Source organism: Nannobrachium achirus (genome assembly GCF_963921795.1).
Source record: "Nannobrachium achirus genome assembly, chromosome: 21".
NCBI classification, from domain to species: Eukaryota; Metazoa; Chordata; class Actinopteri; order Myctophiformes; family Myctophidae; genus Nannobrachium; species Nannobrachium achirus.
Genome location: NC_137828.1, coordinates 45,928,459 through 46,000,547, shown reverse-complemented (window position 1 = coordinate 46,000,547; position 72,089 = coordinate 45,928,459). Strand labels below are relative to the sequence as shown.

The 72,089-nt window shown below is 43.7% G+C and overlaps 1 protein-coding gene across 3 annotated transcripts; it reads left to right on the top strand.

Annotated features, from left to right (window-relative positions):
• The first annotated feature begins 38,711 nt into the window (after nucleotides 1–38,711).
• Nucleotides 38,712–63,517, top strand: LOC308306966 (polypyrimidine tract-binding protein 2-like). Of its 3 annotated transcripts, none has more exons than XM_080752024.1 (14): nucleotides 38,712–38,801; nucleotides 43,172–43,199; nucleotides 45,507–45,567; nucleotides 46,654–46,826; nucleotides 49,868–50,008; nucleotides 50,276–50,431; nucleotides 50,772–50,882; nucleotides 56,168–56,366; nucleotides 56,938–57,065; nucleotides 59,334–59,367; nucleotides 59,979–60,071; nucleotides 61,106–61,322; nucleotides 61,419–61,496; nucleotides 63,319–63,517. In XM_080752024.1, the coding sequence occupies exons 1-14, from the start codon at nucleotides 38,794–38,796 to the stop codon at nucleotides 63,446–63,448; spliced, it is 1,557 nt and encodes a 518-aa protein (XP_080608150.1). In that variant the 5' UTR covers nucleotides 38,712–38,793; the 3' UTR covers nucleotides 63,449–63,517. The 3 variants fall into 3 exon arrangements, with proteins under 3 accessions (XP_080608150.1, XP_080608149.1, XP_080608151.1); XM_080752023.1 differs by having other exon boundaries at nucleotides 56,168–56,378; XM_080752025.1 differs by having other exon boundaries at nucleotides 38,726–38,801; nucleotides 45,507–45,525; nucleotides 56,168–56,378.
• Nucleotides 63,518–72,089: the final 8,572 nt, after the last annotated feature.

Here is a 72,089-nt window from a genome sequence, read left to right as displayed (position 1 = left end):
GAACCTCGACCTCCCAATCTCAAGGCCACTGAGCTGGTAAAAAGAAAAAAGAAAAAGGAAAGAAAAAAAAATAGGGATGGAAGGTTTGAAAAGATTAAGTGTGTCTGTGGGTTTCATAAATATTTAACCAACGAAAACCATTAACAACATTGCGTGACTAAATAATTACTTTCGGAGCCATTGGGACACAGAATATTTTTTTCCCCTCCATTTCCTGAAAAGTAACAGTTTGGGACATACAAGGTTTCCATCCCGACAGGGATAATATCCCATTCATAATTACCCGGATGAACTCTTCCAGGGTAACGTGCCTCTGGAATATTCATGTGTTCTCCTGGGGGGACCGGGGTGTGTTTTCCTGTTCAAGCCTGGATTTGTTGTAAGATAAATTATGCATTACTGTTGGGTTTCAACGTTGGCACGGCTGACAATGTAGTCACTTTGCTCTCTCTCTCAGGCAACTATAACAGCTAACAGCTGAACAGCCAAACAGGACAGATTGTACGACTAGATTATCTGAAATGTGTCAACAAATCAACAATTCTGCCACTGTCTGGAACCAGCATCTCTCTGGTGTTGTACCGTAAGTGCCTTACACTGACTATCTAGCGAAGAATTATTTGTTTCCCCGGGGCATTATAGACATGGCAATTTGAGTCAATGGCATTTTTTCTATTGACCACATCTGTAGCGCACTTGAATTAATAAAACATTTTCTGGCTAAAAAGTGGATTTTATAGAAAAGGTGGGGGTCTGAGAGTCTTTCCACCGCCTCTCAACACTTTAAAGAACAACTTTGTTTTTTTTTACAACAAGGGTTCATATTTTAGATTGTAATTACACAAAAGAAAAGACAAGTGTTAAAATGTTTTCATTTTACTGCTTTCTATAGTTTTAGCCATTTTACATGATTTTGATTTCAGTGGGTGGGGGCATGCGTACTGTGGCTAAGTGTCTGACTTATGGGGGCTAGTAGTGTTACTGTAGCCTAAATAGTAATAAAGAAATTGCCGGCTTATTGTGTCTAAAAAGACATTATTTAGCCACTTGTAGGCATCCCCCATCCACTGAAATCAAAGAGGGTGACAGCAGACTGGTTGGGCGAGTGTTGGCGCTTTGGCATGGGATCAACTTTGACCAAATAAATGCTCAGACCTGGTTGGTTGTTTAGGTTGGACAAAATGTGGCCATATTTTCCCAAATATGGAGTTGACTGATGTCTGACATCATAGATGTCTTATGTCATAGACCACATGAGACTGGCAAGATATGTCCATATATGGGCATTTCCAGATATGGGTTTAATATTGATGACATCAGTGATCTCCATATTTGGGCATAAAATGGACAAGGACAGAATTCATTTGCAACGTCATTGTGATGTCAGAACAGGTCAGCTATATTCTTCTGCTGAGCTGGGGTGATATTGGTGACATCAGGGATCTCCATATATGGGCATAAAAGGGACAAGGACGGAATTAATTTGCAACGTCATGACGTGATGTCAGAACAGGTCAGCTATATCCTTCAGGGCAGGTTTTTAAATGCAACCTACGGTTGCAACAATCTAAAATCTGAACCTTTGTTGTAAAAAATAAAGTTGTCCAGTTTTCAATAGTTTTATTTATACTCCACTACATCCCAAAGGCAAATATTGATACTGTACTCCCCTGGATTTTTTTTTTTTTTTTTCACACCTAGTTATTATAGACGGTGGCAGCTCAGAGTATTCGGCCTTCTTGGATACCCTGCAGGGGGTCCTGCATGGGGCACCTGTGGGGGATTCCGTAGTCTTAATGGGGGACTTCAACGCACACGTGGGCAATGACAGAGATACTTGGAGTGGCGTGATTGGGAGGAACGGTCTCCCTGATCAGAACCCGAGTGGTGAGTTGTTGTTGGACTTCTCTGCTAGCCATGGAATGACCATAACAAACACCATGTTCAAACATAAGGATGCTCATAAGTGTACCTGGTACCGGAGCACCCTAGGCCAAAGGTCAATGATCGATTTTGTAATCGTGTCAGCTGATCTGAGGCCGTATGTTCTGGACACTCGGGTGAAGAGAGGGGCTGAACTGTCAACTGATCACCATCTGGTGGTGAGTTGGCTCCGATGGCGGGGCAAACCTCTGGACAGACCCGGCAAACCCAAGCAGGTAGTGCGGGTGAACTGGGAACGTCTGGAGGAGAACTCTGTCCGGGAGGAATTTAACTCTCACCTCCGGCGGGACTTCTCTAGCATCCCTGTGGAGGTTGGGAACATTGAACAGGAATGGGCAATGTTCAAGGCCTCTATGGCTTCAGCTGCAGCTGTGAGCTGTGGTCTGAAGGTCTTAGGTGCCTCAAGGGGCGGTAACCCTCGAACACCCTGGTGGACAGCGGTGGTCAGGGAAGCCGTCCGACTGAAGAAGGAGGCCTATTGGGATATGTTATCCCAAGGGACTCCGGAGGCAGTTGCAAGGTACCGACAGGCCCGAAGGGCAGCAGCCACAGCTGTGTCTGAGGCTAAGCAGCGGGTGTGGGAGGAGTTCGGGGAGTCCATGGAGAAGGACTTTCGGGCAGCACCAAAGTTGTTCTGGAAGACCATACGAACCTCAGATACAAGAGGAACAATGTGGATTCCGTCCTGGTTGTGGAACAACTGACCAGCTCTTCACTCTGGCAGGGATCCTGGAGAAGGCCTGGGAGTATGCATATCCGGTCTACATGTGTTTTGTAGATTTGGAGAAGGCATATGACCGGGTCCCCCGGGAGGTTCTGTGGGAGGTGTTGCGGGAATATGGAGTGAGGGGGACCTTGTTGAGGGCCATCCAATCTCTGTATGCCCAAAGTGAGAGCTGTGTCCGTGTGCTCGGTAATAAGTCGGATTCTTTTCCGGTGGGGGTTGGCCCCTGCCAGGGCTGCGCCTTGTCACCTATCCTGTTTGTGATTTTCATGGACAGGATCTCGAGGCGAAGTGGTGGTGGAGAAGGTATAAGGCTTGGTGAGCTAAAGGTTGAGTCACTGCTTTTTGTGGATGACTTGGTCCTGATGGCACCATCGGTCCAAGACCTTCAGCTCTCACTGGATCGGAGTGTACAGTGGCCGGAATGAGGATCAGCATCTCTAAGTCGGAGGCCATGGTTCTCAGCAGGGAACCGATGGATTGTGCAGTCCAAGTAGGGAATGAGACATTACCCCAGGTGAAGGAGTTTAAGTATCTCGGGGTCTTGTTCACAAGTGAGAGAAAGGGGAAGACGGAGAAGGAGATCAGCCGGAGAATCGGAGCAGCAGGCGGTTTTGCAGTCGCTGAATCGCACTGTTGTGAAGAAAAAAAGAGTTGAGCCGTAAGGCAAAGCTCTCTGTCTTTCGAGCAATCTTCGTTCCCACTCTCACCTATGGTCATGAAGTGTGGGTCATGACCGAAAGTATAAGGTCTCGGGTACAAGCGGCCAAAATGAGTTTTCTCAGAAGGGTGGCTGGTATCTCCCTTAGAGATAGGGTGAGAAGTTCAATCACACGAGAGAGACTTGGAGTAGAACCGCTGTTCCTTCACTTGGAAAGGAGTCAGCTTAGGTGGTTCGGGCATCTAGTACGGATGTCCCCCGAGCGCCTTCCTAGGAAGGTCCTCGATGCACGTCCCACTGGGAGGAGACCCCGTGGCAAACCTGATGGAAGGATTATATCTCCAGACTGGCCTGGGAACGCCTCGGTATACTCCCAGAGGGAGTGGAGGAAGTTGCGCAGGATAAGGAAATCTGGAAGTCTCAGTTGGAACTGTTACCCCCGCGACCCGATTCCGGATAAGCGGTTGAAGATGGATGGATGGATGGATGGATAGTGGGTTATTGAAAGGGCTTATAGACACCACAGCCACATGGTCAGGATTGACCATGTGTTGGGCTGCATGTAAATGTGAAGCATTGATCAGCTGATCAGCAGGGGAAGTTCTTAACGGAGATCAATCACTTCTCATTCCAGCAGTCTTAAGTGTATTGAGCTCCAAGTTGTTGGTGAAACACGTCTTTGAGTCATCAGATGATAACCCACCCAGCACTTTGTTTTCTCTGCATGAAGATTCCCCCACATTGTTGCTGTCAGGCCGAAACCTCCATATTTCACTTTTTAAATTAATGTAAATGAATGCCCTGGCCTACTTCATGCAGTGTCACACAAAAGTAAGTAGTAGTGAGCTTGAAGAAATAAGTACTTTTAATGGTATGATAGCCTTCTAGGCCGAAATTCTCCTTTTTTATATTCACCTTCTTAAATGGCCTAAGTAATTATTGGGGGAAACAATACTTTTGTCAAAGTGAGCTTCTCATGACACTATGGCCAGTCTGGCCACCTCTGGTAAAATCGCATATCTCCTACAGTAATTGAAAAGGATCATGCTATTCCCTTTTGGTATAATGGCCTCCCCATAATCTCCCTAGTGTGACATGGGACAAAATAGGCTCCTTCTTTTTGGCCTACGTCACATAGTTTTTTTGTTTTTTACTTAAGCCAAATAAAATTGCCTATGTCTGGAGTAAGTCAGTAGATAATTTGACAGGTTTAATCCCATTTAATCCTATTTAATCCTCTCATCGATGGCCAAAATGCAAAACCTCCTATCTGAAAAATTCACTTTGTTGGGAAAATGAAAAAGAAAAATGTGTGTTCAATAACAAACCTCCTATCTACCATTTCTACTATTTCTAGGTAAAAACCTCCTATCTGCAGTCGACAACATGCAGATAAGGAGGTTTTTACCTAGAAATAGTTGGGCAATTTTTGTGTTAAATAACACTTTTTACAACACTTAATTATGCTCCTTTTGAGGTTTGTTACCAGCTAATCTCCGGCACCGTTGGCCCGGTTGCTGCCAAACTGAGCACACACACTCCCTGGATGCCAATTCAGAACCTCTGCCCCACATTTTTCACATGGGCCTGTTCTAGCGCTACCAGGAGGCCAATTTGTGCAAAACTACCTTTTGGCCAGTACTCCTGCAAATCGGTAGACAGTATCTCTACAGTCATGTGATCGACATGGATCTGTCTGATTGTCCATATTCCATCCTGATTGGCTGAGATTGTCTTTCAAAGTTTTTAAGATTGGTCCGTTTTGGACAAAATGCCTCAAATCCCGAGTGCAATTAACATGAAATCGCGCACACACGTTCCCACTAGGCCGAGGAAGAAATGCCACTTCAATTTTTTGAAATCAGCCTCATGGTGGCGCTATAACAGGCCAATTCGTGGTTTTACCTATAACTCCACCGCTCAGTTTCAAAATTTGTAAGCGCACTCCCTAGAGGCCAAGGAAAAACCCTTTCCTTGCATTTTTCACATCAGCCTTTTATAGCGCCACCAGGAGGCCGACTTATGTAAGACACATTTTTGGATATTATTCCTTCAGATTTTACCCAAAATTAACACAAATCAGTACACAGTATCTCTACAGTCATATGATAAAGACGGATCTGTCCCATATTAAATATTCCATCCTGATTGGCCTCCAAACCTTGCAGGATTGATCCGTTTTGAACAAAATGACTCTAATCATGAACACAGCGTGCAATTGTAATGAAATTGTGCACGCACATTCGCAAAAGGCCAAGGAAGAAATTACACTACAAAATGTTCAAATCAGCCTCATGGTGGCACCATGAAAGGTCTAAGATTGGTGAAGAACACATTGGCCTATTATAGCACCACCAGGACGCCTGGCCTGGTGGAGACCTTTTGTTTTTTACTTTTGGTATTAATTTCTTTATTAAGTAGAGTGGCAGTGGCTCAGGGGTAGAGATAGCCGGCAGAGCGGCCGTTTGGGAACCGTGAGGTTCCCATCGTTTTCTGTTTTCCCATGTATTTCCGGACCCATTTTTGCAAGGCCACGCCCACATCTCAGTGTCCATTATGTTGGGGCGCATGGGGAACACCAGGAAATACAAAGAAACACAGAAAACGATCAGATAAAAAGGCTTCTTATTAAAGAACACGGAGGATACGAGTAATTATAGAATGCCGTACCGTATTTAGACAGGTGTGAGACATTAAGCACTTTGTTTGTGAAATCTGAATGTTTGTGTAGTTGTAGTGTTCTAAATAAGTCGCTCTGCCCGAACCCATGTAAACCCGGAAACATGACGGTCAGGGCTAGGTCTCTACGACCATGCGTGACCTACGAAGGGCTAAAATCACTTTGGGAAACCCGTCCAATATCTACAGCAGACATTTAGCGAAGAAATTGACTTTCGCTTCTGGTCGGGTATAGGGCAGATGGACCCAAAATGGACTATATTGCATCTTTTGAAAAAATAACATCTGGACCATTCTTTGGGGGAGCAAATAAGTACTTTTAAAGGTATGATAGCCTTCTAGGCTTAAATTCTCCTTTAATAAGCAGGATAATCAATGGGGAACAGGTCATTATGGGTTCATTCTAAATAATGCCTCTAATCACCGTGTCAGGGCTTATTTCTCAACAATGACCCATGCTCCACTTCCATTAACCCTTGCACAAAGCTCAGGTTGAGAAAGAACAGGAGATCGTTTGCATTGTTGCAAAAAGCTGCATGTATAGCGAAGAAGATCGCATATAGGTCACATAAGGTTTAGCAGTAAAGTAAGTGCTCAGGTGAGAGAGAGAGAGAGAGAGAGAGAGAGAGAGAGAGAGAGAGAGAGAGGAGAGGAGAGGAGAGGAGAGGAGAGGAGAGGAGAGGAGAGGAGAGGAGAGCCAATCAGTCTTTGCGTTCGCTGAACTGATTGGGCGTCGCTGCTTCATTAATCACCAACAACAGGCTCAGCGCTCTGTAATTAATTAATCTATTTTAATCAGATGTCAACACGATGTGGCTGTTATTTGTAGAGGAGTGCTGGTTGCCTTACGGTGAGGGGAGAGACATTACAGAGGGCTTTTCTGTGCAGACCTGTTGGAGGAAAGGCGCTAATTGAGATATTGGCTGACTGTGACTGGACCAGATGGGTTTAAATAAAGTAGTGGATGGAGAGGCCTGACTGACTGTCTCATTAAAACACAAAGACCCATGTGTGTCCGCAGGCTTCCTAGAGACGACACCAAATACTTACTTTAATGCTTTGGCCAAAAAGTTTTCCGGGCTGATGCGTGAATCAGTGTTAATTAATGCGCTAATCCTTGTTGCAGTTTCTTTTTCTTTTATTTATTTTTTTACTTTTCACTGCCTCCGCGCAACGTGACTCAAACTACTTTAACCACTTCCAACCCCATATAATTGTCGTTTGTCAATAATGAAAATAGACAATATACAGCTCACAATGCAGCTTGTAGATCGTCTATTTTCCACAACTTCTTGTCTATTTTCACCTATTACGACATGCCCAGAATATTGTATGCTTGGGTTCAGCGTGTGTGAATGGTGTATGCACGCAAGCGTGTGCTCGCACGCTGCTAGCTTTATCTGCGTCTTACTTTGTGTTTGTGTGTGGGGCCCAAACATATGTCATAAGGTGTGTTTTTATGAAAACACTCATCTCCCTCATTGCGTTTCAGCTTTTTTAATTCCAGGAGTCAAAGCGCTGCGTGCCTCGCTCCCCTCCTCGGCGTGACCTTTATCTTCTTGCGCTTAAATATTGCACATAAACAGCGGCTCTCCACAAAGCACCGGAAATTTCTCTCAATATGCAAAACTGTGTGCAGCCCCCTTTACGGCTGTCCTGTGATGTATTTCTGAGATATGCAAATATGACATTTCTCTTCTGTTATTACGCTTCAATCCCTGCTCTCTCTGTCTGTCTGTCTGTCTGTCTGTCTGTCTGTCTGTCTGTCTGTCTCTCTCTCTCTCTCTCTCTCTCTCTCTCTCTCTCTCTCTCTGTAACCCAAATGCCCGCTGGGGAGTTGAGCCATCATCACCAGTCCATTTTTTCCCCAACAGAAAATAAACAAATCCATGGTGCTTGTATGCCCTGAAGGAGCAATGCTTCAACCTCCAACCTATCTAGCTTTTAAGTCTATTTTGACAAATGTAGACAATTTATCCCAAAAAGGGATGACAGGGGTTAATGTGGTTAACTTTTACATTGTCAAGTTGTGATATTTAAATTATTGTTGAAACATAAACAAAGAAAACATCACAGGTTATGGACAGTTTCAGGTTATGGAGGGTTCTTATATCCCATTGTACTAAGAGTCATTAGTTGGGTGTATGCGCTGAAGGTATGGAGTGTGTTTGAGAACATGACCAACAACAAAAAACTCAATGGGAGAAATACACGGACAGCAGCAAGATTTGTGAAATGTTGCGATACAAGAAGGCTAATGAATGGAATACAACCACCCTAAGGACTGCATACCATTGGGCGACATCTAGACCTACTGCACATAAACAGAGCTGCTAACGTTAATACATTTTAAATATGAATTTGTGGTATACTATTTAAATCATATTGAAAAAATAAATAAATACATTAAAAAAAATTAAAAGAAATGCTGCTATTTGTTCCAAAGTGACTGCAACAGATTGCTGCTATTTGTCTCAAAAAGCTTTATACCATATATAATATATATAACGACAACATGTGACATATACCGGTAGCTCTTTTTACATAATGCTGTACCCCCTCCAACTGTATACATTCCCCATGTTCAACTGTTATCCTATTTTGACACTTGCTTTGGCAATGTAAACACACGTTCTCTCATGCCAATAAATCCTTTTATTTGAAAATGTAGTGCCATGCCCTCAATAGGCTATATTTCCTTTCTAGTTATTGTCAGTATCAGCTGTTACAATGCACTAGACCCCTGGGAGATGGAATGCAGAGGTGGAGCACCACACCTACGTACCATCAGCTCCCAGTATTCGCCGTACGATTAGCCGCGTCTAAACCATGCCACTAAATAAGCTTAGTTGCCGGTGTGCTGGGTCATACCTATGACCTTGTGGTCCAAAGGCGAGAGCTCTATCGACTGAGCTACCGGTACCCGTATCTTATATTGCATATCTACTATTAGTGTGGTTGGCCCTGCAGGGCTTGAATGTAGTACTTGAATGTCTGACTGGCCAAAAAACAATGAATGTCTGACTTTATTCCATCCATCCTTTCATTCATTCATCTTTCCCTTATAGATAAACTTTATTTTGCCGTGCTACTCCTCCCACAGTTTTGGTGGCACGGACTCGGGCCATAATGTCAAATCTACCAGCTTCATCGGGAATCGATTCCTTGCATTTTGCTAAGAGATACGTTACATAGTTTAATATATATACATTTATTCGTTAGGGAAAAGGACTGACAGATACAGATATATTTGCAAGTTTGACTCGTGTCACGGCAACCACACGTGCAATTTCCAATCGCATGTTTATAGTTCCTGTATATCGCCACTGTCGGGCAGAAACCTATCTCCAAGTTTCAAATTTGTAATTTATTTTGCAAAGTAAAGCCCTGCTTCATCATACAAGGCTGTCGCACAAAAGTAGTGAAAACAGCCGATCTACAAGCACACAACGCCTCGCCGTGCGAGGCGTTGTGTGCTTGTAGATCTGCTATTTTCATTTTTAAAACTGCTATTAGTTCATTTTTAAAACGATAAATACAAAGCGAAAGGTCTTGGATATACAAGGTTCCACCCGACAACGACAATATAATTGTGTGTCTGAGAGCCACGCCCCAAGTCAAATTCCAAAACAAGGTTTCTTTATTGTTACTAATAGGCCCAAGTCTACTTGACCAACGGCGGTACCTATAGCTCTATAGTGATCAAGAACGCCAGAATTTCTCAACCTGAAAACAAACAGCTGTGCTTTAAGCGTTATTTGTGTTTCAGGCTTTTCCCCTGGATGGGCCGCTCTCCCGAGAGGGCCTAAAAGATAGACATACACCATTTAACCTCCCCAGACATCCGTCCATAGTGTGTTCGGCGGCTGTGTGTTCCAAGTGTTCCTCTGTTCACTCTTGACTGTAACCGTCTTCTCATGGAGACACTCTTGCTGCAGAGGGAACCACGCAGCAGCTCCAGACTCAATGTATTCAGTCTGCCCCCCCATCCCTCCTTCATTTCAGTCTGTCTGTGTGTGGAGGGTAATAAATCATGTCTCCGTCTACCTCTTTAGAAGCACCCCGGACACGTTAATCATCCCGTATTCTTGTGTGTTTAGCTGTAATAATTTGCCTCTATCATACAGGGACAGTTCCGCTCCTTGATTTATGTGCGCAGGGTCTGAGAGCGTGGAACGTAGGTGGGGAAGAAGAAATCCCGAGCTGGGATATAAGTTGGCGACTGGCGGGCGTGTGGCGGTCCTCCGCCGTCGCGGTTTGTGCCAGTTAATGTTCTTCACTTCCTCCTAATCTTTTACCCAGATGTCTGCTCTGTGGCGGCTATAGCCGTTCATTCACTCCCCCTCGTTCCCTCTACGCCGACCGCTCCAATACGCAACTTTGTGTGTACCGGTATGTCCGTGTGGGGAAAATAAGTATTTGACACACTGTTCATGTCCATATGTCCAGGGGTGCACGCAACTTTTTGGGGGCTAGTTCTCAGGGGAGCACCTGGAGATGTTGCTTGGTGCGCACGTCACACCCTATTCCTTTGCAGAATATTTGACGATGAAAGACGGATGAAATTAATGTACTTTACAGACCTGTACTGTACTTTACAAATGTACTTTACAGACCTGTAACTCTGAGAGTGTACAAATGAGAGAGTACAAGTACGATTTGTACACTCTCACAGTGAAGAAAAACTGGAGACGTGACATTCAGTAATTGTTGCTCATGATCAAAATAAGATTATAATGGTGTGAACTAAGAAGATCTAAAATTTGCCAAGACCAAGTCTTTGTAAGGACACATTTGTCAGTGCACGAACATGTTGATGACCCCTGGCAGTGACGACATCCTCTTGGTTTGTGTGCCTTGTGAATGGCCTAACTATGCCCTTTCGAAGTTCAGAATTAGTGATTACGCCTTGCCGCTGTTAATCTCTCCTAATTTGCCCTCTACATAAGTGATCAATAAGCTGAAATGCCACGGGACAGCAACAACGGAGGGAGACTCGGCGCCGACGCGTCTCCGTGGCCTATCGGAAGAAACGCTCCCGGGGTTGTAAATAATCGACACGTCGGCTGTGCCCTCTCTCCACCTCAAGTGAAAGATTTATGGAAATTCCAATTGTAACAAGCAGATGATTGCATCAACATCGCCCGCCGCATGGCATACGCAGCGATGGTAATGACTAAAGGATGAATGACGCAGCGAGCTGTGGCCCCGGGGGCGGCAAAAATGGAGATAAGAGCGTTACCCGGTGACAAGAGGACAAGAGGGTTCTGCTAATAGGGCCCGACACAGATGGTGAGTGGCAATATAAACACTGTTACTGGCACAATATATACGAGTGTGCTTCAGATCGATGTATCTGTAGATGATCACAGTGCCCATGAGATGTCCCCAGAGGTGCGTTAGGTAGTGCTTATTCTTTTTTACCTATGTCATACATTTGAAAAAGCTGTGGACAGTAACAAAGGACATACCGTATCATTGCCGTCGGGGCAAAAAGCTTGTATATTCATATATGAAACTAGGTTATCGTCACTGTCAGGCAGAAACCTTGTATCTCCAAGTTTCAGATTTGTATGTTTTTTGGCAAAGTAAAGCCCTGCTTCATTATACAAGGCCGTCACACAGAAGTAGTGAAAACAGCCGATCTACAAGCACACAACGCCTCGCGGTGCAAAGTGTTGTGTGCTTATAAATCGGCTGTTTTCACTAGTTTCATTCATTTTTAAAATGCTAAATGCAAAATGAACGGTTTTGGACATTCAAGGTTTCCAACCGACAACGACGTTATGTTTTTAGGTAAATGAATGCCCTACTTCATCATACAAGAGCACCGTGCAAAAGTAGTGAAAACATAGCTGGTCTATAATATTAGCAGAACACCACTTAGAACGAACCTGAATTACACTGTACTTGGTGTGATCTTTTTCAACCTACAATACACCTAGCCTCTTCACAATGTCATTCTGGGGTGCCGTGGATGGAAAAGTTATTTACAGGGGTGCCCTGAGCCAAAAATATTTGAGGACCTCTGGTATCTAATATAAAGTCATGGTTGGCAGTTTGTCTGTCTCTGACGTGGGCGCAGATAAGATTGTTCATCGTAACTAGCCTACTTTCTGCTCTTTTTGACAAATAATGATGGAGTAGATAAATTATGCTTTTTGAAACTATGGATACACATTATGTTGGTATAAACACAGGAACAGAGCGGAAACAGTGCAGTCCTGATGTTGAAAGAAGCGTTGTGCTTGGAGAGATCAGTGGGTTGGTGCACTGCACGCACATTCACAACAACATGCAAAAATATAACCTTGTCGGCCACACTGGCTAATCAGGAAATATCCTATAGCGCAGGGGTTCTCAACCTTTACAGGCCACGACCCCCCAAAATAATCATAATTTAACTGGGGACCCCCCCAACCCTAATGAGAACTAAGAGTTGAGGCATTACATTTTGTATAACACGTTTCTATTGTGAAAACTAGAGGTTTGCGGCCCTTCGTGCCGCTCACATCTAGAGATCGCGCCTGCTTCGCAGGCGCTTTAGTTTAGTTTAGTTTATTTGATCACTCACATTTTTACAAGTCATACATCCACTTAGTCATTGTTACATGTGGTCAAAAGGAATAGGCTGAAGCTGAAAGCTTGTAGAAGCCTATCCTACTTATTCAATGAGTAAAATACAGTGATTAGTTATAGGAATGTTTGAAATTCAAGGATACATCGGCCTTATAGCAGATATGAGAATGGAAAATAAAAAATTAAAAAATAAATGGAAAATTAAGAAAAGGGAAAAAACATGTTGGAAGAATTTCCATATACATCAACACTAGCAATTCAGGAATCAGAATATGTTATAAGAGTATACGATTTTACCTTCTGGTGATAATGAAATAAATGAATAGATGAATAATCTACTTTTTTTCTCAAAAAAATGTAATTACATAAATGGAGATAAAGGAAACATGATAAAAGGATAAGGGTGATAATAATAATAATAATAATAACTGAAAAGGAAACATGATAAGAATGAATGTACTTTTTTTTTTTTTTTTTTTTTTACTTACATAATAATTTAAAGTGTTTAGGATTTAAGCATACATCAGCCTAATAGCAGGTAAGAGTAAATTAAGAAAAGAAAAGAGAAACAAACAGACTAATAATATGGGTAATAATAGTAATCATAATAATAATAATAAGTGTAATAATAAATGGAGGTAGAGAAACATGATAGAGTGAATGTAGTTTTTTTTTCTAGGTTTGTGTCCATGATTACGCATTGTCCATGATATTTTCCAGGTTAATTCAGTTGTGGCCTCCCTTTTGTTACGCTTCAGTTCAAATATGGTTACAGTACGTGCACATCCACCTGTGTTTTGCATTCTTTATCTGAGTCAGTTTGACATTTTTCTGTAGTAGAGTTGGCAGTGTTTTGGCTACAGGGTTATCAAGCGGCATGTCCTTGAGACAAGGGATTTACTGTCTGTTATACAGAAGCAGCTGTCTTGGGCACATATGGCAGGAAGAATTAAGCACAATTCATTTGTATTTGTCCCGTTCTTTCTTGTCTTGGTAATTCTGCTTCACTAATAAAAATGTCAGAGTTTCAGTGTCTCGTACAGAAGCAGCTATCTTGACGTTTTGCCAGCAGTGTTCCTCCCACATCCATCCATCCATCCACATCCATCCATCCACATCCATCCATCCATCCATGCATCCATCCTTCCATCCATCCATCCACATCCATCCATCCATCCATCCATCCACATCCATCCATCCACCTCCATCCATCCATCCATCCATGCATCCATCCATGCATCCATCCATCCACATCCATCCATCCATCCATCCATCCACATCCATCCATCCATCCATCCATCCACATCCATCCATCCACATCCATCCATCCATCCATCCATCCACATCCATCCATCCACATCCATCCATCCACATCCATCCATCCATCCATGCATCCATCCATCCATCCATCCACATCCATCTATCCATCCATCCACGTCCATGCATCCATCCATCCATCCATCCATCCATCCATCCATCCATCCACATCCATCCACATCCATCCATCATCCACATCCATCCATCCATCCATCCATCCATCCATCCATCCATCCACATCCATCCATCCACATCCATCCATCCATCCATCCACATCCATCCATGCATCCATCCATCAATCCATCCATCCATCCATCCATCCATCCATCCACATCCATCCATCCATCCATCCATCCACATCCATCCATCCATCCACATCCATCCTTCCATGCATCCATCCATCCATCCTTCCATGCATCCATCCATCCATCCACATCCATCCATCCATCCACATCCATCCATCCATCCATCCATCCATCCATCCATCCATCCACATCCATCCATCCATCCATCCATCCATCCATCCATCCATCCATCCATCCACTTCCATCCATCCACATCCATCCATCCCATCCATCCACTTCCATCCATCCATCCACATCCATCCATCCATCCACATCCATGCATCCATCCATCCACATCCATCCATCCATCCACATCCATCCATCCATCCATCCACATCCATCCATCCATCCATCCATCCATCCATCCATCCATGCATCCATCCACCCATCCATCCACCCATCCATCCATCCATCCACATCCATCCACTTACTGTACTGTACTTTACTGTACTGTACCTCTCTCTCTCTCTCTCTCTCTCTCTCTCTCTCTCTCTCTCTCTCTCTCTCTCTCTATCTTTCTCTCTCTCCCTGTGCAGCTGACCCCCGTCCCCCCCCCCTTCCCTCTTGTAACCTGAGACTTTGATGATGATAATGACACATTGCTCTACAGAGGATTGCGCAATAGGTATTGTGAAATAAGCATATAAACACAAACTGTACGGTAAATATGCATTTTGAAAAGATGACACTAAGTGGATTACGTTCAGCATAGCATGCACTATGTATTTCTGCATAATGTGCGGTTGCCTGCCATATGGTTGTGCTGGAATAGGATGCTGGAATTGGTTTTGGTCGTTCTTCATATGGTGTTGCTAGGATAGCCGATCTACATGCTCACAACGTCTCGGCTATTTTCACAATTTCTGCTTCAAATATTTGACAATTTGGCCAATGTTTTATTTGTCATTTTAAATATTTAGAAATGTTCATATACACTTAAACTTTATGTTGGTTTGTTTACTGTTGAGTGAGAAAACAATGTTGCACATTAAGTTAATCATCTGGGGACCCCCCAAAGATAATTTGGGGACCCCCCTGGGGGTCGCGACCCTCAGGTTGAGAACCACTGCTATAGCGGAAACCATGTCCATGACTGGAATAGAGATACAAATTGCGCTTGAAAAGGATTCTGCAGTGCTCGGGTGGGGCAGCCGTAAAGTACCCACTACTGCAGAGTGTGGGGGTTCAAATCCAACACAGGGCACCGACTTTCTTTTCAAACACAGTTGGCCCTTGCTCGAGGGAGGAAAGAATATTCTTCACTATACACCTACTCCTACGGGCTGGGGTAGCACCTGTCAACAGGGACTGTTGGCCAGGAGGAGTAGCACAGAGGCATACTACGTCGTCCCGGTGGGGACTCCTCACATCTCCATTCAGAAACATTGCCATTCAGAAGATTGACTTCCATTATTCTAAATGGAGGTGTCACCTAAACCTAACCTAAACCCTAACCCTATAACCTCAGTGGGAGTATTTCTGAATGGGGATGTTTCTAAGTGGGGGTGTTTCTGAATGGAGGTCTGCCCCCCTCTCTGGCAGGTGAGCCAACGGCAGTGGCAACACACAGGAACGTGTGGGGAGGAATTCATTGTCATAACTCTTATTTATATTATAGAACAAATCTAACATGACTGTGGGGTCAACCCAAGCAACAAAAAACAAAACAACGCAATATAAACAGACGTAGACAGGGCAAACGCTATAACGACCTGATTACCGGGTGTACCAAACTTTTCTCAGTTGATCCTTATGTAATCTTTCCTGTATATTATTGTATTGTGCATAATTAATGAGATAATTCGCATATTTAGTCAAATATGCAAATTATATCATTAACTATACGCGAAACAAAAATGTCCCAAGCAGAAATGGATTCTACGTCAAAAAGTACATGGGAATCAACTGAGAAAAGTTTGGTACACCCGGTAATCAGGTTGTTATAGCGTTTGCCCTGTCTAATTAGCATAAAATACCAATGAAAGAGAAACAAACAAAACATTAGCCCCAGTAAAGGAAAACATAGGGTGCCAAGCTCAGCTGTCGCTGAAGGCCAGGGGAGAAGAAATGTGTCTTTAATAAAGATTTAAAAAATAACAATCTGTTCCAGAGCCTGGGAACGGCTGCCATAGCACGAAGGCTTGGTAACCTCTGTTTTTTTAGCCTGGATCTTTGACACGACTAAATTAGGGAGGAAAAAAAGATAAAAACCCTGCTGTGCGGTCCCCACAGAGAGAAAGAACGTTATACTACTTTAGCAATAGCGGCGTGGGAAGCCTGTGTCCTCACATGGTGTTCTCCATTAGAACACATTCCATCTCTGCTAAAGGGGAGAGCACATTGTACCCTCGAGCGATTTGAGGCACTAAAACCCATCAAGACCAAAATGTTCATGCATGAGCACTTGTTCCCCCTCCTGCTCTATCAGTCTCGTTCTCTCAATAACCTGATTCCGGGGGACTTTTGTTGGGGCGTTATTCGATTATGCACCCATCGTCTCCCGTTATTTAAGGGAGGTTGTTTGTCCATACAATAAGGAATACAGAGGTTCAATTAGCAAGTGAGCCGCCGCACCTGCCTTGCAAATCATGGCTGTCGATCGGGCAGAAATAGCCTATTGTATCCCTAGATTTGAACTTAATAAATTGTTAGGGCGTGGCACCAGCGTCCAACCAAGTATAAATTAAAGAGTTGAAAAGTTTTTCGTACAAGCTATCAAATAAAAGGAAATGTTTGGAGCCAGAGGCATGCAGGAACAGACTGCTCCAGATAGGAAAACAAAACAAAAATATCAAGTTATTAATCACAGAATCTACCTGGATTATGCTCTTCACACGGTAATTGTCATCCACAGATGTTGAAGTTCCATCTCAACACACAATACACCACAAAGGAGAGGAAACCTTTTGTCAGACTTTTTTTGTTGCATTCTAATCCTCTGCATCATGCATCTTTTACATCATCGGCATCGCATCGGCATCTATAGTTAGCCACATTTGCATAAAATGAAGTCAGTGCACAATTAGTGTGCGTGTGGGTAAGAGATATTACTTTATCTAGCCTTCATTACGGGCCAAATGGCTCATTTTAAAGTTCCCCTTTCTTTCTCTCGCAGCTCTCTCGTTCTGTCTCACGGGATGTGGCGTTCCTTTTTGAATGTATTACTGGATCCAGAGGCGAAGGTCGACACCGCTTGACCTGCAGCTGACATCTCATAAGAGCCTGCAGCCATGCAGACACACAGTCGTAATATGCCGGTTTTACTAATTCAGTAGTTTCCCACCTTTTCTGGACATCAGGGCCCTCTTGGAAATCTGGAAAGCGTCTGCGGCCCACCCTTCTGACCACTTCTGAGTATTTTAATGATGAATCTATTGATTGTGCTCCTTGGCTTGGATGAGGGGAATTATATAGTATATACTTATTAATCAGTATCACAATGAAAACAAAGTTTTCAAAGTTTTAAAGAAAATATACCATGACATACTACATTGTACACACACACACACACACACACACACACACACACACACACACACACACATACACACACACACACACACACACACACACACACACACACACACACACACACACAAAATTAGAAAATTAGAATATTTTGTAAAAGTAAAAATTCGTGAAACTTTCATAATATTTCTTCTTGATACATTGCACATTCTGTGAATTATTCCAAATCTTTTTTTTTGTTAAAATTTGATTTTTTATGGCATGCAGCTCATGAATATCAAAATCCATATTTATAAATATTACAATATTACACAAGACCACTTAAAACAAGGATTTATAATAGAGAAATGTCAACCTTCTGAAGTAAGAGTTGCTTGAAGTCCAGTGGGAAGTTTCCGAAGTTGGTTATGATTTGGGGTGCTATGGCATCTGCAATGCTTTTTTACACAATATTCAAATTTTCTGAGATTGATGTATATCTTTTTAAATATGAATGTTATATCATTAACCCATTTAGACCGGGAACGCAAAATGCGTTTCTACCTTTCAGGCCGGGAACGCAAAATGCTGTTTATCCATTCAGACCGGGAACGCAAAATGCGTTTCCTGTAGTTTTTACCCTCTTCTGGTCTCGTGGCCAATGAAATGCATCAGGAGGCGATGATGTATGCTTCCCTGACTACCGCAAAGCATTCTGGGATTTTTTATTTATTTTTTTGCTTTACATAACTTTATTTGTCGGAGAATCCCAGTGCAGCTACTCATAGCGGCGAAATGGAAGACGCGTTGAGCGAAGGCAAACCAGGCCCGCTGGAATTGGCATTGTTATTGTTACGTGATATGTTTGAAAACAACGACGATGATGAAGAAGTGTTTCATGGATTTCATCAGGACTGGATAACTTTTCACGGACGTACTTTGACACGGCTAGTTTCAGAGACCCGACTCTTTGCAGCACAGAGTCAACCCCAAACTCCAGAACAACAGATTCGCAGCTATCTGGAGGTAATAACACTTATAAAATGATTATGATGATATGGTTCATTCATTCACATACACAGGCGCACACACACGCGCGCACGCACATATAATAATAATGACAAATGTCGCTCGCCAGGTTTACCGTTAAATGGAGCTAAAAACAAGAATTGACACAGTCAATATAAAATCTGGTGGATTGGTGTGGTGTAAAGCAGGGGCGATGAAGTTTCAATATTGAGCTGGGTGCTCGTAAGAATTGAAATATTCAATATAAAGGCTGGTGGAACAACAATAATTGAAATATTCAATATAAAGGCTGGTAGATTGTTGTTTCTTGTCAAAGTGGTGGCCTATGGTGTAAGGTCTCAAATATTTGCTAATTATGTTTCTATGTGCTACATAGGCTGAGAAATGTATTTTTTATTAGACGTTTTATAAGATTTATTACAATATTTGAGTTTGCAGATTTTTTTTTAAAAGAATGATAAAGGTCTGGACCATGACAAGTAATTTCCCATGAAAGCCAAAGGTGTAAGCTATCAAACAGTTTTGAAACAACTTCTGTGAAGTTTTCCATAAAATCTCAGGTTTTAGGGGTATTTTTCCAATCGGCCATAGGTTTTTAAGGCTTTTTTCCAGGCGGACTTAGGTCTAAATGGGTTAAAATTGTAGCGTTTTGCCATTTATTTGGTGGCACAATTGCAGCCAGCCTACAGGCTCACAACATGTTGCGGATGCGGCGAGTTGTGAGCTTGTAGGTATAGTCTATTTTGGCCGTGCGACATGATTGTACGACAGAGTATAAATCGTGCTTTAATACTTATACAGCTTGGTCTTTTGCTAATCTTTGGTCTGAAATATAGGCTTTAAAAGGAACTCTTGGATGCCACTTATTCATGCTCTATAATCTCACAATTAATTAGTATCGAGTGCCAGAACAGAATCGACATATTCCAGCCCAGCGGTCCACTGTGGGGCCAAGTCCTGGTTCTACTCTCCTTATATTCAATATTTGCCTTCCTGAAGCTTTCTATGCCTTGGAACCACCCCGGGGCTAGTGGTGTGGTGGACAGGAATGAAGTACATTTCCTCACATTCATCGTTTTAGTATGTGTACTTAAGTATTTATATTATTGGATACTTAACTATACTGCATTTCAAAGACAAATATTGTTGACTCTTAGGAAGGTGAAAAGGGTGCATTATCAATTAACTATTTCGGTCCTAATTCAAATACAGTGAAAATAGCAGATTTAGAGCTCTTGAAGTTATGCTATTAAAATTGTCACACTAAATACAGCTATCTACTTTTGTAATTTGTACTTTTGAATACCTTTTTTAAAGCAATTACTCCAGTACTTTAACTAAAGTAAAACATTTGACTATGTAACTTTCACTTGTAGTCGGGTAATTTTTGACCGGGAGTATACTTCGACTCAAGTACCGGGGATGAGTACTTTGTCCACCCCTGCCTGGTGCAGCTGTGGCTACGCACCCCGGCTCACACTGCGTGGTAGTCCTCCTGCATGCCAAAGCAGGCATGGATCAGGGGGTCTCACCCCAGGAGGTAGGTAAACATTGTGGAGCTGACCGCCCCTCCATTCAATTCAAAGGGGCTTTTTGGAATAAGCATAAGTTGAAACATGAACAAGCCAAACATTCAGGACTCTTTCAAGTGTAAGGCTGATTCTTGTTTCTGAGGGCAGAATATTCTGGAAACGCTGCAGTATTATAATACAATTAGCGCCAAGGATACAGCTATATTGGCACTGCGTGAAAAGTGGGCTACAAAATCGATTGATGAGCACAATGGCTGGTAACACTTAAACCCTGGCCTATATCATTGCTATTGGGCAGAAGCCTTGTATGAACTGTACAAAATGGTTAATAAATGGTAAGTTTATATAGCGCATCCAACGCACTTTACAGAGATTGTGCATTACATTCACCCAGTCACACACCAATGGCGGAAGAAATCATGCAAGGCACCAATCTGCTCATGGGGAGCAGCTAGGGGTTCAGCGTCTTGCTCAAGGACACTGCGTGGCACTCACCTCCTTCCACACCTGTCACCGAAAAACACGCCACGTTTAATTCAGCACAGACAGACAGAGAGAGAGAGAGGGAGAGAAGAAGAAGAGGTTAGTGACAGAGAAGCAGAAAAAGCACCCAAAATAAATTATTTATTTCTCTAAAATGTGGCGATGGCGTTCAGTGCTCTGTGTGCCGAGCTGTAATGAGTCACAGTGACAATAAACTAAGCAACAGGGGGGAGGGGGAGGGGGGAACAAAGTGCACATAAACAGCAACAACAAATAAAAAGTAAGAGTGATACAACAGGAATGGAAAACAAGCGTGCATCAGGGGGCGTCGATCGGGGACCCGCCGTTAAAGGAGCAGTTCACCCCCTCAAATTATTGGCTTCAGAATGCGACAAATACAAACAAATTATATTGAACTCTGAAGTCTCCATGGGGTGAGTAATCGATAGAAAAAAAGTCATTTTGGGGGTGAATTACTCCTTTAAGTGGGTCTCACTTCTGCTGTAAAGTGCTATGGGCCGGAAGACGGGGAGAGAGCGATTTATGAAGAAAGTGGGGAGAGAGACAGACAGACAGACACACACAGAGACAAAAAGAACCAAGGTACAATTATGGGGAGAACAGGGTGCAGATCAGAGAGAATGGAAAGGAGAGACAAAGTTGAGGGAGAGAGAGAGAGAGGGGGGGGGGGGGGGGGAGAGAGATAGGGGAGGGGTGTGATGATGATAGGCCATTGGAGACAGAAGACAGCTTGCAGTCCTCTGTTTCTCCTCATCTTCATAATCATGCAGCTGTGCCAATAGTGTGGGGTGGGTGGTGTTGTGCGGGTGGGGGCAGCCTGGGCCCCATTGTGGCGGCGGGTGATTATATTACTCAGTGAGCGCCTGTGCTGCGGCTTCCAGGAGCCATAGCTGCCACATAGAGTGGAGGGAGTTTTGAAAATGGGAAGCAAGAGAATTACAGAAATTGGATCAAATTTAGAAAAATGGGCCCGACTCAATTTCGCTCCCCAATCCCTGCTCTCGCTGGCGGGCCCTCCTGACTGCTCAGCATTCAGCCCCGCTGGTAAACAACTTGATAGAGAGAGAGGTGGGGTGGGGGTGGGGTTATGAATTGTTGTCAACCCCCTCTGCACAGTATCATCATGCACACACACACACTCACACAGAGATACGACCCCTGCCTGGAGAAACCGAGGCGCAACATGAAAACGTGTGACCTCTCTCTCTAAAACTCACAAAGAACCACCTGCAAGCACGAAGTCAGCCATGAGATGTTGTTTTTTTCCCTTCTTCTTCAGAGTTGGTTTACAGTTAGAAAATAAAACTAAACAAAAGCCACCCTAACTTAAATTTGTAGAGAAATGAAAAATATGTTTTTTTTCACACCCGTGGTCATAATATGGACAAACCTAGATGCAATAGATGCAAAAGAAAGAAATTAAAAAAGTTGTGTATTTTTATATTAAAGGTCGCTAAAAGGCCAATCTTAATTACTTCCAGTGAACAAAAATGTGCCTCGTGATGATACAGATAGATAGAATATGAATGAATATTAATTGCATTCACTTGTTTGAATCCCATATCTCTCGTTCCTCCAAACACAGCTGATTTTAATTACAGAGCTACGCGTTTTGAATCTCATTCAAGATGACATCCCAAGGTCTATTACTCATTTTACATTTTATCAGCACACTAAAATATGTAGCCGATCTGAAAACATTATTGATTTGATTTGGTGCTAACAAACATTCTGCACATTGGCCATGTCCTTCTACGGGGGCAGCGTGAGTTTGCTACAAACACATGAACAAAAATGTAATTTCAGTAAGTCTTTAACTAACCACAAATAACAGATCAAAAAGAAAACAATTAACTCCTCACCACCACCAAAACAGGATAAAAGGGGAACCAAATAAAACATCACTCACCCTATACTGACATTAGGCTGTTTATTCAGATACCTCCAGCAATGGAATAAACAAAAAACAAAGCAATGTATGTTTGCTAGCAGTCCAGTTGTAAGCAGAGAGAATCCAGCCTTTCATCCTCTTCCACCAATCATCATCTCTTACACTGCCACCACAGTGCACTCAACAGTAGCCCTAGAATGTCTGTGACATATGTGTCATGTTTTCAAAATACATGGCCAGCCATAGATCGGTCCTATCCCCGAATGGTTAGCAGTCTGATCTCCGAAGCAATAAAGTGCTCCGCACTGCTTGTGTACTCAGTACTCACCCAATAATTTATTCCTCAGACTTGGAGTCAGATATTGTCCTCTAGTTTAATTTCCATTTGAAAGTTTGGCAGAAAACATGTGTTTTGTCAAATATCTCCACTTTTCCACAATCTGCACACTGCACACAGACATCATTGGGGAATTTAAGGAGCATGTTTCCACTACCGCGACGTGAGGCGGGACTACGGCTGCTATGACGCAATCACCGTTGAGGTCCAAATCGCTAAGCAAACAACCGTCGGCGACGGGGTCACACCTCTTTCACTGAACGTTTTGGTTCCCATGGCGACGCGTCTATGGAGCAGACGTTTTAAGCGCAACGTGGAAAGGTTGAACTATCGAGCGCTGATAATTTCTGGTTGCCGTTGTCATCTGTCGTCGCCGTAGCGTTGCTTAAATTCGCTACTATCTCCGGGCGATGACGTCGGACCTGAAATGACTGCTGGAGTCTGGATCTGAACATACAAAAACTTCCTTTGGGAACAGACAATGTTTGGGAAGCACAAACGTATGGGGCACACAATTAACAGGTGCGTTGCGATTGGTGTGTGGTAATTAATCAAACCACCTGCCAATTGTGTGCCCCATGCATTTGTGCTTCCCAACCGATCTATGGCTGTGTTTTTGGAATACACGAAATGTATGTAAGATCACAGACATTCTAGGGCTAACTCAACAGGAACACCTCACGCAAGGACACAGAAGGTTACACAGTCATACATACGCCTATTATAATACACAGCCTTTGAGCCTTACGACATTTCCCTATGACCTCAGGGTCGTAACGCGTACACATCAACATTTTACATGACAGCAATCTTATGAATGCCATGTGTACCCATTGTCAAAGCTATAGTCCTGACACATTAACACATTTTGCTGGGGACCCCCTGGAACCCCCTCAAGGACCTCTGGTGGATCCCCAGACCCCTCTTTGAGAACCGTATTGAGTGCCAGGACAGAACCTTTTAGGATTGTCAGTATTGCTAAATGATCTGTGAATGATTTGCCGCTCACTAATTGGCTGTCACAAACACTTTTGCTGTCAAATAATAACAATGTTCACAGGGCTTGTCTTGTTGACAGACATCGGAGGATGAAGCATTAAATTAGTTTTCCTCCGAGGACAAATAGCTTTCCTCTGTGTTTTAAAAGAAATGCGAATATGACCGAACCTTTAGTAGTCTGGGGAAATCTTCGATTTAAAAGAATCCAATATACAGCAATGCACTGATATAAAACAAAAAATAACACCTGTGTGAACTGAGCGGTGCTGCTGCTGCTGCTGCTGCTGATGATGATAGTCACAGGATGGACCCACATGACGTCTCACCATTATAATGTCCAATCAGAAAAAGGGACGTATGGATACGTAATAAGTATTTGATGGCCTGTCCATTTTGCATGGACATACACACAAAGTATTTGTGTACTTGGACTACACGTAATGGGGGTGTTGAGTACTTTGTCCACCACTTCCAGGCTCCTTCCACAACAAGCCACAGGACGGTGAAAAGAATTGATGGCTCCAATTCAATGGTAAATTGAATACAGGGTCGAGGCGGTTGCCTGGACGGTGGCTCATTGATTGGCCGATGCCGAAGTACAGTGCAGAGAATAAAAAGGGGGAAAAAAGAAAACTAGAAGGATGCAAGTGTGGTTGCTGTGACGCGAGTCACTCTTGGAGGAAATTAATTCACTAATAATGGCCTTATATGGAGATCTCTGTGTCAGTCCTTGTCCCTTTTCATGCCCATATATGGAGATCCCTGATGTCATCAATATTAAGCCCATATCTTGGAATGCCCATATATGTCAGTCTCATGTGGTCTATGATGTCAGTCATCTCCATTTTTGAAATTTCTGCATTTTCCCATTCAAGTCAATGGAGAAAATGTATTCACTAATACATTTATACAAATTAAACTATATAACATATCTCTTAGCAAAATACAAGCAGACGTGTTCCGATGACTGGTCAATTTGCCACATAGCCCGAGTGTGGGAGGAGTAGGGCGGCAAAATAAAGTTTATCCGGAAAGATGGATGGATTGAAAGATGGAATAAAGTCAGAGAAGTACTATTATATTATAGTCTGGTTGCCCTGCTGGGGCAGCCACACTAAAAAGCCCTATATATATATGAAAATAGTGTGTGTGTGTGTGTGTGTGTGTGTGTGTGTGTGTGTGTGTGTGTGTGTGTGTGTGTGTGTGTGTGTCTGTGGGGGGTGGGGTTAATCGGCATAATGACTAAATTGGGAGCAAAAAGGAGTAGGTCTAATTGGCTTCTCTTAAAAAAAGGGGGGGGGGGGGGGGACATAATAAATAGTGCATTTGGTCACATCACGTCATGGGCTCTGAAATGGCAGTAGGCCAATAGGTATATATACTGTATATTCCTGGTTTGCCTTCTCTGCAGGGATTTTCAGTTTGCAGCAATTTGTGGCAGACTTTCAAGCGAGTGAAAACCGGTGCCACATCATTAGTTATTCGGCACAGTGTCAAAGCACATAAAATTCACATTCGCTGTACCATGATCCATGAATGTTTGTGAGATTTCAGTTGAATACATTTGACATTGACATTCTTCCTACAGCTGTTGTCTGCATGGGGGCAAAGTGATGGATTGCTCAAACTCACAAGCACCGTATAGCGAGCGCAACACGTTTTCACGAAGAGTTTCGCGGTTACGGCACATTTCTCCCGTTTCCCTTGTTCCCCCAAGCTTGGAGTTTAAAGAATCCTTACTGAAAAGGAGCTTCAGTCAAAGGCAGGTCAGACAGCACAGCAAAAAGAGTGTTTTCTGATAGCTTGAGTGACACTCCGTCGGAATGACGGGCACATGTGACAATCCCCCATGTCACTGCCTGTTGCATGTCGCTGGGGTGACGTTTTTGACAACTGCACTGCTTTGTATTGCCTTCTAAAAATGGGAGGATTTCCGTCAACGGTACACGCACACACACAGGCTCATACTGTACTCACACACACAGGCTCATGCGTGCCGTCACACAGAGAAAGAAAATGTCAAGCTAGAGGGTCAGTGTGAAACATGACAGTGAATGCTGTCTCATCGGGCGCTATGGTTTTAATAAATGGGTTCTCTGACCCTCCAGAAATGTTTGCATATTCACCGACGAGATGACATTTATATCTTCCTGCCGGTATATGCCTAGACACAAATGACATTTGATGGCATTACTGTGTTCTCCGTTTAAATGTTTCAGTTTCAAACTCGCAGGGCTAAATCACTGACCCTGTATGCCTGTCCGATGTCTGTGTGATTTGATGAAACAAGTGACCATACAGTATTTGGAGATGAGATGACTGACATCACTGACTGACATGATGTGACATCACTACAGTGCCCAGATTTGGAGATGACATCACAGACTGGCCTGTCTGGACACAGAACACCATGTATGGGCATAAAAGAGAGACAGATACAGATAAGAGATCTCCATATAATGTATGGGCATGAAAGGGACACAGACAGATAGACGGATACAACGGGTATTGCACAAGTGGACGTCAATGGTGACTAGTCTGCCCAACGGGCACCGGTCTGGGTTCTCCAACATTACTTCTGAGACTCCTCAGGGACATTCAATCCCTCATATACTGTGCACTCATATACTATGCACACCCCCGGGCACAGGACTAGTATAAACATAGGCTTAAAGTTACCTAGTTTCCCTTTAACTTGAGCTGATTGTGTGTTGTCGGTACGTTGTATGAGCTGTTCTGTGCAGGCATGAGTATACAGTATATTCCAAAATAATGTGGCTGATTAAACCATGTAAGGCAAGCCTTAGACCTATTTCTCAGAGCGGCAGTCATAGCTGCGGTGTCAAGCCACACCGCTTCGCACTGCGACACCGCAGCTACAAAAAAGGTCTATTCCAGTGGTTTCTTTTCTGCACCAGGGCCCACTTGAAAATCGTGAAAGCATTCGCGGTCCGATATAGGGCCGTGTACTTTCTCGACATGGTTATATTATTGATCAAGTAATTGATTGTGCTAATTAAAGAAGAAATACCATAACAGAAATACCACGCAATTTCTTTCTTTTTCTGAAGACTCACCTCTTCAGACTCCATTAGCCCATAGCACTTAACGTAGCACTTGCCTACCCTCATTGACCATACATGCATTTTAGGTAGAATTTTTTTTATTATAACGTTTTCATTGAAACAGTGCTTGATCTATCTACAGTATGTTCTTCTTAGATGACTATTTCTGTGCATTTGATGTATTGACGTATTACCTTGCTTATTGTAAGTCACTCTGGATGAAGTGCCTAAATTGTAAATTGTGGTGTACATCTCCTCTAAACTGGGCAGTTCACATGCAGTAATTCATTCAGCTGTACGTGCAGCCCTTCTCAACGCATTGCAGCCCCTGTCTGTGCGACTCCCCAGCTGGTGGAGCTGCTTTAACAGGCTCTCAATCGACCCCTAATAGAAGGCCCTTTCACATTTGTGAATTTTCAGGGGTTAGCTGACATTTGGTGAGTCAAGAAAGAGTAGCCACAATCATTGCAGTTTTGTGTCCACAACTGTTCCAATTTGGGCATACATTTTAGGCAGATTTTCCCCCCGGACCCCCTGGGGCTTAAGAGGCTAGGCGTCCAAGAGTCCACTCATGACATGGCAACATGCCCATTGTTCCTTCCTCCTGCTAAGTGGCTGCTGAGCCACCATACAGGATGCTCCAAAGCAGTGGTTCCCAACCTGGGTGCGGGGTGCCAAAGATCACAACGTGGGCGGTCTGTTTGGAGGTAGACCAAAATGGTTGCACAACAATCACAACTTGCTTCCATCCACTGTCTGTCTGTATGTTCTCAATATGATATCAGTCCAGTGTGCCGACAGAAAACACACATTTTCTTCATTTTTATAAATAAACAAATAAAGTTTCAAAAACAGTGAAAATAGGCGTTCTACAACTCACAATGTGTCAGGAGGATGCGGCACGTTGTTGCATGTGTTTGTGTGTGTGTGTGTGTGTGTGTGTGTGTGTGTGTGTGTGTGTGTGTGTGTGTGTGTGTGTGTGTGTGTGTGTGTGTGTGTGAGAGAGAGAGAATTCTCAGCTTTTGTAATTTTTTTGTAAGGGGGGGGGGGGGACAGGTTGGAAAACACTGCTCAAAAGAAGTGTTCGTGTCAGTGCTATATCTCACTCATTCTGAGGTGGGAATTTTGCATGTATGTACATTATGTATGTATGTAACCACTCAAAGTTAATTAGTGGCACAAATTATTATATTATATTATATTATATTAAGGACGCATTTTATTATCATTGCAAAAAATATATCTGTGGTGCACTAAAGGGCTCATTCGAGTCAGCAGCTTTTCCAACTCCATTGTTTGTTTCCATATCACATCTGACAGGCTTGTTTTTTGGCCCTGGTGCCCCCCCCCCCCCTCCCTCCCCTTCTCGCTGGTTAATAGCAACATGACTTGTATCCCCGGTGCTTTGGGAGCCAGGCGGCATGTCAGGCCCGCTGTTATTTCCTGAACAGCCGCCGCTGATAAACGGCGGTGATTTGCTGAGCGCTTGACAGTTTGCTTATTTCACTTTTGCTCAGAGGGACCCTCATCAGCTAATTTCAACATGGCAGCTTCGGAAGCACGACTGAGTGTTTGGGGAAATGTCATTTTTAATTAAATCCCAGGTCCTTTAAGATAAGCAGTTAGGCGTTAATTTCACCCTGGGCGTGACGTTTGTCAGGAGCCCAGGAGCATGACGTATGTCTGTCAAGATTAATTATATGCATAAACTAGCCAGGCGCTCTCTCTCTCTCTCTCCTCCTCTCCTGTCTTCCCTTGGTAGTGAAACGAAGCCCCCAAATCATGTGCCTGTCAGTGCTACTGTGCCCACTGATATTTGGCTCCACACTGCTGCGCTGAAGGTCTGCACACCCTGAGACACCAGAGATGTGTCAGTTTATTGAAGAGCAGTATCCTCTCTGTCCAGAAGTACACAGCCCCTATAAGCAGGAATTTGAAGTCCCCTCTCTGCTGCTATCACCACAAAAAAAGGGAAAAAAGCTGAAAACTGTTACCTATCAGGAAATGGAAAAACAAGAACCTGTGTTCTACTCGACACAGTGTAGTTATTTAGTTACAAGCCTTTGTTATTATGACAATATAAAGTATAGGCCTCTCCTTCAATTAATTAGCTAAATCTCTGTCCATACTGTCTCCGAACACCAAACCTTTCCTCGGAGAGTCACAACATCTGGGAGTGCATCTTTCTGGACTCAAATTCGTGGTAATGCGTTTCAGAAGTTGCGAGTGACATCATTTTGTAGTTAAACCGGACCTTTCCGACCAAATGATCGGTGGTCGGAGACAGTATATGGACAACCCTTAAGTGTAGCTGTCCTTCACACATCTCAAGAACCGAGGACGCAAGGGGGTGTGGTACCCGCATGCAGTCAGTCGGATCAGCCGCTGTCCAAATTTGCAGATGGGTGCGGTCAAACAGATTTTATGATATACAATTAGTTGAGGACCCCTGGAACCCCCTCAAGAACACATTGATCCCTGGAAAAAAAACTTTAGGTATACCTTTCCGTTTGGGTTTTGAGCGTGGTTTGGTGCTGTGGAGAACCAGTTCTGCTGGTGGTATCACTGCCTAGATATTAGTCTGGAATCTCTGTATGGAACCTGCATTTCCAAGGGACGGATTAAAAAAATGCCTCTGGTGATAAACCTGCCTAATATTTGCATAATGGGTGTGGATCTCATCCTAATGTGTGCTCTCCCTACTGGTGACAAAGTTAGGCGTGCCTGGTTGCCATTACTGCGGTGCGGTATTATAGACTAACATAATTATAATATCGGTTGATCATTATTAAGTATAGATCTAGCCGAAATTTTGCCAACTAATTATAGTCGGCGTATCTACGTTTATATTTACACCGAATTTAGACAGTTGAAGTTAATCCATATTTCAATAAATATTTATTTAAAAAAAACAACTGCACGTTGCAGAACTGATCTCCAAATATTGGTGTAAAATGATTTTAATAGCGAGTCGTCACTATAAGGTATACGTCTGGGTGTAGTCGTTTTATATACAGCATTTTAATGACTATGTTTAGACCATGTATTAAATAAAGTCTTACAAAAAGAAACCAAAATATACGATCAAATAGCCACCTCTGTCAGGCAGACAATGCAGTGCCTAACTAGAAGCTGATGGAAGGCAGCAACAAGCCGAAGTTCTCTGTTTGGGCGGAGAATTACATAATTCATTCTGACAACAACACCACACACACACACACACACACACACACACACACACACACACACACACACACACACACACACACACACACACACACACACACACACACACACACACACACACACACACACACACACACACACACACACACACACACACACACACACACAGTTGTCTCCCCAAACCCCCGACCACACCATCATTCAATATATATATTGATTAAATACAAATAATTTTAATAGCTATTCATCAATACAGCTGATAGGTATTTTGTTATGGTTCATATCATCTTTTTATCAATACATATTGATGACCACCGGACCCTAAGGCACAGCCCGTGACTGTGCCATGTCATGTACAGCATTTACAAGGCCAGACTTCTGTCTGGTAGAACTGAGGCCTTATCTACTGGAGCCTGTAACTAAAACAATGAGAATTGTTTTGGTATTCTAAGGCTCGGCCTGGGACATCTGGTGTCATCCAGACACCAGCCAGGACATCTCTCCCCCCAGGAACCCTGTATATGGACTCTTTGTCTTGTCATTTGTGGACAAGAAACATATCCTATGAACTGTTGAAACGTCATCCATTGACTGACCAAATGACCATACATAAACTCATGTCAAAACATAATTTGTCAGAGAGAGCATGAACCATTGATTATTCTGTTGTACCTTTGTCTTGAATACTCTCTCTCCATAGTAAAACATTCCATTCTCACTCTCATCACTCTCCTGTCTTATTTCTTTGTGATGGATTATTGTATCTCATAGGGGAATAAGAAGGTGTTGTTGTTTACAAATAATAATATATTTATCAACAGCTACTTTGCATTATCAGAAAACTCAAAAATGTTTTCCAAAACCAACGGTGGGAAGCGATGTCACTTACTAATAGGGTCAAACGCCCTCTCATTTGTAACAGGCCTTGTGGCTCAGAGGTAGTCCTGGTCTCGTAACCAAGAAATCACCAGTTCGAACCTCACGATTCTTTTCACTACTTTCGACGGCCGTTAACGGCTAAATATAGCCGACTCTTAGCGGTCTAATAGTCGTCTAGTTTAAATATATCCGACTAAAAAACTTTCAATTCTAGACCGTTAAAAGTCAATTTCTAGACAGGTGGTGCAGGTGTCATTTAGCCGGATATTAGTAGACTAATAAACGTAAAAATGCTCAGTGGGAAGTCACATTAAACAGTGTATCCAGCGTTTAACGTTCGGGTGACTCGGGATGCTCCAGTTGTCCCAGCGGATTAAGTACCATGCATAGTAGTCTCGCGTGGCTAGACTGTTGACTCCGCGATTTGGAAATGCTCCCGTCATACAGTCTGGTGCATCGAAAGAAGAACGATGAGTACCGGTTAAAGCGGAAGTGAAGCCTCCTCGTCACTTCCGTTTCCGTCTCACATCGCACACATTTATCATTATATAAATACAAATCATATAAGCATGTTTAGCTTGCTGCTTAGCAGAAATTACATTTTAAAATATATTTTCTTGAACGGTAATGCCCGTTTCCATTACTCACCCTTCGGGAGCTGCTGTTCCAGACTCTATATAGCATTCAGAAATTGTGGAATAGTTGTCTGGCTATGCGAGACTACATGCATAGTAATACATAAGGACCGCAAGTCTACACTAGAAACGGAGGGGGAGAGTGATTTAATCCGTTAGCTCCGTTGGTCTGTCCGTTTTTTTCTCTGTACATAACCTTACGGACAACACTCAACCCGACACATTAACACCGATAAAAACGTACGTGCATGAACTACCCGTGGCGATTTTTTGTCAACCGTGGCAGTAGTGAGGAAAATTACTTATAAGACAGCGGTTCTGAAACAATGTGTCCTAACAAGAAATATATTTTAGCAAGAAACGGCGAAAAAGGAACGTCATTGCAACCACTGGTGAAGAGGACGTCTCGACTCCTCACAGGCTCAAACGGTCTTCTGCCCTCACCACACGTATACGTATGTGGCTATGCAGCGAGCTAAACAATCTTCAAATAAAGGAGCCAAGACAGGAGCTGAGCTTGACAATCTTTATAGAAGCTGTGAAACTGGGAAGGAAAAGAAAGGGCATTTGTAAAAGTAGCCGATCTACAAAGTTACAGAATTTGCATAAACATAATTATTATCACAAATAACCTCAAAAGGCAATGAAGCTGGCATAATATTCAACTGGTAGGTATACAGGTAGGTAAGAAATCAAAATACAGCTGGATGTATGTATAAGGTGAGTAAGTATACATCATTAACCAAACTATCAAGCATGCTTGTAGGAGATGCAGCAACATCACAAACATTTAACTTGAAGGCATGGCTTGGTAACCAAACAGGTAAAATAAAGGTACATGTGTTCCCCAAAATCACTGTGAATGTAACTAAACATATTTACTTACAAACTTTGCTTCACAAAGGGCATGAAGGAGACAGGAGGAACATCAAACTGTAGCTGCCTTCTCAAACTGAGCTGAACTGACTGCAAAGCTGCTCATAATCACTTGATTGCTGTTCTAGACACCTGGAGCATTCAAATGTAACTTTATGAACAGAAACCTCTAGACAAACAAAAACAGTGACCTGCCCCTAGAGGGCGCTAAACCACATTGGGGAGAAATCAGAATTAAGTCCTTGTAGTGGGGGCAGAATACTCCCCGCCTGACATCTGTAAGATGTCAAACTAATTAGAACAGTGTCCCTTGATTGAAGGAGGATCGCCTCAGTGACAGTCACTGTACTGTCAGTCAATGGACTCATTGCCACTGATGGCTGAAGAGGTTGCAAACCTCGAGTTGACCTGGAGGGCGACCAGGGTGCAGAGTTAGTGATGCAGGCCTGTCAGGAGGCCATCCAGAAGGCCGGGAACCATGAAGGGGACTCCCAGGCGGCTGGCCAGAATGCAGGGGTTTGGTGGAAACTGTTAATGCCATTTGAGGCAGAGTGGTAGGCAGCAGGACCCCAGCGTTGCTGGTCCACAGCGGAGCCTCTGTGTGGCTGTGGATTGTTGTAACTGGGGCTGCTGCACGGGCACTGGAAACCGTTGCTGTGAAATTGTCTTTCACGTGGATGCTGGTCTTGAAACTGTTGACAGTGGGCTTGTTAGTTCCACTTGGACACACGTCACCTACGATAACCCATCCCAAGTCAAGCCGTTGGGCATAGGGTGCATCGTGGTGAGATCCATTGTACGTTTTGCGGACTTTGTGGGCACGGATTATATCCCTACCGAGCAACAAAAGGATTTCAGCTGAAGGGTTGAGTGGGGGAATCTCGCTAGCCACCCTTTGCAAGTGAGGATGGCACAACGCAACCTCCGGCGTAGGGATCTCGTCCCTGTTGTTAGGTATGAGGTTGCACTCCAGGAGGGTAGGCAGTGGCATTGGCATGGGCTCGTTATCGTCCACTGACTCCACCATAAAGCCGGTGGCTCTTCTTCCAGTGGTGTCAGTAGTGCCAGAGCATGTCTTGAGGGTGTAAGGAGTGGCATTCCCCTGGATGCTGAATACATCAAAGAATGCAGACCTTGCCAATGATAAGTTGCTCTGGTCGTCTAACATTGCATACATCCTCTCCTTCCTCTCAGGATGTCCCTTGGGGTAGACGTTGACCAGAACGATCTTGGAACAGGATTTTCCTTGGCGGCCTTCTCCACAGACCTCGGTACAATGTGAAGTGACTACTTCAGAGGCTTGTTCAACTTGCTCCCCGCCATGCTCTATGGCAGGTGTGGTGGATGCTGTGTCTGCCCAGGGAGCTGGACCCGCATGAAGGGCTGAGATGTGACGTGTACTGTCGCACTCTGAACAGTGTATATCAGCTTGACAGTCCTTAGCTTGATGGGTCGTCGAGGCACAGCATTTGAAGCAGATGAAATGCTCCTTTAGATAGCTTTTGCGTTCTTCAAGCGACATCTCCCTGAAACCCCTGCACCTCCTGAGGGAGTGTGGCTTTTTGTGGATGGGGCATTGCTTGTCTGGGTTCTCGCAATGTTTGTTTTCAGGGTCTGGGGTGGAAGAGTTCTCCACTTCTGTTTTATTGACAAAGATTGGGTTCTGAGCTCTCCACTGCTTTGCTGGGGGCTTCTCACTTCTTGGAGGTGCATTGCAGGTTTGGAGAGCAAAGCTGGGGTCTGTTCTCATTTCTGCGTGACTCTGCACAAACTCAGCAAAGAATGAGAAAGGTGGGTATTGAACTCGATAATTCCTTTTGAAATCAGAGCCCTGAGTCACCCATTGCTCTTGAAGATTGTGTGGAAGTTTCTCCACAATAGGGGTTACACCTCTGGAGGTATCCAGGAAGCTGAGGCCAGGTAAATAACCCCCACTTTTAGCTGCTTCCACTTCAAGGAGCAGATCTGAGAGTTCCTGCAGCTGCTGGAAGTCTTTGTTCTGGATTTTCGGGAAGCTTTCCAGTCTTGAGAAAAGCGAAGCTTCGATAGCTTCTGGTGAGCCGTAGCTCCTGTCCAACCGTTGCCATACTGTGCTGAGACCAGTCATAGGATTATTGATATGAACAGCTCTGACCCTTTCAGCATGCCGCAGTGACTCCCCACTAAGCCATTTGGTGAGCAAGTTTAACTCCTCGTTGGGTTTCAAGTCCAAGCCCTGTATGACATTGAAGAAGCCAGCTTTCCAGGACAAATAGTTTTCTGGCCGGTTATCGAACATCTTGAGCCCCGATGAGACGAGATCTCGACGGGCCAAGTATGAGGCGAGGTCAGAAATGTCCGTCGACCTGGAAGCAGGTGTGTAGGAAGGACCACCGTCTCTAGGTGTGTAACCTGCTGTGCTGACATAATGTGATGGGGAGGGATTGGACACTTTGACATTGGCGTAGAGTGAGGAGGAGGTGACGTTGGCGTAGTGTGATGGGGAGGTGACGTTGGTGACCCGAGGTATTTGTGCCTGGGAGCTTGGTTGATGCACAGAGTGTAGTTGTGACTGCTGCATGGTGACTGGCTGTGACTGCTGCATGGTGGCTGGTTGTGACTGCTGCATGCGCTGTACCTGTGCCGGTTGTGACTGAGAGCTCGTTTGCTGCACGAGGGGCCGTTGATGCACAGGGGTCAATTGTGGTGGGCTCCTTGGCCGAGTAGGAGTTTGTTGTTGAGGGCTCAACTGATGCATAGGGGTCAGCTGTGGCTGGCTCAAACTGACACTGGGGACCACTGTAGGCTGAGGTGAAGTGGATTGTGAGGCATGGGCAACCTGTGATTCTTGAATGTCTGTTTGTTGATTGGATGTGTCACCTTGCTGGTTATTGAAATGAGTATTAACATACTCACTAGTGAGAAGAAGAGACGACCGCGCTGACAGGCGGTGGCTGCGTGCACTTCTATAATCTTGAATGTCTGCCTCTACAGCTGCTTCGTACACTTCTGCGACTGCAGCTGCAGCTTCAGCTTCACCTTCTTCTTTTAGTGCTATGAGTGTTGCATCGATGCGCGTTCTCTCCACGTCGATGCGCGTTCTCTCCACGTCCATACGTGCTCTCTCTACTTCCACGCTTGCTCTCTCTACTTCCAAGTCTACTTGACGTTTCGCATAAATTGCCTTTGTTCGTGCAGATTCAGCTTTTGCACGAGCCTCTATTGCGGCCCTACAGATGGAGGACCTACTGGAGCGTGATACTGTGTTTGCTTCAGACTCGCCATCCTCGTTGTCATGCTTGGACCTACTGGACCGGCGTGATGCTGTCCCACTGCGGACTGACTTGACATCTGTGTCGAGATGCGTGGTGGATTCTGCGGCGTCCGACATCGTTGCTCTTGGTAGTGGTGCAGGATGCTCTTGAGGTGAAGTTAGTTTTTTCACTCTTCTGCCCTCACCACACGTATACGTATGTGGCTATGCAGCGAGCTAAACAATCTTCAAATAAAGGAGCCAAGACAGGAGCTGAGCTTGACAATCTTTATAGAAGCTGTGAAACTGGGAAGGAAAAGAAAGGGCATTTGTAAAAGTAGCCGATCTACAAAGTTACAGAATTTGCATAAACATAATTATTATCACAAATAACCTCAAAAGGCAATGAAGCTGGCATAATATTCAACTGGTAGGTATACAGGTAGGTAAGAAATCAAAATACAGCTGGATGTATGTATAAGGTGAGTAAGTATACATCATTAACCAAACTATCAAGCATGCTTGTAGGAGATGCAGCAACATCCCAAACATTTAACTTGAAGGCATGGCTTGGTAACCAAACAGGTAAAATAAAGGTACATGTGTTCCCCAAAATCACTGTGAATGTAACTAAACATATTTACTTACAAACTTTGCTTCACAAAGGGCATGAAGGAGACAGGAGGAACATCAAACTGTAGCTGCCTTCTCAAACTGAGCTGAACTGACTGCAAAGCTGCTCATAATCACTTGATTGCTGTTCTAGACACCTGGAGCATTCAAATGTAACTTTATGAACAGAAACCTCTAGACAAACAAAAACAGTGACCTGCCCCTAGAGGGCGCTAAACCACATTGGGGAGAAATCAGAATTAAGTCCTTGTAGTGGGGGCAGAATAAACGGCTTTATTGGCATGAGAAAACATACTGGCATGAGAAAACATACACACAAAAGCACGCGTGCACACACACTCACACCTCCAACAGCGAGACGGGTGCAGTGCACTGTGTTTTGTTATCATTACTCAGTCCGGGTGGTTAAATCTGAACCCTCGCAGAGTTGCATTTACCGCGATAACGCTGCCGACAAGACAGCAGCTGCAGAACCAGTCCAGACTGTTCCCAAACATCACGTCGGTCGTCGGGTCAAGAAATTCTGTGGTTCTATGTATATTAAAGCAATAAGCCACAAGAGGCGAGTGGTTACCGGGGGAGTATACACCGGCTGAGAGGCGTTGGGAAACACGAGGCGTCAGCCGAGTGTTTCCGACCCTCTCAGCCGGTGTATACAACCCCGGTAACCACAAGCCTCGCGTGGCTTATTGCTTTTCTAAAACGGTCACAATATTGCAACATGAAAATCATAGCATTGCATTATTTAAAGAAAAAAGTACACTTCTCCGCCACCAGGAAGAGACATTTCCTTGCGTTTACCAGTCACGTCCAGGAATGGGACTTACGGAAGCCAGTGTGTGTTTACAAAGTCACGTCATTCTTTTTGCCAAAATAATAGGGAAACAACACTTGTGTTAGATCAGTCTCATGTTAAGAAGTTAAGAACCATATTCGATCCATACACATGTTTATTTTCATCCAGATTTAGCTGCTATGTGGGTGAACATCACATCAAAAACGCTAGCATAGCAACCTAAGCTAAACAGCCGAGTGGTGCATGGAGAATAGAGGGCGCTTGTTGCCTCTACAAGCCCCGCCCGGAGCCATTCAGTCATTATCCTATGAATGCGGCCGGTGCTTAGAAGCACCCGCACGGCAGGATTTGAGAGGAAATCAAACGCTCGCTTCTCTAGTTCAGCCTCACGGCACAGTGGAAAGAAATAACGCACCTGGCTTTGATATAAACTGATTCAAGGTGTGGGTTATAGTCTCAGGTATACCATGGCAACCAGCCAATCAGAATCAAGGAATGAAACTACCGTTTTAGAATTGGCTATAAATGCTCCCAAATGGAGCAGAATTGGAGCGGAGAGCGGTCTGCACGTATAACGTAGAGAGGAACTATGCATGTCGACGGATCTACCGTACTCTCTCATCCAAAAACGTACACAAAATCAAGCATACGTAACTATAAGCGGCCCTTTAGACAGCAGGACGTGCAGGAAAAGTCTCCTTATTAGAGCACGGGTGGAGAAAGTTAAACCATGGATACAATATCAGACGGCTTGTTTGTAAAAGACTTGCACATTTTTACAGGTAAATATGCCGTGGCGTGAAGTTATGGAATCTAACATTGTTACACCTACAATGGCTAGTTTTAATTTGTGTTTCCGAAATGCCGACAGCAAGTCCGGACAGCTTCTCTGTGGCCAGTTTCAGATATGCGCCGGGCCGGCTCAACTAAATATGCATAGTGTTTTTAACTGTGATGATTTTTGAATGTTTTTTTTTTTTTTTTTTTTGCTATTTGTTATGTCCATGACATAACAAATGAACTACATTTGTTTTATTGTATTGACTATTTGTACTGTACTCCATTTTTGTCTAATAAAATACTCAATCAATCAATCAATCAATCAATCAATCAATTCAAATGGCAATTAAATTAAATATATTCATTCATTCATTCATTCATTCATTCTTTCTTTCATGTGACGTACAGTAGGCTATTACACAAACTTACAAACGCCCTCGGAGGTTTCCGTCCATTCCAAGCTTCGTCAAAAAATCCCTCGGAACTTTTCGTGCATTTCCGCGTTTCTTCGTCCGTTTCCGTCACTAGTTCATCGGAACCCTTTCGTCGCTTTCCGTGCGTTTCCGTCCATCTCCGGAGCTCCAGTTGTAACCAACGGCCGCGGGCGACGTCCATTTTGCCGTCGTATCGTGTCGTGCTGTATGTGTGTGCGTATGTATGTGTTTGGAGAGAGAAGAGAAGAAGCCAAATTTATACAACGTTGAAGGGAACAAAACGTGCAGAAATGGACGGGTAAGTTTCATTTATCGACTTTATTTCGATTGGTATGTCTTAGCACCGCGGTGCACAGTGCTTTGCCGTTCACAGCGTGATGTTTTGGACAGTATTTGACGTTGTTTGTCAGCCACAGCTGAACGGTTAGCGTTAGCATTGAATGATGTTGGGTTTCCATAGACACCACGCGCGCGCCTGCCTTTTCCTCTCCTTCCTCGAGGAAGTTTGGAGCTCGCGCGCCAATGCAGTTATTTTTGTGTGTTTGGTTTGTTCCCCCTCCGTTGATTATTTTAAAAGCGTATATATATATACACGAATACATAATTAAATGCAACAATTCAAGATAACAGTGGCGTGTGCATGTAACGCAGCCTGTTACCCATTTTTAGCTAGGTTTATTCGCTTTGCTAGCTGCTTGCCACCAGAGGCGTCAATTGGGTATGGCAAGCTATGGCTGCTGCCATACCTTGACTATAGGGAAAACAATAAATTCATCATGCCTGTTGCTAAGGTATGTCAACATGCAAGACACCAGTCATGTTGCCATACCTTAGCTTTTTCTGAACTGACGCGACTGCTTGCCACAGCCAGCCGGCTATATCTGTTCCAGAGCGTTAGCGAGGTCTCGCTCTGCCAGGCAGCAGGCTCAGATACAGGACCAGGAATTCAACTGCCCCGTAAAAAAACCCACAAGACTACTTCGCTACTCGCTTAAACAAAGTTAGTGTGGCGTTGTTGAAAGTCTATTCTCCGTGGTGGGGAACCTCTCAGCACCCCACCCACTCTGTAAAATACACTATTCTTTGGTCATAAAATGAAATGCATCCACCTCAATAAGAACACTCAACTGCGGCGGTCGAGGTGGATGCATTTTATTTTATGACCAACAAATAGTGTATTTTACAGAGTGGGTGGGGTGATGACAGGTTTCCCACCGCGGAAAATAGACTTTCAACAATGCAAAACTGCCTTTGTTTAGGTGAGTAGCGAAGCAGTTTATTATTATTATTATTTTTTTTTTTACTGTAGTCGAGCCCTCGTAGGGTAGTGGAATTCCTGGTACTGTATCTGAGCCCTACCTAGCTAATGCTCTCTCTGGAGTCTGGACCAGAGCTAGGTTGGAGCTAAAGCTAAACCACACACCCACCCACAAACGACGTTGCCGTGTTCTTTTGTTGTAGCTAATCGTTAGCCGGTTAGCTGCTAATGTTGTGCGTTGTAATGCAGCGGTTACAATAACCAGTCAGCCCGCTAAGCTAACTAGGTCTAGTGGCCTCTCAAAATGGGGTTCGGGGAACCCTTGAGGGGGTTCCAGGCCAAGGGGTCCCCTGCCCCCTGCATAATGACGAGTTAATATAAAACATCAAAACCAGTTAAACAGTTTTAACCCTGTACGTCGTCATATTATGCAAAATACCTGACGTACAAGCTTACAACCGTTGCTATTTAAACTATATTCTTAACCATATCCTAGCACAACATTGTTTTCACTTTAAGATGATGTTCTTAACGTCTGGTCTGGGGCCCACAAGGGGTCCGAATTGACTGTTTCTTTGGAATACCAATCGACACGATACAGTACACATTTTCAGTGTTAATTTAGCTCTGGGCACGTACAAATGGAATGAAATAGCCTCATATAGAGCTCACCCTCTGCTGTAGAACTGTTGTGCTCCGAGATGAGGTCCTAAGGTCCTATATGCTGGCTGCAATGGAATTCCTCCACAGCGATGTATATCACCCTTTTCGTGACATCGTATCCAAAAAGTTACGGTAGTTACACGCTCCCAGAGTATGATTTTCGGAATACCGGCACATAACAATTTGTCTGAGTTTGCGTCCCTCAGTTCCTGGGGTAGGGCATTCCAGAGGTGAGGTGCCTGGGCTGTAAAGGCCCTTGTTTTCGGTGATGACTACGGAGGCGCGCCGTCTCAGGCGACCATGAGCCACCGCCGAGCGAGCAGTAGCGAGTGAGTCGCCCTGTCGAGCATTGCGACGGTCACATGAGCCGACTCAGTGCCGTTACCGAGTTATGTGCCGTTATGGACAGAATAGTAAATCTTCGCCCCCAAGACTTTCGGCACCTCTGTGCGGTCCAAGTGAACACAGCAATGCGCTCCCTACCTCCTTGCCCACCCCTAGCCCCCACTGTTGCGCTTAGGTTCGTTGACAAATCGCTGCATTAACATGTCGATTGTAGATGGTGCTCTGAATAAACTGTGTTGCCATGTCTGCTTATAATAAGCAATTTGGGGCTTTAAAAAAGTAGTTGCTTATTGGACATGCTTTCAATTTTTTTTTAAACCAGTGGTTCCCAATGTCTTTCATATCAAGACCCCAGATTAATATATTTGTCAACAGTCGCAGACCCCATCTGAAAATATATGGTGCCAAGGACCTCCACACAAGATTTGTGTTGTTAAAATGTTTCAAAAATAGATATGTTTTTCTCAATATATATAAACATATTTTCAAATAGCAATCTACAAGCTCAAAATGTGTTGCAATGTCTATTGGGCTTATTTTCATAGACCTGGCTGCTTGTTTCTTTGGCAAAATCTGGCAACATACTTGGGAGGAAGTGAAAAGGTGTTCAATGATGCAGCACAGGGAACAACTCAGTAGCGCCCTCTGTAAAAGGCAATTGGTGGCCTCCCTAGACAGAGCCAGGAATAAGGTGATGAATAGGGAGTTGCAGTAATCTAGCCGTGAAGTGTAAATGGCATTAATTACTTTTTCAAGATCTGTAAAAGTGAGGAATGATTTGATTCTGGAGATGTTTCTCAACTGAAAGAATCAGGACTGTACAACCCTAGACACTTGCCCATCAAAGGATAGGTCCGAATCGAACCACACCCCTAAATTTCGAGCTGTGGTCTTGACATTGTTTGATAAGCTACTAGTTGGGCCTGGATGGAGAGGGTGGAATCTGGGGCTGGTGTTCTTAAAATCATACTCTGGGAGCGTGGAACTACCTTGAATTCCTCCGCAGCCGGCATATAGGGCCGTATAACCTCATCTCGGAGCACAACAGTTCTACCGCGGAGGGTGAGGGCTATATGGGGGCTAGGAACCAAACTGACCTGTAAGTTGTTCCCAAACAGTTCCATTTGGACCCCGGTGGTCCTTGATATGAAAACTGCTTAAAACCACTGATGTATACTTTATTCATGTCAACGGTGTTTACAGTAAACTGTATTATGTCAAACGGCATGATTGAGTGACGGGTAGTATTATGTCAAGCGGCATGATTGAGTGACGGTAATAATGTTAGAGTAAACCCTATGATGGCATACACATCACTACTCTTTTCCTGTTGAAAGTATAACGGCTGGGTCTTAAAGGACAACTTTGTTTCATATTTTAGATATTAGAGAAAATAAAAGATGAGTGTTAAAATGTTTTCATTTAATAAAATGCTTAAAGCATTCTGTCAATGCCGCTCTCAGAGTACCTTAAATGATATGGAACGTTAAAGTTCTGCTCGGGGGCATGCATGCAAATCTAAATCGTTAAAATCACTAAAACGATAGAAAGAATATTTTAACACTCAATCTTTATTTTCTCTGACTATTACTAACCCTTGTTGTAAAAAAAACAAAGTTGTCCTTTAAATCTTAACACAAGCTTTTGACGATTCCTAACACAGACAACAATCATAATTATTAATGATGTGATTGTAGATGTAACAATAAAAGAAACCTTGAACATTCATTTATACATTTAGGGGACAGTGCAATGAGTGCATATTGATGAACAACACACACACATACAATGTCGTGCCAACACACCGGATTTAGCAAGAATGCTAGTTTACTTCCGTAGTCCCAACATTTCTGACTACATGATCACTTCATCACTGGTGTTTGTTCCAGGGCTGCCCAGTGAAATGAGGAACGGTTTAATTTCACTTTTATTTAACAGCGGGTTGCAGTTGAAATTACTATAGTGCACATCAGAATACAGATCATAGTTTTCACATCTGCAGTATAGGCATGTAGAATCTGGTACTAGATTTCATAACTAATGAATTGTTGTTCGGTTCCTTGCCTGGTACAAGACATTTTCAAATGGTCGTGCCAGAGCCTAATACTGTATGTATCAATTTTGGGGTATTTTTTTTACGAACCACTGGTTTAAAATCCAGCCTTCAGCTAAAGTCACCTTGGAATTTGCTTTTACGTTACTGTAAAATTGAAACAACAATTTCTTAGTACATCTTCAATTCATAAGTCACTGGATAGTTATTTAACTTGTATGCAAGTTTCAAAGGTACAAGACACACCAGAAACATCAGAGGTATTTGAATGCTAATATTTACATAACGTAAAAAATTCCAAGTATATAATAAATAAATAATAAATCGTTTTCTTTCCTTTTTCTTTCAGCATCGGTGATGTTGCAGTTGGGGTGAAGGTGAGTTTTCAAACCTGCTCTATCCCTTATTTCTCCAGTGATGGCTTTACTGGGTAATTCACTGAAAACCCTAAACCGACTTCTAGAACCAATAACCGACTTCTTGCTCATGTTGGTTAATCGAATAATCAGGCTTTTTATATTTCTTATATATCAACAAATTGACTAGATTGATTAGTCTGGTTAATAAATTATTATACTTCAATAGTGGTGTACAGAAATAGCGAAAATATCCGAGCTTGTAGATGGCAGCTATTTTCACAATTTAAAATGGTATGGTTCTTGAATGAGCAAGGACTACTGTCAAGTCGATTTGCTTCCATTTCATTTTAAGCAGAACAGCCACAGTCAGATACTTTGGCTTATTAAGGGATCGATGTACCAAAGGTAGAGTTTCTGAATCATAATGAAAACTAGGTTTTCCCCAAGTGCCTATCTGGCTGACCTTGCTATAGCAAATCAGTCTTTGCTGTATCTCTACTTGATATAGAATCAATTTGCTATTGACAGTAGCTCATGTAATCCGGACCTCACAGAAGCCGGCTGTAGACTGAGTTAATGCGATTGTTTTTGTGCAAATGAGGTGACAGTAAACGCAGAAATGAAGGCATCACTGCCCACCCTTGGTGACCCTTCCTGTTGTTGGCTGATGGTCGGCTTTGTTTTATCTATTCTTTGTCGTCAGTTCCTCATGATCTAGACCAGAAGGCTTCAACGTGGGGGGCAATTGGGAATTAGAGCAAAATGAAAGGTTGCGGGGGGTCGTAAAACAAATATATTTTGGGCATGTCATTGTCAAAACTTTAACAAGTCTTCAAATAGCAGATCTACACGCTCACACAAGGTATCTGTGTGGCACGTTTTGAGCTTTTAGATACATTGTATTATAGCATTCGCAAGAGGTAGTGTTCTTTGGAATTATAATAGTTGTAAGAAGTAGTGTTCTTTGGAAACAAGGTACATCACATCTGGTAAATATAACTGGAGAAAATGTGCTAATGCTTTGAGTTTTCAGGCCTGTTGCTACACCATGACCATGTCTGATTTTTATTCCAAGGGGCATACTATAGAGTTAAGTCCAACATTTCATCTTAAACTCTGATGGCTTTAAAGACGTTACAGCCCAATGTCTGGGTCCGGAACAGTCGTATATCTCTGAAATGTTTTTCCTGTTTCTAGCTCTCATGATATTAGAATGGCTGTAATGAAATGGGGAAAGGCTTGTGTCCAGGTAGCCTACCCAAACAAACTTGTTTCCTTGTGTAAATGCATTGTTTGCGGGCACCTAATCTTATTTGTCAAGTACCAGCTGCATTTCCATCTGCACTAAACCAAGTTAAAGCCGCCCTCCTCCGAGGCAAATGCAATGGTCGTAAAATACTGATTCCTCTGATAAGATTGCTCTTTGCCACCCTGTTTATTTCATCAATATTTCATGTCAAAGCCAAACAAAGAATTTACCTGCTGGTGGCTGGGGAGGGAAACATTTGGTCCATTCTCTCAGGTTGGGGGGAACGTGTGCACACATTTTGGCCCGTGTCAAAGGCAACTTTATTACCTTTTAATTTATTTGTGTTGTGTCCTGCTGCCATGGCCCGGCAACCTCTAGTTTATCGTAACTATAAAGAATACCGGTGACACCGGAACAATTGGTTGAAATTCACTCACAGGAAGGGAAAAGAGAAAGGGAGGAGGGCGAGCTGGTCTGAAGCTATTAAGAAGTTGTGTTTGTAATGGGTCCCCAGCCGTTTCCCCTCACCGTTCCCATCAGTCAGGTTTAAGAGTGCATGGGAGCACGTCAGCTGGCGGGCTGCCGTGCGTGGCTCCGCGGGACCGTGGGGACCCCGAGCAACTCCGGATGAAACAAACACATCTCGGCATCTTAAATTCTGAGAGATTAAACCCGCGTGGGGAACGGAAGAGCGGAGGCATTCTTAAGCTGTCATTTTATGTCCTCCCTGCTTCTTTATCCCAGCATCCTTTTTTTGCGTATTTAAACTGTCCTCTGTGTGCGCTAGTTTATTGTTGTCTTTGAGAGGACTTTGTGGGCAATGTAGATTGTAGATCTGTTTTTAGTGTAGACTATGAAGTACCTTTTTATTAGTCATTGAGTTGGTAGGATGTATGTTTTCTCTGTCTTGTATTTGTGCTCTTGTTTGTATTTGTCTTTTTAAATGCTGACCCTGGGAGCTGAGTTCCAGAATTCTATGCGCTTGTTCTATGGCAATAAAAGTCTATTCTATTCTTCTAATGACATTTCACTAGTGTGTGTGTGTGACCAGGTCTCTTGTCTTATTTTCTTTGCAGAGAGGATCGGATGAGCTGAGTATGTACAACAGTCCCAACTCAGGCATGAGCAGTATCAGTGGTGAGTTCGTTCCGACCACCTTCTGAATGGAGGGAGGGGGGAGGAGGGCAGCCTGGAATTTGCATGAAGCCACAACTGGACACATTTAAAAGATATCAAGGGGATGAATAGGTGTTAAAAAGTGAGACGGGTCACACAAGTGCTGCTCTTCATCTGTTTGTTGGGAGGTATTTAGCTTTATGAATAACCTCATGCTCCATGATAGGTGGGCACCCAACACACCCCCCCACCACACACACACACACACACACACACACACACACACACACACTGCCAAGACGTGCTTGGAATAGAGGTGTGTGTGAGTACTACTATGCATTGTAATGGCTTGTATAGTATTTCCCGTAGGAAATTCTTCCAAGATCAGGTGGTGACTGGCAAACACGTCTTGATTTTTATTTATTTAGCGCCTCCTGTTTGCCACAGAGGCGTATAATCCTGTTGAGTCAGTTTCTGTATTGGATATATAAGCCCCTTTACTGGGTGTTTGGGGGGAAATGAGCACTATATAAACAAACTGCAGGAAACACTGCCTCGTTTGGAAGATGAGGCTAGACAAAGTGTGTTCACAAAGGGGGATATGGGATGACTGGAAGAGCTGTAGTGCAGTCAAAGATAATCCACAAAAGCTCAGTTGGTATTCCCTACCCCCTCCCCTCCCCAAGACAAAGATGTATAAACAAAATACACTCCACAACACAAAGACTACTGTAGCATGAAGGTTGCTCCATTGCACAACAGTGTCACTTGTCACATTGCTACATGGGCTGTCACCATCATGAAATCTTGATAGTTTTCATACAAATATCTTTTTGAACAGTGGAACATGCATGTAAACCAACATTCTGCAAGGGAGCCTTGACAAATAACTTGAATATATAATGCCTAATGTAAAATTTAGCAAAAGCAAATGTAGCCGATCTACAAGTTCACATTTTGACTTATTGTGCTAAAATCGGCTCTGAAAAAGGAACACAGTCATGCGACAGAGTACTATGAATTGGGCTTCAAACAGGATGGAGTCCCAGTCTTAATGAATGCTGCCGATGCAATGCTAGCGATGTGTCTTGATGCCACTGCTTGCAGATGGGGCGTCCAACGGCAGTGACAGTAAAAAGCTGCGGGTGGAGGAGGCCCCGCCGTCCCGCGTGCTCCACATCAGGAAGCTGCCCAACGAGGCCTCGGAGACAGAGGTCATCGCCCTGGGGCTGCCCTTCGGCAAGGTCACTAACATCCTTACACTCAAGGGAAAGAATCAGGTGAGACTACTGGTTTAGGAATCCAATCCACTTTATATATGGAGCACATTTAAAACAACAGTGTTGAAACTTAAAACCAAAGTGCTGTACACTCCCCCCAAAGAACTGAAAAAATAAAATAAACCAAAATAACAAGTGCAAACAATACAAACTTAACAGGACAACATATAGACACATTGCCTAGTGGAGATAGTAACTCAGCCTGAGTTTTCGAACGCCAAGGAGTCAAATATGATTTAAACACAGGCATGGTTTGTGAAGCTTTAACGTGGGGTGAAGGACCTTCCACAGTTTATGCGCTACAGCAGAAAATGATCTCCCCTGGTCTTCAGCTTTGGTGGGACCTTAAGAATTGACTGGTCAGTAGTAGAGGTGGGGCGGTATCGACATTTTGTTATCGCGGTCACCGTCTCCCCATTTACCGCCGGTATTGCGGTAATTACCGCACCCCCGTATCTATCAATTAAGGTTCGGCGATAAGCCAAAATATTCCAATCATCTGCCCAGAATTTGCCGCTCCACAGCCCGAGTTATACATCCCCGTACAGCACGGCGGGTCTGGCTTTGAAAGGAGCAGATCTACAAGCTCACAACGCGTCGCGGATTCCACAGCCCGAGTTATACATCCCCGTACAGCACAGCGGGGTCTGGCTTTGAAAGGAGCAGATCTACAAGCTCACAACACGTCACATCCGCGACGCGTTGTGAGCTTGTAGATCTGCTCCTGTCATTGAGTGACAGGTTTTAGTTAAAAGACTTGACACAAAAGGTTGTATGAAGTCCGTATGAATACAAAATAATCTGCCACAAGGTATGTATAAACATGCTTGTGTCGTGTGGATAATGGAGAAAGTTTAACGCTGCTGCCTGCTACGAGACAGCTGCTCCAGTCAGTGTCCAGTGGGGATTTCTCTGTCTCCGACGTGTGACGGCAAAACCTATAGGGTCTAGCCTTAGTTTCATTTTAGATGAAAAGGAAACTGATGGCCCATTAAGCTTCCAAACATGTGGTACGCGGCCCAGAGCAGGGCGGCATGGAGCGCATGCGGTCCTTGCATCTCCCCCGTTTTAAATCTCGCTCGTTCTCAATAAAGAATTGCCTCTTTATTGTCTTTTTTGACCGCGGTAAGGACCCTGACACCGCGGTAGGCCGCGGTATACGGTACCGCGGTACGGCGGTTACCGTCCCCAACCCTAGTCAGTAGACCTCAAGACCCTTGTAGAGTTATTGGGAGGTAGAAGCTCCTATATGATATATAGAATGGTGCCAACCCATTTAAAGCCAAGGGGGTTGACTTAAAAGCAAAGAAATTAAAATATTGAACTGAATCCTATACCGAACAGTGTAGGGAGGCAAGAATCGGGGAGATTTTTTCGAACTTGACACATCATTCATACAGATGGTTGATTTTATTTGTGTTAGGAAAATCAACCTTGTTTAAAAAAGAAAAGAGAAAGAAATATGTTGAAAAGTTTAATACTTTCTTTCTGGATGTTCTCAGGACACAACAGCAGTTTAACACGTATCCACACTCGTGATCGTGCTGCAGATTTGTGTGTGCCTGCAGTCGAGTGGGTCGCGGTCATGAAGGTCCTGGGCGACGCCTCAGTGTTGAGAACAGTGACAGATTCAGTTTGATTTTCTGTCATGAGTCTCCCAAGAGCCCACTGTCTTTTGTGTCCCACGAGTACACTGGAGATATTATGTGTTGTTATCTTGGATCTCTTCTGACTTCAAGTGCACTCACAGGCTCCCTGAATGGAATACAAAAGTTGACCAGCGGGCCATTGTCCATCTACTGAGGAGGGCAGCGGGACATTATTGACATTTGCCCTCCCAGGCTGTCTCTGGAGTGCTGTAGCTTTGTTGGCTGCATGGTGCCAACTTCAGTAGGTCATGATAAATTGTCCGCTTCCTCTGAATGTACAGCAGAACTAGCGCTATCTGATAGTGGCACTGTCAGTCAGCCTCTGTGTTCTAGGAAGTTGAGAAGTTTTATCTGAACATAACTAGTTTTAGCAGCAGCTTCCCCCAAAATGCTTTTGAGCAATATAATATCTCTGATTTGTGCCTATATCCAGATAACATAGTATGCCATTGTTGACTATTTGAGCACCCCCACAGTGGTTGCCTGGTTCCAGACCATAGACCCTGCCCACTCTCAGAGTGGACTGTTTCTGTGGTCTGGAGCTGAGTACATGAATCGGCAGTTAAGCAGCCAAAAACTGCGGCTGATCCAATGAACGCGGTGGGGGTGGGTCTAACGAATATCCAATCCGGCACACACGCGTGCGCGCGTGCTGATTTCACCAAGCTGTTAATGTTGATTACATGTTTCTGGTCGCAGTTCTGTGTGGAAGCAGTCACTGGCACAGACAGAGAGGCACACACAATCACACACACACGCCACGACCGTGCGTACCGTTCATTGTGCGTCGCGATCACGCGCGTGCACGCACGCTCGCAAAAAAGTCCCTCCCCCTGTAACAGTTTCAGACTAAAGCGTGAGCTGAGTCTGAAATCAGGCTACCACGGTGGCGCTGTCGCCTCACAGCTTGAAGGTGCCAGGTTCGCTGTGGGCATGTTCTCTCCTCCGCGTCATCAGTGCCCATACTCTGTTTTTTTTTTGCTGGCCTATCTGTGTGGAGTTTGCATGTTCTCCCCGTGCCCCCACAAAAAACACGTAGTAATCCTGGTCTCTAAACTACCTCTCCCTGGTCAGCTGGGGCACCTGATGAAAGGGAAAGGAAGAGGTTGGAATAACGTGTTCCTTCCTTGCGCTTCGTCCCCCCTGTCAGGTGATAAGAAGCAGCCTGCTCACTCCTCATGCACTGAAGGAAGCATGAGCTCAGTTCGGGGCTCTCCCCAGGTTGGCAGAGGGAGAGTAGTGCCCAGGATTATGGCTTAGGCAATTGGCACTGGGTAAAAAAAGGGTTACAAAGACAAAGTCGTTGGATAAAAAAGAAAAGGGGGAAAAAAAACTAAAGCAAACCATACATTTGTACTTCTTTCATCGCAACTTTGATTTTTCTCGCCCAAGGCGTTCCTGGAGATGGGCACAGAGGAGGCGGCCATCACCATGGTGAACTATTACGCCACTGTGAGCCCTCACGTCCGCAACGTCCCTGTCTTCATCCAGTACTCAAACCACAAAGAACTCAAGACTGATGCTGGCAACACGGTAAGACAACAAAACTAGAGTTGACCGTTTTGGGCATACAAAGTTTGACTACTAGAGATTAAGTTAAACATTTTGAAAAGTAGAATAGAACAATGTGAGCAAAAATTATTATAGATTTATAGATGGGACTCTTTCAAAACCATGCTGTAAGCTTGTAGATTGACTATATTCAGTGCATAACACTGTCACAGGACATTATGTTGGGCTTAAGCAGTTAATGCAGGTGTGTTCCAGTGATGATGGACTGTTTGTGGCCTCCCCTTGCAGCGAGCCCAGGCAGTACTGCAGGCGGTGTCTGCGGTCCACTCAGGTGGTTCTCCCAGCTCTGACGTCCAGGAGGCCCTGGCCGCAGCTTCCAGCCCTGTGCTGCGGATCATCATCGACAACATGTTCTACCCCGTCACACTGGACGTACTGCAACAGGTAACCACCATCCTCCTCACTGCTGAGCTCTATGAAGCCAAAGTCATCAGGTGACTCCTGGCTCTTCCTGTCCACATGTCAAAGTGTCCTTGGGCAAGACACTGAACCCTGCATTTCCTCCAGTGTGTCAGTCAGTGTTTGCTTGCCACCATTGGTTTGTGATTGTGGGAAGTGAGGATGCCAGCGTCAACTGTTTGCCGTTTCACCTCCCAATGTATGAATGAATGAACCATTGTAAAGTGCTTTGAGTAGTGAGTACTTAGAAAAGCGCTATAAAAATGCAATAAAACATGGTTCTTATGGTTTAAATTATAGTTTTTGTCATCCTTTTTCTTAACAGATTTTTTCCAAGTTTGGCACAGTCATGAAAATAATCACCTTCACCAAGAACAATCAGTTCCAAGCCCTGCTCCAGTACAGTGATCCCATCAACGCCCAACAGTCCAAACTGGTAAGACCCATTTCACCCTGGCTACCAATACAACCTCATTTGGTGTACCACCAAATCAGTCTTGCTGTTGCGGCTAGAGCCTGTCCAATTACAGATTTGGAGAGTGTTAGACCTAGACCACCAATTATCAATGTTGTGACTGACGTGACAAAGTGTCAAAAACTTAAAATATCAATCAAAAATAACATTAGGATATATATCTTTTTTAATTAACTATATTAACTCTCCTACTGCCAGATTATTTATTTATTGGGTCTGGTGCCATCAAAAAGCGGCTTACCTTTGCGACGTTATAGTAGATAGATAGACATTTATTTATTTTATTAGGGCCCGAGCACACAGTGTGAGAGGACCCTATTGTATTTGCAAAGATTATTAGGGCCCGAGCACACACAGGCCCTCATTTATCAACGTGGTGCAGATCAAAATTTGGGTGTACACCGAAATTTAGGGAAGTCTCGACATTTATCATTTCAACTTGACTTTGACTTTGGTCTAGGGTAGGATCAAATCTCACGTCAAGTCCTGAGGTGGTGTAGGAATCATCCTACACCACTTTGTTCCATTGTAGACGTGCGGAGCAGCATTGTCTAACTATCTGACAGGCAATGGACACATGTATCCACTTGAAAATGTATATCCAACACAATAATAAATAATCCTGTGAAAATATTACATTTTATAAAAGCATAGCCTATTATAGCCAGCTACATCATAGACATGCACGCCGATTTTATTTCCAAGTTACAATGACAAGCAATTAAAATCTAGCAATATAGAAGCAATCTACTGTTAAGTGCTTTAACAGTCTAAATCTTAAGATTGCAGAACTGGCTCAGAACAAGCACAGATATAGCCTACGAACGCATGCGAGAGCATTTTCGGGTCCAGCGCCGCGCCGCTGTGATTTACCGTGAGGCGTGAGCCTCCAATTTATACAGTGACGCGAGTCCTTTTAAATATGGATAAAACCCAAAGGTCCAAACCTGGCTGTGCCCAGCCCAACACACGCACGCTGCGGGGAGAAGACCCGCCCGTGCGGGAACGGTGCATGATTGCAAGTTCAAACACTCAAACGCGCATTGTGCTCGTCGCCGAAATTGGGTTAAATTTATATCCAAAACGTAACTGTGGGGTCTCTCAATTTATACAGTCGCTACAGTACTGTAGTAGGCTTACACTATGCTGGAGTTAATGATGAAACCCGACGTGGTGAGAGTGAGACCGTGACATTCTTTTCGTGGACCGTGAGGTATTATACAAGTGTGTCCTCTTATGGAGTTATGTATTAAGGATAAAACCCACCCGACGCTTCAAACCTTCAGATTATAACTGCCTCCTTGTCAGTATCTCTCAGTAACATCGCATGCACGGCATCCTGTGGTTTCGGGAATACATGATTTTGCGTTCTTTTTTTTCTTCTTTTTTTTGTAACCACTCAAACGCGCACTGCAGCGTCGCCGATATTGGGTTAAATTAATATATTCCATTTGTGACAATGACTGGTGTGTGGTGTCACTCATGTAGGCTGCAAGCTTAGGCTACTATACAAAATAAATGGTAATAATGGTTCCACAGTGAACCTAAATGCTGCTGGGCTTGGTGGTGTGTGCGTGCGTGCGTGCATGCGTGCATGTGTGCGTGGTCTGTGTGGGACGTGGACACTCTTCTATTGGCTTTCCTTTCGTTGTTTTAGGTCGTATTCAGGTCGTTCTAGTCGTAAAATCGGGGCGTTTCGAGAATAATTAAGGGCGTGTTATTTAAATTTCAGCCTGCGCATTTATCAACGCTGGGATCAAATGTACGCCAGGTGTGTCTGTTTAGGAAGCATTGATAAATGCCGTGCACACGTTGCCCTACGCAAAATTTGGTGAAAAAAATAGACCATTTTTTACACTCCATTGATAAATGAGGGCCACAGTGTGTGAGGACCCTATTGTAATCGTAAAGATGATTCTTCTTCTTCTTATTATTATTCCCCCGAATAAATCGCGTTTTTGAGCCGCAAAACGTACTCCAAAAGTTGCGCAACTTTGCACACACATCACAAGTGGCGAAAATTTTCGTATTTAAAAAAAATCAAAAGGGGGCGTGGCCTAATGGCTCAATAGTGCCCCCTACAAAACTTCGTGCCTCAAGCCCCACCATACGGTTTCACCTACATGTATGAAAATCGGTACACACATGTATCATGTCAGGACTCACAAAAAAGTCTCTTGGCGCCATGTCCGAAACCAAATAGGAAGTCAGCCATTTTGACTAATTAGTGGCGTTTTGGCGCATTTTTGGCCGTTTTCACAGGTCGCACTTTAACGAACTCCTCCTAGGGGGTTAATCGGATCAACTTCAAGTTCGCTCGGCATACTCAAGACACCTTAACGATGAAAAGTTGTGCGAATCATGAGTTTTCATAAAACGGCGTGCCCGTGGCGAGGCGTCAAACTTCCTTCGCCAAACAGGAAGTGAACTTTGCCAAACAGGAAGTGCCTCTATAAATCATGAACCGTTTGTCGTACAGACTCGTGGCTGGTGTCATATGACTTGATTAAGAGTCCTTAACCATATTTGGCACTTCCTTCGCCAAACAGGAAGTGCCCTTCGCCAAACAGGAAGTGGCTCTTCATCTCATGAACCGTTTGTCGTACAGACGCATCGGTCACATCATATGACTTTATTAAGAGTCCTTAACCTTAGTCTCGCGTAGCCAGACAACTATTCCACAATCTCTGAATGCTATATAGAGTCTGGAACAGCAGCTCCCGAACGGCGAGTATCGAAAACGGGCATTAACGTTCAAAAAAATACATTTTAAAATGTCATTTCTGCTAAGCAGCAAGCTAAACATGCTTATATGATTTTTATTTATATAATGATAAATATGTGTGATGTGAGACTGAAACGGAAGTGACGTGGGGGCTTCACTTCCGCTTCATCTCGCACTCACCGTTTCTATTTCCGTCTGCCAGACTGTATGCTGGGAGCATTTGACCAAATCGCGGAGGCAACAGTCTGGCCACGCGAGACTACCTTAACCTTAATTGGCACTTCCTTCGCCAAACAGGAAGTGCCCTTCGCCAAACAGGAAGTGCCTCTATAAATCATGAACCGTTTGTCGTAGAGACTCGTGGCTGGTGTCATATGACTTGATTAAGAGTCCTTAACCATATTTGGCACTTCCTTTGCCAAACAGGAAGTGCCCTTTCCCAAACAGGAAGTGCCTCTTTATCTCATGAACCGTTTGTCGTACAGACGTGTGGGTGGCGTCATATGGCTTGATTAAGAGTCCTTCAGCTTAATTGGTTTAACTAGCCCCTCCCCCTCTTCTGATTGGCTGCTGCCCCTTGTGATGTGGGTAGAGCTCGAGGGCCCAGTCATCGCTGCTTGCAGCTTTAATTATTCTTACCCTTATTATTATTTTCCCGAAAGTAAATCGCGTTTTTGAGGCGCCAAACGTACTCCAAAAGTTGCGCAACTTTGCACACACATCACAAGTGGCGAAAAATTTCGTATAAAAAAAAAAAAAAGGGGGCGTGGCCTAATAGCTCAATAGCGCCTCCTACAAAACTTCGTGCCTCAAGCCCCACCATGCGGTTTCACCCACAAGTACGAAAATCGGTACACTACTGTATCGTGTCCGGACTCACAAAAAAGTCTCTCGGCGCCACGTCCGAAACCAAACAGGAAGTCAGCCATTTTGACTAATTAGTGGCGTTTTGGTGTATTTTTGGCCGTTTTCACTTGTCACACTTTAACGAACTCCTCCTAGGGGGTTAATCGGATCAACTTCAAGTTCGCTCGGCATACTCAAGACACCTTAACGATAAAAAGTTATCAAAATCGTGAGTTTTCGTAAAACGGCGTGCCCGTGGCGAAGCATCAAACTTCCTTCACCAAACAGGAAGTGCCCCCTCTTCTGATTGGTCCATACTTGATTGTTCCTTTTTTTGGCTGTTACTCATCAACCGTTTATCGTACAGAGTTGTGGCTGGTATCATATGACTTGACTAAGTGTCCTTCACCTTAATTGGTTTAACTAAGCCCCGCCCCCTCTTCTGATTGGCCGAAACTTGATTGTTCCTTTTTTGGCTGTTACTCATCAACCGTTTATCGTACAGAGTTGTGGCTGGTATCATATGACTTGATTAAGAGTCCTTAACCTTAATTGACGCTTCCTTCGCCAAACAGGAAGTGCCCTTCACCAAACAGGAAGTGCCTCTATAACTCATGAACCGTTTGTCGTACAGACTCGCGGCTGGTGTCATAATTTTTTTTTTCTCAACATTTTTTTTTTCTCAAAATTTTTTTTTCCTCAAAAATTTTTTTTTTCTCAAATTTTTTTTTCTCAATTTTTTTTTCTCAAAACATTTTTTTTTCTCTTTTTTTTTTTCTCAAATTCTTTTTTTCTCAAAAATTTTTTTTTCTCAAAATTTTTTTTTCTCAAATTTTTTTTTCTCAAATTTTTTTTTCTCAAAATTTTTTTTCTCAAAATTTTTTTTTCTCAAAAACATTTTTTCTCTTTTTTTTTCTCAAAAATTTTTTTTTCTCAAAAAATTTTTTTTCTCAAAAAATTTTTTTTCTCAAAAAATTTTTTTTGAGAAAAACTTTAAACTATCGTTAGTGCGACCCGTGATAACGGCCAAAAATGCGCCAAAACGCCACTAATTAGTCGAAATGGCTGACTTCCTGTTTGGTTTCTGATTGGCTGCTGGCCTTGTGACGTGGGTAGAGCTGCGAGGGCCCGGTCATCGCTGCTTGCAGCTTTAATTATTATTATTTTTTTGGTTGTGCAATAGTGCACTTTGGTCTGCCAGGCAGCAGAGGGCGGCGTCATGCGAGAATGAATGTGAATTTGCCTGTTATGTGTTGCGGTACATTCAGACCAGTCACTGGCCACAGAGCCTCAGAGCCAGAGAAATCAACAAGGAAGTGAATTGGTCTCCGTTGATGTTAACGCATAATGGATTTTTTACACCATCACCGCGGAAAATGTGTTTACAGTACACGGCGGCGCGACCCCTCATCAGCTTAAGGACATCAACAAGGTAAACGAACGAACGCGAACGAGCACCATATTGGCGCGGAGGTCTCTTGAGAATTGGGGCGAACAGGAACGTCCAAAGCAGTATAAGAGTTAACCTCAATTTTTGAAATTAACATTCAACTTTAATGAACAAGCACAAGTAAATGCACACAAACCTAGCTTTATTTTATTTAACCACTTAATCCCTTTCTAAAAATGTTTACAGCTGAGCCAAATATCTGTATTTCCTCCCCTCTCCCTCAAGGCCCTGGACGGTCAGAACATCTACAACTCGTGCTGCACGCTGCGCATCGACTTCTCCAAGCTGGTCAACCTCAACGTCAAATACAACAACGACAAGAGCCGAGACTACACGCGGCCAGACCTGCCGGCCGGCGACGGGCAGCCCAGCATCGACCCCTCGGTGGCCGCAGCCTTCAGCAAAGACTCCAACTCCCTGCTTGGTAAGATCCCAGGTACATCCAGCTCTTTTTTTCATTCTTTCTACTTTGTATTTTTGAATTGCTCGCAAAAGCGGGCTTTTCTCAGAGCCCACTGTGCTTCTGGTGCCTTCATGCAGGACGGTGGGTTTTAGTATGGGAGATTAGAAAAACAGCAGCCAGTCTGCTAAAGGGGAACGATCTGTAGTGAAGGGAGACATTTGGTCTTAGTTAATTTAAGGCATGGCTGCTCGGTGGTAACATGCATAGCTTTGGCTTGGTTGTAAGCGCTACAGCCCACATGGCGCGCCCATCTCGAACAAAGCCTATAAATATCCCTACAGCTTGATCTAAGCCGGGGCGTTAAATTAACACTCCCCCACCAGCCCCAACACTAGAAAATTGTGTCTATATGCTTGATAAATCTCTCGGTTCTCAATCTTCTTTTGGCAAGTAGCCACTGAACTAGTAATTGGAACTAGTCAAAAGTTGTTTAGGGACGTCTCTCCTTTGCAAGACAGCTGTTTTTTTTGCTAGTGATGCACCCCATGCCATGATTGTGTTTTTTCTGCCGTTTTCTTTTTTCCCCTACAAGGAGCCATGAATCCCCTGAGCGCTGCGGCCGCAGCAGCTGCTGCCGCCGGGAGGGTGGCACTGGGTGGACACGGACACGGACAGTCTGGCTCTGGTGGGGTCCTCCTGGTCAGCAACCTCAATGAAGAGGTTAGCAAGAGAACACACACACACACACACACACACACACACACACACACACACACACACACACACACACACAGACAGAAACAGCCAGCCTGGACTCTATACTTGAATTTCCTTCTTCTGCCAGATATTCTCCTTATTTTACCTCCAATTGTCATCGGCACTGTCTTGTGTACGTTTCATGGAGTCCATTTTGACACAGGTCGACGTTGACTTTCGTCTGGGTTGGTCAATTGCAGGGCTGAGCCGGATGCTAGATTCTGGCCATGTTCCGGCTTGGCCCAGCGCATGAAACACCTCACATAGAACCATTTAATTGGCCTGCCTTTTCCTGTAGGTTCAATTCAGTCTGCCTTGTGAGTACAAGAAAAAGCGGACTCCTCCCTATGTTCCCCAGGTTCTATGTTCCCCACAGGTTAGCATTCACCAGCTTCGGCAGGTTAGCATTTCACCAGGTTAGTATTCACCAGTGTTGGTTTTACTGAGGTTAAGGTTACGTTTAGGTGGTAAGTGGGGAACATAGAACCTGGGGAACATAGGTACGGTCCAGAAAAAGCCTTACCACACAGATGTATGGCTAGGACCAGAATGTACCCAGAACACCACCGCTAAACTGAGCTAAACTGTAAAGAAATGTGAAAGCCTGGTTCATACTTTGTTGTATGATGTTGCGTGCCGAGAATTTGCAGATCAACAAGCTCGCAACGAATCAGGATGCAACACATGAGATTGTAGATCTGCTGCTTTTGGTGTGCAACACATGATGGAGCATAAAAGAATGCATTAGTGTATTTTATATATTTTTTATAATTAAATTTTTTGGATCAAACTCTCATTACTGTAACATTTTGACTGATTTGCAGTCTCGTCTCATCCCACATCCAACCTGGCCTCTGATTCTCTATTCTTCTACCTCTGGAGGATTTTCTTATCTCCCCTCTCTCATCACTTATGTCGAACTGTATCTGTCTAACTCTGCTAACTGTCTCTCTTCTGTTTTTCTCTCTAAGCCTGGCTTATTATGAAATCATTCTCTCTATATACCCGTGTCTCAAAATCATCTCAGACACTGTCTTTTCTCTGCTGCTTATTCTCTCTCTCTCTCTCTAAACTGTGACTTAAATTGTTTTCTCTCATCTAACCTCTCTCTTTCTCTTCTCTCTTTTCATCTGTCTGTCCCCCTCCCCTCCTGTCCTCTCCCTCTGGCTCTGAGTGAATGCTTCATGCCAGAGTCCTGGCAGTATCTAGACCATTGAAGGAGACCTCCCCCCCCCCCCCCTCACAAATGTTCAGATACTGCGATGCTGCAGCTTTCCGCCCGCAAGGGCCGACTCTCTCTCGCTCCTGTGTCTTCGACTTGTGTGAACGCCACACAGCTCTCGCACGTGGCCTTCGCATCAACTCTTGCATGTCCAAAAAAAAACCACCAGAAGTGAATTGGCATTGCATGGTCTTCTAACTAACCTGCTTTTTCAGAAATCTTCATTGATATTGCCACCATTACGAGATCTACAGACCTAACATCATAATGCATGTTGTTGTTGTTTATTATTCCCATGGTTATTACTTTAATCTAGTTTATATTGCCTTTTTATTATTATTATTATTTATGATTTTCTTGACACAAATGTATCTTTGCCCCATGCCTGTCCAGGGTGAAATGCATTTCCTTTTATTTTGCTGTTTATTCTTTTGTTTTATTTTTTTAAAACTAAACAGAACATTGATCCAAGCCATTGTTCTGATCAAAACTTCCTGCATTATTCCAGTGTTACTGACCTGTATTTTTATTTTTGTCCCCTCACTTTTTGTTGTTTTCTCCAATTTGCATTGCCCCCCCCTCCCCCCACCATCCATTCATCCTCTCCCCCCCCCATCCCTTCTCTCTGTCCCTACCTATCATCCCTCCTCTCTCTGTCTCTCCCTCTCTGTCTTTCTGTCTCTGTCTCTCTCCCTTCCCTGGAAACCTCCACTATCCTGTGTGTGTATGTGGGTGTGTATGGGGTTCTAAAAAACAAAACCACCTCACACACCACCCACAACTATCTCTCCCCTCCCTCATCTATCCTCATCTCCTCTCCTCCTCTTTCATGACCCACCACCACCTCTCCATCACTCTCCGGGGGGAAAAACCAAACAAAAACCAACCATCCCCTACCTACCTACCTCCGCTCTGGATCCGATCTGTCCATCTCTACCTCCGCTCTACGACTCTTCTACCTCTCTACCTACCTGTCTCATGCTGCTTGTTGCTCTTCTCTCCCTCTAAAGATGGTTACGCCCCAAAGTCTGTTTACCCTCTTCGGTATGTTATCGTTAGCTCTCTCTCTCTCTCTCTATCACTCTCTCTCTGATCTCTCTCTCTCTGATCTCTCTCTTATCTCCTTCTACCTGTTTTTGTTCTTCTATCTTTCTGTCTTTGAGACATTCCTCATTATTGATGTCAGCATATGTAATATAACTTTTGTTTACACGGAGTAGTTTTATTAGTTTGTATAATACACATTGGCCCCTCTGTTTTATCCATTTGGAAAAGTGATTTTTTTTTTGCCCTCCGATTCAGTGGTGGAGATTTGTGTTAATGCACGATTAGAATTGTTTGCATGCTATTTTGGTTTCATATAGCCATTTTGACACAGCTTGATAGTCGATAACTTATCTGTTTAGAGGGTGTTTCTCTCTCCGTCTCTCTCTTTTTTACCTTTTCTTTCTACACACCTCCCATTCTAAAGTCTTATTACTCTTACTTTATTGCGTGTTCTCTACACCTTTTTTTCTTACATAGATACGTTTCTTAAATAGCCTCTCAGTGCTAACTGTTGTATTTTTTTCTGACTTATCTGCTTGTTCTGCCTCCTTCCTTCCTTCCCTCCTCGCCTCCTGTCAATGCTGCCTGGCTGTTGCTCTGATATGCAGGGGTGTACGGAGATGTGCAGAGGGTGAAGATCTTGTACAACAAGAAGGACAGCGCACTTATCCAGATGTCAGACGGCAACCAGGCCCAGTTAGGTGAGTCTTTGCTGTATTGCCATGTCCACTGCTTCTTATAAGCCAAGATGGAAATAGCAAGACATGCCATCTCCGGTTTACTTCCCTCATCTGTGTGAAGTGGACCTTTTTTACGAGATTGGGAAGCAGGCTGGAGTCTATTCATACCAATGGGAGAGTGAACGTGAGCACAGCTTCTGAACCATTCTTTAGCCCCCCACATGGTCACTGAACTAAATATTGGACCCGATCGTCACAAACCACACAATATTACCATAAAACAAGAATTCTCTGTCCGAGCAACACACACTAGCGGGGTCAGGCACCAGTAAACATGGGATGTTCGTAAGATTTGACGTCTGTGCCCACTTAGGAGACCATTTGTAGGATGTTTGTAGCATGTCGCCTCTAGTAACTCCAATTCGGATGGTGTATCTTCCCATATTAAAAATCTTTGGTATAAGCGACTTGGTTCGACCTCCCGTTGGTCCGAGACAGACCATGAAAGTCTCTGAACTACGACATCTCTGGTGACTAGGTATATTATCTTTGCTACTCAAAAGGCCACAGAACAGAGAGAAAAACACCTGCCATGGCTCCCTGGAGTGGAGTTGTCAGCTTTAACATTTTAATACACGTTTTAAGGACCAGGACAAAGAATGAATGAATGCTAACCTGGTGAAATGCTAACCTGCCGACGCTTGTGAATGCCAACCTACCGACGCTGGTGAATGTTAACCTGGTCGGATCAACAGGAGGTCCAACCAATGCTCAGTCCCCAAGCAACTTTGGGCTTGTTTTTCAGTAAAGACCTAGATGTATTTGCTTATTTGGGCTTGCTTCTCAATGTTATTGGTTAAACCTGTGGTTCTCAAACATGTTCATATCAAGGATCCATAAATGAATATTTTTTTTATTGTTCCTCGTTTTGAATTTTTTATACACTTTTATTTAATTTGAAACTATTTGCATGCTGCCCTCTTGGCCAGGGCCCACTGGAAAAAGTTGAGGGATAAATGAAGTAAATGACTACTGGCTTTGTGCCTCTCCTTCAGCGATGAGCCATCTGAACGGCCAGAAGATGTACGGGAAGATAATCCGGGTGACGCTGTCCAAGCACCAGTCGGTGGCCCTGCCCCGCGATGGCCTGGACGACCAGGGCCTGACCAAGGACTTCACCAACTCGCCACTCCACCGCTTCAAGAAGCCCGGCTCCAAGAACTTCCAGAACATCTTCCCACCCTCCGCCACCCTCCACCTCTCCAACATCCCGTCAGTAGCCTACATCTTCCACTTCCCCTCCCTTTTTAGAGACAGTTTAATTGGAAACCCTCTCAAGTCTGTGTTTGTGTCTTTCTCCTTTTACAGACAAGATGTGAGTGAAGATGACCTGCGGCTGCTGTTCTCCAATGCCGGAGGCACTGTGAAAGCATTCAAGTTTTTCCAGTAAGACTCATTTACCTTGAAGTCTGTAAATACGGGCAGCTTTAGGCAGTGGTGGAAAAGTACTAATCTTTTACTTGAGTAAAAGGAGCAATACTGCAATGTAGAAATGCTTACAAGTGGAAGTCCGGAACGTAAAAGTACAAAAGTATTGGCATCAAAATGTACTTTAAAGTAACAAAAGTAAAAATCGTTGTGTACAAGTTCAAATGTATGAAATATCTTTTGAAAGTAGCCGATCAACAAATGGCCGAAATTTATATACGGCTGAAATGTTTACTGTATGTTTTGTAATATTAACAAATCGGATGCCCACGTGGTGTCTACAAGTCAATTTCTTTGATGTCGCTGGAGGCCCACGACGCGTTTGACGCGTTGTACAGTAAACTATACTGTACTGTAGCTACTGCACTTGGCTACCGCGGTGATGAAACAAACTCCATTTCCCAACATGCAGCGCGCAATTACGTCACCCGGATGTGCTGTGTGTCTCGTTGACTTCCTGTTTAGCGGCTGCACAAAAATGCTGTTTTCTCCTAATCTAGCTTTTAAATCACTTTCATTTCAAAACGGCAGCCTCTTCTACCTGCCGTAACACAAACACTGTGGCTTAGAAATGATAAAAAACGGTCCTGACTGAAAGAAAAGATTTTCGCGAAATAAACAAGACATACTCGGATTACATTTACTCGGATTACTTTTCTCGCCAGTACTCTCGCCGGTAGGTAAAATGACGCGTTGCCATGGGCACCAGCAAATTAAGACACGTTAACCACGTGGGCGTCTGATGTGTTAATCAAATCTAAAAAGTAACTAGTAACTAAGGTTTTCAAATAATTGTAGTGGAGTAAAAGTATATTTGCCTCTGAGATGTAGAAGCACCCGTGACCAGAAACGACTCCTTTCCAAAGAGGAAAAATGGTATCTACCACAATGTCCAATCAATATCTTGAGTCATTTAATATTGAATATGTGCCAATACTGACAGTACAGCTGTGCTGTGCATCTTGGGTCAAACGCTGAAGAGGAAATCAATCAATCCGTGCAGTCGTCCGTGATGCGTTGGTTCGATGCAGCATCATTCTGTATGCCATGCAGGTCACATTTTTTTTTGTAGTAGACACTAATCATTGCGTCCACACTATATTTATGCATATGAATGTGAAAAAACAAACAAACCCGACATTAAACAGCACTAAATCAGACATACCAGAGTTCTACTTGTTACCGCCGGTGTTGCATTGTGAGTATATGGTTGAGTAAATTAAAACAAACAAGTCATTCAAGTGTGTTTGGCAAACTGTGCTCTGCAATCGCACCCAAATGTGGGTTGTAAAACTGATTGACAGATGGGTTATATATAGTTGCAGTATGTTTACAAACATAGTTACTCACTGCAGGTGAGATTGGTGCTTTCAAACTGTGCTCCTCATTACTATAATTACAGTAGAACTATAATTGAAATGATTAGACGGCTTTTCAGCTAAATGAGTGTGTACAAAACTAGGACTGCAACTATCAGTTATTTTCTTAGTGGTTATAACGATTAGTTGTGTGATTATCAAATGTATATTTACCACCAAATTGACACAGGGAAAAAAGTGTTCCGGTGGGACTGTTTCCTCCCCCCCCCCCCCCTTTGTACACCAGATGAAGCTGTTCGCTAACGTAAAAATAAATCTGTTAAAAGACGGGATTGGCGGTGTGGGCCAACCCCAAAATCCATTGAAGTACATGATTGGCAGAGAATGAGTTGTGTTGAGCTGCGTTGTTACTGTCGGTTACTTCCTAATCCTTCTTCTTTTGTTGTCGTTGTTGCTGTCAGGGATCACAAAATGGCCCTGTTGCAAATGTCGACGGTGGAGGAGGCCATCCAGGTCCTGATCGACCTCCACAACTACAACATGGGAGGCAGCCAGCACCTCCGGGTGTCCTTCTCAAAGTCAACCATCTAGACCCAGTCTTCTAGACCCAAACACACTCCTGACTCATCAAACCTGACGGGCAAAATCCATATGGGACTTTTTCTGGACCCCAGGGGTGGGTGGGGGGTGGGGGGGGGGGGGGGGACCATAAAGAGTTGTTTGGCTGTTTTGATTTGTACTTTTTAGTTTTATTCTGTCATTCCTTGAGAGAGAGATTGAAGTTTTCTTTTTCGCCCTCGTGAAGAAAATGTGCTTTTGTGCGTTATTTGCCCCCTTGTCATCCTCTGCCCCCTCTGTAACTACCACAAAACTCGTATTTCTTTTTATCTCATCGTCCTCCTCCCCACCCGCTATACGAAGGAGCGTCTTAGTGGCCACAGTTGGCTTAATTTGATTGTTTTTTAGTTAAGATACTTATGTGCCTTACCTCACATATATAACTGTTTTCACAGCTGAGCAGTTTGTGTTAAAATTCCCCCATACTATTCTTTTGGAGGCACATTGGTATTCTGGTAGCTTTGGACATTAGTAGTGAAAATAAAACGCTTCTTTGTAGCGTAGTAGAAACAAGTCAACAAGACATATTTCAGATCAGTTTTTCTTTAGCTATTAGTGGGACAAGATTTCTCTCAGCCACATACAACAGACAGCAAAACTCCATTATTGCATTGTACGCTTCTTTCCCCCAGTTTTAAAGCATAGGTTTGCTATTTGTTTGCAAACTCTTAGGACATGTCACAAGGTTCCAAGTCTGAACTTGATTGGTATCAACGTGGCTGTCTACATTTGAATAAGTCATTGTGAAAGAGCAAACCAATCCTTTAGCTAAACCACCATGTTCTGCAGTTGAATCCTTTTTTTAACCTTCCACAAGATTTGTTTTCTTTTCTTCTTTCTGTTCTTATTCCCTAGCCATTTGGTGTCGTACTTGGATTGAAAGTTTTCTAAGCATGTCTAGATGTTTTAGGCTGTGGGATAAGAAACACGTGTTGCATGCTTTTGGAAGCAGCTAGCAGAATTGAGTCCACTGTGATTGTCATCCTGTGAAAGTTTACTGAAGGGCGGGGGCTTTACTCGGTTGGACCAAAGTTTATGTGCCTTTAGTGTTCCTTTTTATTTAATTGTGACAATGATGAGGGGGAAAACTTCTGAAATCCGTTTTTGATTTCAGGAAGGACAAATGAAGCTCCAGTCATGAAGTCAAACTGTTATCTTATGGGGAAAGTAAAAAAAAAAAGGAAATAATTTGGATCCCCTTTAACAAGAATAATCGTGACCTCTTGATTGTTACGTCAAGACAAACTTGGTTTTGTTGTTTAGAAATAAAACGTAATGTATATTTTCTATATTATTCCCACTTTTTACATCTTTAAATGTAAGGATTGGTTAGTTTGGAAGCAGTACAATTAAAAGCAGAACTTTTTCTACCAAGGGGAAGTGCGACTTGGTTTCCTGCTTTTGATAGTCTTTCTCCCCCCCCACCCCACCCTCGCTCACGGCCTCTCTCTTGCTCTCTCCTGTGTGTGTGCGCGTGTGTGTGTGTACTCTGCATTACCTCTGTAGCATGCAAAATAAAACTCTTCTGTAGCTTTACCTCTTCTGCCTCTCTTCTCTCTCTTTAAGATCAAATTTATATTCCGTTGTGCGACTGTCGCTCGCCGCGAATGAGCTGATCTTCAAGCTGACCAGTTTGAGCATCATCGGCTCCTTTTAGGCAAGCGCCACTGCTGTGCGGCGGACTGTAAACCAGGCATTAGCCTCCCCTCTTCTCACTCTTGTTCTTTCCCTCACTTCCTGACATCTTTAGCCTCCGGCCTGGGAAAGAGGCCAGACCCCATGGTTTTGGTGCCACTTTAACCCATTTAGAACGGGTTCACAAACTTCACATTATTGTGTATCATTATTTTATGCTTTAACTATTGAAAAATAGCAGATATACAAGCTCACAACGCGGCACCGAGTGCTGCGAGCTTGTAGATCTGCTATTTAAGAACCACTGAATTTTGACCCGATTCTATAAGTGTCTTTTGAAACCTAAGGTTTTTTGAAAAACCTTATGTTTCTGTCGGCAATCTGGCTCGCCATCATCAAAGAAAGGGTCCTTTTCACTTAACTGGAGCTCAGTTAGTCTGTTCTTGAGAGACTACTATGTCAGTGGTTCTCAAACCTTTTTATGTGAAGGACCCCCAAAATGATATGAATTTGGCCATCTCAAAATATTTAGTTCCAGGGACCCCCCCCAGATGCAAAATTTGAGTTACAAACGTTCGCTTTGAAATATTCAAAGATTTGCACACATTTTCACGACTTTTTCAAAAATAGCAGATCTACAAGCTTGCAGCGAGGCACTCGGTGCCGCGCTGTGAGCTTGTATATCTGCTATTTTTCACTGGTTAAGGCATTCAATAATTGTAGGCCTAAATGGGTTAAAGCGCCACTCTAATACGGCAGATGGGGGGGCTGGTCTGATAGTTCAAATTCGCCAGCCGAAAAGCGCATTCCCTCAATGCGTTCTCCCACCCCGCCAACTGTCTGTTTTCACTGATGTCCTGCTCTCCTCTGGTGCTCGTCACATTCCTAATCAGTCTCTCTCTGGGCAACAATGCGCTCCTCTCTCCTCCCCAGCAAAGCCTTTTCCTTCTGACTGATCTGTCTGCTCACTCTACAAGCTCAATATCATTTACATACATGGCTTCAGCTTTCATCGTTGTAAGATAAGATATACTTTAATGTCCCCGCAGGGAAATTAGTTCTGGGCTCCTCATCCTGCGGTTCCACTGAAGATAACATGTTTTTAACGGGGATATTGTGTTTTCTGTTATTGCCCATTGTGGAGGGTTTTGCTAGAATATTGCTGCATGCAACAATTGGGGAGAAAAAAATAATGAGTTAATTTTTCTAAATTCATCTCATGCACAAATTATGACTTCCCTCAAAATACAAAAAAAAAATCATATAGAAAACCATTCACTTTTTTCAAACACATTTTTGGACTACAGATTTTGCCCTAAAATCACGCAGAGACTCATGTTATCAACATGGATCTGTCCCATTTAGCGCCACCATCAGGCCAATTTGTTTAAACACATTTTTGGACACTGCTGACCCGATGGTCGCTTATCTCCTGATTAGGGAGTCTTACTGGTTGTAGTTGTAGGATGGGAATCAGGAGAAGGTATTGTTGAAAGGTGCAAACAGTGATCTGTGTCTAGTTTGTGAGATTCCTAGTGTGAAACCATGGTGTTACTCTATGTATACACACACACACACACACACACACACACACACACACACACTAGTGCAGGGACCTGCTACAACCATCTTATGAAACTTTTAAGACATGTCCAAATATTTATTTTTCAAGGCACAAAAAATAGACAAATCCTCAACTCCAAATAAATGGACTACATGTTTACCCCATCACTAGCCAATCTACAAACAATGTGTCGCATCATGTCGTGTGAGCTTGTGCAAATGCCATTTTCATGATGTGATGACTATTTTATTAAAATACACTAGTCTTTATAATCTATTAAATCCATTAGTTTGATTAACTGTTGCACACCCAATCTCGTTTCTAGCTAAAGAAGAACTCTGGTGGCCTTATAATCAGGGGCGTCACGGGGGGGGACTGAGTTACTAGGGTCCAAGGTGGAGGGCCCTTAATTATTTTATACTTTGGCTATTGAAAAATAGCAGATATACAAGCTGCACAGAGCGGCACTCGCGAGCTTGTAGATCTGCCATTTTTGAAAAGTGAAAATGCGTGCAATTCCTTGATTATATGTATTTTTTTAAGCGAACATTTGTAACTCACGTTTTGCTTCTGGGGGATCCCTGGAACTAAATATTTTGAGATGGGGGTCCGTGGCCAAATACATAGGGTCCTTTACATGAAAAGGTTTGAGCACCACTAACATAAAAACATAGGTTTTTCAACAAAAAAAAGAACATGAAATATTCAAAGACAAATGTTCACGATTTTTCAAAAATAGATCTATAAGTTGCGCACTGTGAGCTTGTATATCTGCTATTTTTCAATAGCTAAAGCACAACATAATGCATTCCCAGTTCCCCCTATGAAGAACATTCATGGGGGGCCTGCAGTGAATCCTTGTACCCAGAATTTGGTGCGACAACCCTGCTTATAATGGTGGATTCTATTCACCCCGGACGAGGTGGACCCCACCACTCCACCTCAATCTGTATTAACGTCTGCTCCCAGTGCGTCGTCGTAAAGCAGTAGTCTCCGTGGCGGCATAGTTCACCCTGCAGCGGCGTGACCGACCGGCGCTGCGATGATGGACGTCCTGTCAGGGCCGTGTCTGATGAAGATGCTGCTCACGGGGTCACGACTCTGCACTCAGGCTCTGGGACGCAGCGGCGTCGTGATGGCGATCCATCAGGGCGCAACACTCAGCGGCTCTGTGTTCTTTTTTTACAGCTCAGGCGAAGGGCTCTTACTTTGCGGGACTTAAATGGAGGTGCTTGCGTTCGGGATCCAGCCATCTAAACAAAGATGACATGATGAATCAGGGCATGGGGCAGCCGCGATCAATAGGCGGTCTGGCCCATGCATCACCCACGGCAGGACATCTGTATCCTGGCTCTCCATCACCGCCCTGCTGCTGCTGCCCACAGCCTCTGTGGGATATTCTATAGTCAGCTGCAAATATTGTTTGACCCTAATGCGAACAAACAGTTTCTCAGTGCTTTATTGTAGTAGGCGATGGACTATTTATATGTATTACGTGTCCCCGTATGGGCCACATTTGCACCGTCCACGTCGGAAAGTCGCAACACACCAAACATTTCGGAGGTTTCGGAGATACTATGGACAGGCCTTTATGTAGACTCCATCCTACGAGCCCTTTCCTGTTGTGCTGTGAGCCCCATGTGTCTCAGCCCCATACAGCAGTACTGACTCAGATGTAGCTACAACCAGCCGCCTCTTGAGGTCTTCGGCCATACCAGATATCCACACTCTCCTCATCCTATGCAGGGCATTCCAGGAAGGGCCCTCTGGACCATCTGGTCCTGTTCTGTTGAAGCAGTCCAGACCCCCAGATATTCCTTGAGCGCCGCCCGGTCGGCAGTGGCAATGGTTTTGTCCTCTGTGTCAGTCAGGCACGTGCACACATAGACATCAAAGGGGGCTTGAGACCCTGCCCTTTTATCTGTCTGTAAAAAGTTCCCTCTCCAGACCATGAATGCAGTTTTTACTATGGTGAAAGAAACGCAAATGCCCCCTCTTTCCAGCCATATAAGGCAGCATTCAAGAGAATTGCCTTGTCCAAACTCTCCTGAACCTGAATGCAGCATCTTATGTTGAAAGAATTGTAGAAATCCATGCTAAACGCCACATCTCCAGTATTGACTTGATAATGCAAGTTAGTTCAGTTTGGTATCAAGTACCGAAAATAGACGACCGTCAAGCTCACAATGTGTCACAGCGTGACGCATTGTGAGCTTGGAGTTTGGCTATTTTTAATATTTTCACCAAAAGGCCCATTTAGAAATTTCAGCCCCTGCCTTTGTAACATTCTCTGCTAGGGATGGGACGATAAGTGATATTATCGTTTATCGTGATAAAAAAACACTCACGATAATCGTATAATCGAGATTTAATTTATCGCAATATCGTCCTCCGTCATGCACTGGGATCAATTCACCTTTTATTTGCAGAGCTGCATATCCGGTACCACTAAAACACTCTACAATTGGTAAAAGGTACTTATAATATACGTACTTGATACAGTCTTTTTTTCACTCTATCAAATATCTTTGCCAAAAAATAGCCGATATACAAGCTCACAATGCGTCGCGACCCGTTGTGAGCTTGTAGATCTGCTATTTTTTGGCAAATGTTCCGCCCCAGGATAATGTCGTAAATCACGAAATTACGTAAATGTTACGATAATATCGTAAATCGCGATTTCTTTTGCCACAATAATCGTGACATGGAATTTTCATATTGTCCCATCCCTATTCTCTGCACGTCCCTGGTATCAATACTTTAGTTTTCTTGGCATTGAGCTTGAGGCAGATCTTCCTGAATTCATCTCAGGGCATGGTCCATCTATAATGAACAGGAAGGAGGCCAGATTGTCACCCTGTAGGACGCTTGTCTCGATCATCTGAACCATCTTCTCATTCACCAGTACAAGGTGTTGCCGAAATCCTGATTCTAAGATGCCAGTGTTTGTGGGCGTTATTAATGCCATGGTGTTCACTGATGCTAACAATCTCCCTTGCTAAAGCAGACTAATTCAAATGAACCTGTTTGTTGGCTTTTTAATTTTATTTATGTTTACATTCGCACATTGACACAGTATTGAGCAACATGCACTGCATGGCCGAATCAGGTGTGTGTGTGTGTGTGTGTGTGTGTGTGTGTGTGTGTGTGTGTGTGTGTGTGTGTGTGTGTGTGTGTGTGTGTGTGTGTGTGTGTGTGTGTGTGTGTGTGTGTGTGTGTGTGTGTGTGTGTGTGTGTGTGTGTGTGTGTGTGTGTGTGTGTGTGTGTGTGTGTCCTGCCTAGACTGGCAATGCATGTCTAATGTTTGTTCTTTGTTTTAGTTATGCAAGCAAATTGTTTAAATAAGCATAAAGAAATTACTCAAGTGGTTTGTGCATGTCTACAGGGATCATGGGACAGTATTATGGACAAAGTAAGGTGTTAATTAACTTTAAAACTAACAGTATGCTTAACCTTACCTACGGCAGTGAAATGAAATCCAATTGGGGACAACGTTCTTGTCACCAAATTGACATGCAACCCCCAATCAAAGGTTTTTGATGTCCAACCATTTGTCCCTAAATGTGGCCTTTGTCTGTAACACAAACACGCACACCCGTACGTACGTACGTACATACATACAGAGAGTAATATATTGTCGTTTTCGGGTGAAAACCTTGTATGTCCAAAACCGTTCATTTTGCAAACTAGTGAAAACAGCAGATCTACAAGCACACAATGCCTTGATATCACACTGATATCACACTGACTTTTTAATGCTATTAAACAATGAAATATTATATAATGTATAACAATGAAATAAAAAAGTCAATGCTTCGTTCGTTGAGAGGCCCCATGGAATCCTTGTTAGGCTACTTTCCGCCCCCATTGGGTGCCCCTAAACACACGCGCGCGCGCACACACACACACACACACACACACACACACACACACACACACACACACACACACACGCTCAAACCAAGGCACACACATACAGCCTTATCCATCACATAGTGCTCGTAATGTTCACATATGGCAAGCCATCTCTTTAACCCCAGGGCCTTGTGACATCTAATTCAGCCTTACACTGGCTCCATAATGACAGTATTGATTGGCTTTGTGTTGTCTCTCTCTCTCTCTCTCTCTCTCTCTCTCTCTCTTTCTGTCTTCTGACAAGAAACAGGAGTGATTTTGTTTTAAGCATGTATCGCTTTTTATAGCACTGAGATCTCTTCTTTCTTTCTTTACACGAACCCTCCCTCTCTCTCCCAGTGCAGTGTTGACAGGGTTCAGATGCAATAAGCCACGTGCCGTGACGATAAGCTGTCACAGCCTTGTCACCGTCTTAATCACGCATCTTTTCATAATTCAAGTATATTGCCTAAAAACACGTTTTGGTAGCCATTAAACAACCGTTTCTCTTGTCTGTTTCTCAAATTGTACTGATACGTGCAGCGGCATTTGGCCCTACTAATACAACTACATACACACAGTGGTGTGAAGTAACAAAATACATGTATATTGTGTTATAATTATTGTATTTCTTTACTGGAGTATTTCCAATTTTCAGTACTTCTATTCTACTCCACTGCATCAGTTAGGCTACTAGTTACTTTGTAGATTTTGATTAGTATTACAAAACATATATACCTATTAACCACTTCAGCCCTCTATACATTTGAAAATAGGCAACCTATAAGCTCACAATGCCTGTTAATTTCAAAAGTTCAACTTTCTACTTTAAGTGCATTTTGATGCCAATAATTCTACTCGGGTACATTTTGAATTCTGGACTTTTACTTGTAAGGGCACGGTCACTTGTATTCTACCTATGAGGGTGGATTCTGCATTTCAATTCCTTTGCAGAAATCCGCAAACCACCTCATTCCCATTGAAATGCATTGGCCGAATCCTCCCTCATACAGAAGGTAGAATAAAAGTGCGGTGTGACAGTGCCCTAACAGAGTATCTCTACAGTGCAGTATTGATACTTTTATGTAAGTAACATGTGAGTACTTTTTCCACCACTGACGACTACACACACACACACACACACACACACACACACACACACACACACACACACAGTGCAGAGCCTCTGCACTCTGTCAAAACAAAGTTCCCTTTGCCTTAATGATGTCCCCATGGCAACAGCATCCGAAAAAAAAAAGAAACAAGCAAAGAAACAAACAACAGCATCCTTTAATTGGCGCTGGTTAATAAGTTTATCTCCGGCACATGCTTGGCTGACTTTTATTATAGCTTGGAGGGCTCTTGTATTGTCTCCCCCCCCCCCCAGGGCCTTTTGTGAGAGATTACAATGAAGACTATATGGTGCTGATGAAGTTTCAGGGGGGATTATTAAAAAGGGAGCGTGTGTCATCTCAAAGGTTGCTCTGCATGGCGTGGCTGCCGCCTGTCAGGCAGAAACCT

Coding starts and splice junctions, on each gene's coding strand:
- LOC308306966 (XM_080752023.1), top strand. Junction 50,009..50,275: donor AGACTGATGCTGGCAACACG/GTAAGACAACAA, acceptor CTCCCCTTGCAG/CGAGCCCAGGCAGTACTGCA. Junction 50,432..50,771: donor CACTGGACGTACTGCAACAG/GTAACCACCATC, acceptor TTTTCTTAACAG/ATTTTTTCCAAGTTTGGCAC.